This window comes from Limanda limanda, chromosome 14 (assembly GCF_963576545.1).
Source record: "Limanda limanda chromosome 14, fLimLim1.1, whole genome shotgun sequence".
Classification (NCBI taxonomy): Eukaryota; Metazoa; Chordata; class Actinopteri; order Pleuronectiformes; family Pleuronectidae; genus Limanda; species Limanda limanda.
This window is the reverse complement of record NC_083649.1, coordinates 11,203,513-11,273,226: the sequence shown is the minus strand read 5'-3', so window position 1 is coordinate 11,273,226 and position 69,714 is coordinate 11,203,513. Positions and strand designations below refer to the sequence as shown.

The 69,714-nt window shown below is 40.3% G+C and overlaps 6 protein-coding genes and 1 long non-coding RNA gene across 16 annotated transcripts in view; 2 read left to right on the top strand and 5 right to left on the bottom strand.

The window, feature by feature from the left end:
• snx12 (sorting nexin 12) overlaps positions 1–4,056 on the bottom strand; it is a 7,285-nt gene extending 3,229 nt beyond the window's left edge. Inside the window, exons 1-4 of one of the 2 annotated variants that reach the window (XM_061085908.1) lie at positions 3,678–4,056; positions 1,851–1,946; positions 973–1,097; positions 472–563 (exon numbers count right to left, since the gene is read on the bottom strand). In XM_061085908.1, the coding sequence (XP_060941891.1) occupies positions 472–563; positions 973–1,097; positions 1,851–1,946; positions 3,678–3,842 (478 nt within the window). In that variant the 5' untranslated portion in view covers positions 3,843–4,056. Of the gene's footprint in view, positions 1–445; positions 564–972; positions 1,098–1,850; positions 1,947–3,677 lie in introns of those variants that run through there. The other variant, XM_061085907.1, reaches the window with a different exon arrangement.
• A 157-nt stretch (positions 4,057–4,213) lies between these two features.
• LOC133019357 (cytokine receptor common subunit gamma-like) lies at positions 4,214–9,944 on the bottom strand. Of its 2 annotated transcripts, none has more exons than XM_061085798.1 (8): positions 9,834–9,944; positions 9,006–9,105; positions 8,023–8,192; positions 7,681–7,814; positions 7,432–7,597; positions 7,180–7,270; positions 6,852–6,912; positions 4,214–6,479 (listed from the first exon to the last, which is right to left on the bottom strand). In XM_061085798.1, exons 1-8 carry the CDS (start codon positions 9,895–9,897, stop codon positions 6,240–6,242), a joined length of 1,026 nt encoding a protein of 341 aa, XP_060941781.1. In that variant the 5' UTR covers positions 9,898–9,944; the 3' UTR covers positions 4,214–6,239. The 2 variants fall into 2 exon arrangements, with proteins under 2 accessions (XP_060941781.1, XP_060941782.1); XM_061085799.1 differs by having other exon boundaries at positions 9,015–9,105.
• A 2,408-nt stretch (positions 9,945–12,352) lies between these two features.
• Positions 12,353–16,415, bottom strand: LOC133019606 (cytokine receptor common subunit gamma-like). 2 transcript variants are annotated; one of them, XM_061086137.1, is made up of 8 exons: positions 16,294–16,415; positions 15,600–15,699; positions 15,030–15,199; positions 14,708–14,841; positions 14,457–14,622; positions 13,868–13,964; positions 13,452–13,512; positions 12,353–13,063 (listed from the first exon to the last, which is right to left on the bottom strand). In XM_061086137.1, the coding sequence occupies exons 1-8, from the start codon at positions 16,355–16,357 to the stop codon at positions 12,821–12,823; spliced, it is 1,035 nt and encodes a 344-aa protein (XP_060942120.1). In that variant the 5' UTR covers positions 16,358–16,415; the 3' UTR covers positions 12,353–12,820. The 2 variants fall into 2 exon arrangements, with proteins under 2 accessions (XP_060942120.1, XP_060942121.1); XM_061086138.1 differs by having other exon boundaries at positions 15,609–15,699.
• A 1,693-nt stretch (positions 16,416–18,108) lies between these two features.
• Positions 18,109–31,767, top strand: LOC133019519 (sodium/hydrogen exchanger 6-like). Its single transcript, XM_061086027.1, has 16 exons — positions 18,109–18,438; positions 20,933–21,132; positions 21,323–21,400; positions 21,596–21,672; positions 21,798–21,910; positions 22,236–22,341; positions 23,690–23,831; positions 24,373–24,478; positions 25,942–26,030; positions 26,591–26,704; positions 27,092–27,203; positions 27,661–27,814; positions 27,907–27,937; positions 28,055–28,143; positions 28,570–28,675; positions 28,875–31,767. Exons 1-16 carry the CDS (start codon positions 18,162–18,164, stop codon positions 29,196–29,198), a joined length of 2,118 nt encoding a protein of 705 aa, XP_060942010.1. The 5' UTR covers positions 18,109–18,161; the 3' UTR covers positions 29,199–31,767.
• A 568-nt stretch (positions 31,768–32,335) lies between these two features.
• Positions 32,336–43,617, top strand: LOC133019539 (four and a half LIM domains protein 1-like). Of its 2 annotated transcripts, none has more exons than XM_061086058.1 (6): positions 32,336–32,396; positions 40,348–40,527; positions 40,627–40,801; positions 41,492–41,661; positions 41,928–42,114; positions 43,132–43,617. In XM_061086058.1, exons 2-6 carry the CDS (start codon positions 40,372–40,374, stop codon positions 43,281–43,283), a joined length of 840 nt encoding a protein of 279 aa, XP_060942041.1. In that variant the 5' UTR covers positions 32,336–32,396; positions 40,348–40,371; the 3' UTR covers positions 43,284–43,617. The 2 variants fall into 2 exon arrangements, with proteins under 2 accessions (XP_060942041.1, XP_060942042.1); XM_061086059.1 differs by lacking the exon at positions 32,336–32,396 and adding an exon at positions 36,048–36,083.
• Positions 43,618–45,928: 2,311 nt separating this feature from the next.
• On the bottom strand, positions 45,929–56,119 carry LOC133019348 (uncharacterized). Its single transcript, XR_009682873.1, has 4 exons — positions 55,927–56,119; positions 53,895–54,059; positions 52,715–52,898; positions 45,929–46,726 (listed from the first exon to the last, which is right to left on the bottom strand). It is a non-coding gene; the product is annotated as an uncharacterized LOC133019348 (long non-coding RNA).
• A 2,846-nt stretch (positions 56,120–58,965) lies between these two features.
• Positions 58,966–69,300, bottom strand: adad2 (adenosine deaminase domain containing 2). Of its 6 annotated transcripts, XR_009682870.1 has the most exons (14): positions 69,248–69,300; positions 68,028–68,166; positions 66,163–66,313; positions 65,180–65,318; positions 64,766–64,894; positions 64,041–64,191; positions 63,561–63,731; positions 63,198–63,412; positions 62,585–62,810; positions 61,168–61,300; positions 61,003–61,069; positions 60,570–60,789; positions 59,773–60,203; positions 58,966–59,136 (listed from the first exon to the last, which is right to left on the bottom strand). XR_009682870.1 is itself a non-coding variant. In XM_061085786.1 (12 exons), the coding sequence occupies exons 2-12, from the start codon at positions 68,150–68,152 to the stop codon at positions 60,784–60,786; spliced, it is 1,509 nt and encodes a 502-aa protein (XP_060941769.1). In that variant the 5' UTR covers positions 68,153–68,166; positions 69,248–69,300; the 3' UTR covers positions 60,728–60,783. The 6 variants fall into 6 exon arrangements, 1 of the variants encoding a protein (XP_060941769.1); XR_009682868.1 differs by having other exon boundaries at positions 60,570–61,069; XR_009682869.1 differs by having other exon boundaries at positions 58,966–59,120; positions 60,570–61,069.
• Positions 69,301–69,714: the final 414 nt, after the last annotated feature.

Here is a 69,714-nt window from a genome sequence, read left to right as displayed (position 1 = left end):
TTCTCTGAAACATTAGCAATATTACACGTGGCATCTATTGCACTTCTGTCTGTCCTGGGAGAGGGATGCCTCACATGTGGCTCTCTCTGAGGTTTCTTCATTCTTTTTACCCTGTTACACAGTTTTTTTGGTAGTTTATCTAACTCTTGCTGAGGGTAAGGAACAGAGGATGTCACACCTTGTTAAAACCCTTTGAGACAAATTGCGATTTGTGAAAATGGGCTATACAAATAAAATTTGATTCATGTCCTGATGTTTAGCAGAAGAACATACTCTAACTCCAAAGATAAAGTGAAAACGACTTTACATTGGTATACACTGAGAAAGAGAGAAAAAGATGGGCAGATAAAGCATAAAGAGAGAGAGAGATTAAGAGAGGTTGTGGGGGAAGAGAAAGGCAAGTCAGTCCGTTTTACGACCGAGAGTTTAACCCCCACATGCTCATGTCCCCGTGTAAACCCTAGTGCCGTACTTTTCCAGGAATGTAGTTACGGTCAATGCCTTCATCTTGCAGGAACATGTGAAGACAGCGCTCGTTCTGGGCCAAGGGGTGACCTGCAATTCTACAGAAACACACACAAAGACAATGCCGATTCACTCACTGTTCATTTAAATGCTGTTTGTGGAGGTGTGGCAAAATGCATCTGTGGATTTGTTAGTTCACGTGAGGCTGCTTTTCCAGACACAGATTAGATTAAGCCTTGTGTAGGGCTAGACATCTCTTTGCAATGTCTGACTCACTGACATACTGAATTAGTGAATTTCTAGGCCAATGCATTTTGTGTCTATACAACACATCGTGGTTATAGCCTATACTAAAGCCAGCCACAAGGGGCAATTGAGACTCTTTGGCTCCACTTTTGGGGAACCATCATGTCTTCCATCTTTATAACCAGTCTATGCGACAAATATGATTGTTAGATGTTTTACACATAAAAAGGTTTCTTATTTAGTGTATTTTAACTGACTAACCTGTTGATGAACTGCTCGAGGCCAGATCGCCGCTCATCAATGAAGCTTGGGTCGAAAAGGCCCTCGTCTCCACGGAACGGCAACTGTCTCTTCAGGGCTTTGCCCGGCAGAGGTGGTACTACAATCTGTTGTTGCAAGATGTCAAAAAAATAACAGTGAAGATGAGATATATCTACTACAATTTGAAATGTTCATTGTCTAATTCGATGGCATAGTAGTTAATGAAAGTCACCACAAACTTGAATTTATTTTTCTTAATTGGGGCTCAAGATGAAATCTAATCCCAAATCCTAACACATTAGAAACTAAGTAAGGATTAGGGCTGCACGATATTTCAAAAATGTATTATTAAATCTTTCTTCAGAGCAGCACATTCATCTGCCGCTCTGCTCGCTCTTTCCTCCCTCGCTCTCTCTCACACACAAACAGTTTGACAGGTGATTTTCATTGTCCAAATGTATATGAAAAGACCCCAAATGACCACTGTTAGCAGACTTAGTGGAACTGTGCACGGCTCCCTTGGTGTCTGGAATCTGTGGAGCCGCCCATGGTCCCTGCCTCAGTAGCCAGGTAGAATTTTTTCAATTAAACCATGTTGTTGGAATGGAAATAATGTTTTTCTCCTCTTTTTCAGTGTCTGCATAGACCTCTTACTGTATAAGGGTTATGTTAGCAATGAAACCAAAGCAGAAAGACTTTAACACTGTCTACTTAAGCATTTGTGTATTTATCGCAAGTCATATCATCACTGCTATATTCAACAAGGATATCACACACTTTCCTAATATCCTGCAGTAAGGATTATATTTTTCCACTTACTTTTGCCTGCCAGTCTGCTTAAATGATTAGCTTTAAGCTAGCTATCGTTGCTCACTCACCTTACTGTCTCTTTCCAGCTCAATCTTTAGCCACTCGAAGTCACTGTATCTTCTTCTCACGCACGAGTCCTTCAGTTTGAAAATGGGAAGGTTTGTCTACACAGTGAAGGAAAAGGGAGAGAAAAGTTATTCCTAATTCACACAATTGCTTAAGATCGAAAACTTGATTGTCCACTAATGCAGGTATCATTGGAAATGTCTCTTTTACTGATGTATCACACACAAAAGAATACAACACATAGGCAGTCACAATACAATATCCAACATTTTATTTGTGATATTTATAACATACCGAAAAGTAACAGGAGTAAATGTTGAAAATTAAGTAAAAAGCTAACCTGTGTTAATGCTTAAGACGTAGGTAGGTAGGTGGAAGAATGAAAGATATGCAGCAATGTTGTTTTGCTGTACTAAGGATTTAAAGTATGTACATGTACACAAATGCTGAGATATCCAGTCTAGTTGGAGTGTAGCAAATTATGTCTTTGCTTTTTCAAAATGTGTTTAAAGCTCATTATTTATCTTTTAGATGAATTAGTCCTATCTGCTAGAGTCAATTGCTACAGTATAGGTGATCCTTCTGCAGGCAGACTGTCAGTCAGTAGAAGGGTCCGGTGTCTGTTAACCACACAGACTCTGCTTTCATCCAATTTGGTCAGTAATGTGATTTGAGATGCGCAAGAACACACACACACACACACACACACACACACACACACACACACACACACACACACACACACACACACACACACACACACACACACACACACACACACACACACACACACACACACACACACACACACACACACACACACACACACACACACACACACACACACACACACACACACACACACACACACACACACACACACACACACACACACACACACACAACTAGTGGACCCCACCTCTGATGCAAGAACCCGTCCCAACCTGTGAGTGTGTGAATGTTCAAGAGACACAAGCAGCACCTTGTTTACATTGTGATGGAGAAACTCTCCCAGGAGACATCAGATAATCAGTCTGTGGTCAGGATCCTCTCAGTAAACAGCAATCTTGCAATTTTTAAATATCACCTTCCCTAAAAATGTCAGAGCATGTGCCTTTTTTCTGTTATTTCATCAGTTTCACACTTCAACGTGTTCAACTCACACTGAACTGAAGGAGGAAGTTAAAATTAAACTTTTACTAGAATCCCTCACGTTATTATTCGTCTGATTATTTATATGAATGTGTGAAATTTGAAGTGGCTAACTTGCTAACCATACAACTCCTGTTATTGTTCCTCGCTCAGCTACTTTTCCCACCAATTACAGTAGAAATGTTTGCTTTGTATTAACGTAGACTAGTAAATGATGTGTACATAGGCAGGCAATGCTAATTTCATGGTTATATGTAATGTGTGTAAATAGGAGTAGCTGCTAGCTTCGGGCGATCCTTTTCCTGCCTAATTTTTCACTTTATCCGGAAGCACAAAAGTTGATTAAAGCGTTAAAATATCACGTTAACACTATATTCTACATCTGCTTTCTCCGTGCCTGCTGCAGGTCGTCGATAGATTCACGAAACTTCATCAGACGAGTTAGCTTTCATTGCTAACGCCACCACCAACCAGCTAGGCCGCGATGAATCCCCGGTCCTCGAGTTCTCCGGGCGCCCCACCCGGAACCGCCACAGCCCGCCCCGTGTGTTGACACCAGCGGGTAAACATGCTAACGCTAGCGGCGACTGGGCAATAACCAGTTAGCTTCGTTGGAAGAACCACCCCAGTTAGCTAACCCTGCAACCATGGTGTTTTCCATTCCCAAAAACACTCACCCGCATGCGAACTTCGTAGGTCGTGTATCGGGTCCGTCCGACTCCGACGATCTGTGGGTCGAAAACGTCTATTTCCAGGAAATTGCTGGGGGGCCCGTAAGCATCCGTCAGGTCCTGGGGCTTGGAGTTCAACCGGCGAGTGTCGGCCACCGTGGAATCTGTCATTTTGTCAGGTTGTGATCTCTGAACGACCAACACCGAATCAGCGTCAAAGCAACTGTCTGCACGGTCGGGTGTTAGATCTCATGTGAAGGCATGGATCGCTAGCGGCAGCCGGGTGGGTTCAGCCGGGTGGGTACAGCCGGGTGGGTTCCGCTAGGGAAGTAGCCGAGTGGAGTGTCTCGTTGCGGGGGCCAGCCGCCCTGCGCCCTGCCCTTCGAGAATCTGCAAAATACGTTGACTCAGTTCCGCGCTGTGCGGTGGGACACTCCGCGCTCCCCCTAGCGGACACGATGAGCACTGCACCGCGGGCAGTCCGAGTCAAGAGTCTGTGTCGGGATTGTTATCAGGTCGTATTTTATTTGGAAAGAATAACAGATACACGTGGGAGTTTACAGCTAAGTAAATAAAAGATAACAATACAAAGAAGCTCCAACAACAATGTCGAACCAGTTAAAACAAAAAGATAAATGTGGGAGTTTAAAGCTAAGTAAATAAACGATAACAATACAAAGAAGCTCCAACAACAAAGTCGAACCAGTTAAAACAAAAAGATAAATGTGGGAGTTTAAAGCTAAGTAAATAAACGATAACAATACAAAGAAGCTCCAACAACAATGTCGAACCAGTTAAAACAAAAAGATAAATGTGGGAGTTTACAGCTAAGTCACACTGTAAATAAACGATAACAATACAAAGATGCTCCAACAACAAAGTCGAACCAGTTAAAACAAAGAGATAAATGTGGGAGTTTACAGCTAAGTAAATAAACGATAACAATACAAAGAAGCTCCAACAACAATGTCGAACCAGTTAAAACAAAAAGATAAATGTGGGAGTTTAAAGCTAGGTAAATAAACGATAGCAATACAAAAAGGCTCCAACAACAACGTACAATCAGTTAGAGCAAAAACATACAAGTGGGAGGTTACAGCTAAGTAAATAAACAATAACAATACCAATAGGCTCCAACAACAACCAGTTAAACCAAAAAGTCACACTGTAAATAAACGATAACAGTACAAAGAGGCTCCAACAACGACGTCCAAGAAAATAAAAAATAAAGTACATTCAAAGAATTAAAAACATGTAGCGCGACCAATCGCGAGTCAGTCTCAGCTGTCAATCATGACGATTCACCCCGTTTATATAGGCTCACTTAACTAATTAAGACCAAATTGGCCTGAAAACATCACAGTACAAAAACATCAGTAAGTCACATTGTAAATGAACAATACAAATACAAATAGGTTCCAACAACAACGTCCAGCCTATTTTTAAAAAGTACATTCAAAGATATTAAAATAAGTAACATTTAAAGTTTTAAGGTATATTATGTTAAAATAAAATGATGCAGTTCTTTGGTGATTTTAATATGAGCCTTTGGATATTGCGATGTTTTGTCACTTTCATCAAGTCTGTAGTCATAAATGTTAATAAGAAGATACAACATAGATCATTTTTCTATGTGACTAAAAAGACAAAACAAGTGTAATGTTTGAGACAGCAGCCAAACTGATTTTGTAGACTTGCCAATATCAAAGTTCCATGTGTGAATAATTTTCGACAATTATATCAAAGAGTTTATAAGTTTCCTCTAAATTCATTTATCAGGTGTCTTATTAGAGTAAAGTAATATGTAATAAGTGAGTTAACAGAGAATGGTGTTTTTTTGTGTTTATCGCATCTATTTTCTATAATTAATCTGATTATTGTTCATAGTGAATAACAAAAGTACTCCGACTGCATGAAACTAAAACTATGTGTTACAAAGCAAACAGAAATGTATCTTGAACTTTGTCTCATAGACTGAAAGGAACTTTCAGTCAACCACTGGAATAATATCAAAAATAAGATCAGAAATATTTAAGACTGGGTGCCAGACTGTATAGAGCAGATAAAATATTTCTGGTGCAGCAAAGATACCAGGGTATACATTTTGTTCCATTGTCATACAAATGTTAAAAATATGAAAAGTGTACATATATTTCACTGAATCTATCATGAAACATCCACAGATTATCCAACTTCAAAGATGCATATGAAGAAAAAATGTCATCGTTATTAAATGATATGATTAAATGAAGTGTTGAGACAAATGAAGTCCTGTTTTGCTTATATAGATTTTTAATTAGTACTTTTATTGCAGCTTCTTTTTTAGACTATGTCTCTCTGTGCAAAGTTACATTCAAAAATAGTGAAGCTGTTTTTTCCCATCTTGTGGTCGGCATCCCTACACACTAAGAATTTTGATATAATTGTTTGCCTTTAAGTGTCTCAATATACTATGATATCATCTGACAAGGAGAATTTAAAGAGGATACATCATGTATTCTTAGATGTGTCTGTCAGTATAAGAATTTCCTGATCGAAAAGTCGCGACAAACCCCAATGAGAGGCCTCCTACACAAACACCTGCTCCTCCTCCTGAGAGGAGAGAGGACCTGCGGAGGTGGAAAGGTCGTCTGCATTGTTCACAGCGATGGAGACGGAGCAATCGGTTTGGTCGGTGGTGACGGAGCAGGTGGAGCCATCAGAGCTGGAGCTGTCGGACTCAGAGACGTGGCAGTACTCCCGGACAGGACAGGCCTGCTCGTTGTAGTTCAAATTCCCCTTCATGCCTTTGGAGAATTGAAGCCAATCCTTTAGGAAAGATAAAAAGTGATGATGATGTTTTACTATCAATTCATTCAATTCAATTTTGTCCCCATGTGGTCTTAACTGGTGGTTTAGAATGTCTAGCTTTTGAAATATCTGTTCGAAAGGTTGCAAGTAACTTGGCATCAAACTGTCATAATCTCCCCTTGGATGAGTTGTAATTACTTTTGTGACCTTGTGACATCATTACGGCAAAATATCAATTTGTCCCTTTTGACCAACTATTGTGAAATTCGCTAAACTAAGATGTAGAAAAAGTCGTAAAGCTTCTTACGAGTTCAATCTCGAGTGGTCACTAGCATATCTGTAGATACTTAGTCTGGGAGAGGTATCAGCTGCTGGGTGCTGTGTACTCACCTCAATGTCGTAAAGGAGCAGGGATGGCTTTGGAACTACAGGGATTGGGATGATTCGGAGCCTGTATGGAAGGTTAACACATTCTTACTCCAACATGATCAATCAACAACAGATCCACCTCGCTACAGCAGCTCCTTCCCCCAATCGCTACTGCACAGATTTTGAATACGCAAGATTGTGGCATTTGTATCTAGAGTATTTAGGCTTCATTTCTGGCTCAGTCAGAGTTACATAATGTTGCTTTAAACAACTATGTGCAAAAAAAACACATTATGAACCCACTGCAATAATCAACCACTATTTTTAAATGACATATGGGCCAACCCACCTTTCATTGGGTAGGAACATCATGACGAACAGGATGAGTATTACAGCAGCGACCACATAAAGCAGTGGAGTCCAGGCAGACACATTGGTGTCTAGGAGGGAGAGAGGGGGACAATGTTCAATTTGCAGGGTCAAATAACTGAGTACATATAAAAGAAAACGTGTTGCCATTTATCAGAAGATCTTTCCTCTTTTCCATTTACCACTGTATCTCACTGTACTCAATTCTAGTACAAACCCGGTTTTAGGTTACCTGTGCTGTTGTTGGATCCCCAGACTGCAGGCTCACTCCAGCTGCTCCAGTTCAAAGACTCTCCGCAGTCTTTCCCCACTCTGCTCTTCACTTGAAGCTCATATCTGGAACTGCTGGAAGGCAAGTTGATGCAGTAGTTCTGAGTCCCAATACTGACCAGAGAAGTCTGTGGAGATGAAGCAGAGAGATGGGAAGTGAGAAAAAAAATGTAAACAAAGTATGAAAAACAATAGGATTTTGTGTTCCTACCTCCCAACTCTTGTCGTTGACCCTGAAGCGAACCTCACTCGCCACACAATGTGAAGCAGTCTGGTTCCAGTAAAACCACAGGTTATAGTCCGAGCCATTCTTGACAGTCAGGTTGATTGGTGCATATAACAGCACTGGAGACAAGACAGACCACTCAGTGAAAGAGAATACTTCTTATATGAGGACAAATGAATAGCCAGATCTGGGACTTTTTTTTGGTTCCATGTTAACATTTATTAAATCCAACTTATTACTCTAATGCACCAGTGGGTGTGAATATCTCTCATTGAATTTTGAATCATGCATCCTAGTGTTATGTTGCACCCCAGTTAATAAACACACCTTTTTGTTTCAGTTGATGCGTCTTCACGAAAGTCTCGTTGCCGTGTGACAGTCTGGTTTGAAACGTACGGAACCTTCTGTCTAACAGTTGGTCGTAGGGTTGGATACATCCAGTGTTCGTGTTGTTCTCGGACACATAGGTGGTGCAGTTCTTTTTGTCACTCTGGAACCTGTGTAGGAACCCCTAATTATTCATTCACACTCAAAGCAAAGTATACAGCTTTGTCCACTGTCAATTGTACATAGGGAGTATTTCAATGCAATATTAAATCCAATCAGTCCTGGGCTTGTTCTTTTCTTGGTGATGTTTTCATCAGCCATTATTTATATTGTTAGTCATAGCTGTTATTGTCCTGCTGTGAGATGTCTGCAGTGAAAATGGGCCTGTTTGCTGCATGTAGATATCGTATCAGGCTTTCTATTCATCAAACCTTTAAGAGTTATGCAATATGTCATGGTTCGAGCTATGGAGTAAAAATAGTTTTTTCCTTAGTGTGAAGAATAAGAAACATTTGTTTATTATTAACATTCACTTACAGTGAAATCCCTCAGATGTCAGGAATAATCACATGTGCTCCTGGTGGTGCATTTAGCCTTTTCACAAAAAATTATGATTTTATTGGTGTGTACTCGTAACAAGTTACTAAAACAATTATGATTTATCATAACTGTAACTGTCTTTAACTGAAACCATCACAAAAAACTGAATTGGAGCAAAAAATAATTGTAAAATCATCTTTGTTTGCAGAAAGTGGTAGAACTTCCTCTCAATTTCAAAATAAAATGTAAAAGTCTAGTTTACCCTATTTTTTATAATAAAACATAGTTATTCAGCTAATGCAGGTGTGATCACCTATGATTCTTTATCTAACTTAAAACACATGTCTGAAATGGACTTTTACTTTCCCTCAAGTTTAAAATTTCATCTAATTTGATAAATTCAGTTGACTTAAGAAGAGAATTGTTACTGTAACGGTCACCACATTACGAACCAACTGTTGAAGGTGTAATTGACGTTTGGAGTCCCTTGTTTATTCCAGGAACAGTTGATATGTTTCAGATGAATCACCCAACAGTCCACATCTGTCAGAGACATACAAGAGGTTGATAACAATAGAAAGGGTTTATTAAGGCAGCAGAATAAACATCATTAGGGCTACTTTCGTGTTACCTACAGAAGTAGACTATTGCCTGACACACACACATGCCCACATGCACACACACACGCACACACACACACACACACACAAACACACACGCACGTACACACACACACACACACACACACACACACACACACACACACACACATACACACATACACACACACACACACAATGAGGAAATGGCAGTAAAATGACGACAAGGGGAATTCATGCATTGTCAAGGAAGTAACTTAGTACCTCAAACTTTGTAACTCAGTTTGTCAGCTATTATTGATCAAGTTATATGATTTACATTGACATTGATGAATTGGTTTATTAAGTCTTAATCCTATTTCAAGGCAGTTGTGCTGTTTTTCCCATATCTTGTCTTGAGTCTACGCTAAGGAAAATTATCAGAAAATAGTTAAAATAAATCATGTTCACTGCTTTTCAGGATTTTGATTTATGATAGAATATTAACTACCATTGTAGATATAAACAAATACAGCAGTCTGACATTGTCAATCATGGAAGATATCATTAGAGTGCCGTAGTAAACGGAATAACCTCTCACGCATGTCTAAAAATACTAAAACAGATATTATTAATATGATAACATGCCATTAATCTATAAATTAAAGTTTATTTGTCTTCAAATGTTCTTACCAGGTGGTTCTTTGGAAAATACGTGTCCGGACAGAAAGAGAAGTAGGAGCAGTCTAGTCGGCATCGTGTGAAACAAAAACAGGATCAGCGTAGGTCTACTTCTACATCAGAGTCTCGATGCGTCGAATGAAGTCTGCTGCTCTACGCCTGACTTTTGTGGCTTTTGTTTCCTGTCAGAGGAAACTGTTAACGCATTAGTTGACAGATCAAGATGATATATTTGTAGTAAGGCCTCGTGCTGTGTGGGTTTAATGTCAAATAACTTCTAGAGTCTGACATACAAAAATAAATGTGAGTGAAACCCCAGACTTCATGTATTTGTTCTTTTCAACAGTCGTATGGAAAGTAATTAATTTCAATAAATCGGTTTTGCAGTGAACAAACCACATACCTTTCGTGCATTTGGTCTACTGCCGAGGTTGTTTTTAAAATTTAATTTCAATGGTTGAAATTGCTATTTTATTTTCCAGAACTTTATTGAAGAAAAACACAAACATTCCTTGACAACATCACAAATTACATATGACAGACTGATTAGTCTGTCATATATAAAAAAATAATAAAGAAATAAAGAAATAAGTGGACAGTTAAGACATGTCCAGTTAAGACGTACCACAGGATTCCCCTCAGTTAGAGAGGTATCCTGCAATAGGTAGCCACCTCCTCACAAAAACATCAGACCTGAATTGTAATTGAGCAGTTAAAGCCTCCATTCATTACACCTCCCTTAGCTTCCGTTTCCACTGTGCCACTGTAGGTGGCTGTGGATTCAACCATTTTATTGTCACCATTTTCCTAGCAGTCATCAAGAGTATATGTAACAAGTGCTCTTGGTCTCTTGTGTACATGCCTTCAGGAGTTAGATCGAAAAGAAACTGACTTGGAGTGAATAGTATATTAATTCCCAAAACTTTATCTATCTCGCTCTTTATCCCCTTCCAGAAAGGAAGCGAAATTGCTATTTTACAGGTGAAAATAATAAAATGAAATAAAAATAAAGCTTGCAACTGCAATCAAAAACTTTAATACTGCATAGAGGCTTTAGTTTTTTAATCTTTCTTCCATCCTATACTTCACTGTAGAGATGCTACTTACCTGGTGATGAGCAGCGTCTGGTATTCGGTAAACAAATCTCTAAGGGTTCTGCTCTAAGGGTTCAATTTTGTCTAACCAGGTCTGATCAGAGAATCACTTTCCTCATGTCCCAAGAGTCCTTTACATACCAAGCTTAAAACTAGGTGTCAAATGCATTTTACACAAAGTGACTTCCATCTTGCCCCTCCATCAGAAAGGACTGACCAATGCACTGCTCATGTTGTGGTCATCCCCTTTCTTCAGAGGACTTCAGCAGCTTGTTTAAAGGTGATCCACGAGTTCTTGGTCACTCTGTGATACCATAACCTCCCCCAATTAAAAAACATTGAGGCCAATATTCTCCTGTGAACATTTAAAGCTCTAGAAAGTGGATTTCTAGTGAAAGACAAAACAGCATTTATTTAATTTCTAATTAAATCTACAAGACAAATAAGTGCAAGACGTGATGATCTGAAGATTTTCAGGGGCCGCTGTACAGCCTGTGTGGTGCGTCATGTCCTTTTTGAACTAAAGTACAGAAAGTTATTCTCTGATATTTATGTCGTGTACTTTGCCTGCTGCTCTCAGGTTGTTTTTTGTGGGTTTTGTTTCCTGTGAACGGAAACTGTTACAAAAATAAAGATTGAGAAGATACACCTGTGGAACAAATCATGTGGTGTTTTGTACGGCTATATCAACTCAATGAAGAATTGTTCAAATACTTTTGAATACCACATTTTCACAAATTTCCCAGGGAGTAATCAATCAATCAATCAAATATAATTTTTATAGCCCATATTCATAAATCATAATTTGTCTCATAGCCTCACAGTATGGCCAATGCGCCGTTTTTGTTGTTGTCGTTGTTGCAGGGAGGCGCCATTATGACCTCTATAGCTTCATATTTAAAGCTGGAAAGGCGGGATCAAGGATTCACACATAAATTAAAAAGTGTTAAAAAAGAAAGATTGGAGACTTTCCGTCTTTGATATTATTTTAACAATATTTATTATCGATTTAATGCTCATTCTTATCTGTGGAATTCAATGGCCAGTGCAATGCATTCCAATGTGTATATTATTTTCAATTGTATATATAATTTCTATTATATTTCTATTTTATACTTCCTTTGAGCTCATTTCAGATATTTACTTATTTATTTATTTTACCAATGTCTATTTTTTGACTATCCCTATTATTACTGTACCACAGTAAATCTCCCCATTGTGGGATGAAGAGAGGATCATTTTAATGTTATGTCATCTATCTTTCTATCCATCTATCCATCTATCCATCCATCCATCCATCCATCCATCCATCCATCCATCCATCCATCCATCCATCCATCCATCCATCCATCTATCCATCTATCACATTTGTAACCTGCTTCTTTAATTTCAGTGTTCCCAAAAAATATGGACGTGCTCAATGAACCGCGTTCCTGATTATTTTTATTATCATTTTTATTATCATTACAATGATCCAACACCACAGTTGACAACACAGAGCTATTTGTAACATTGTTAAAAATACCTGCATGAAGCAAAAAGTAAGAGTTCATTGGTTTTACCGTGTTATTAAACGATAAGTGATGTGAATAATGAAGTCCTGTTTTGCTTATATAGATTTTCAACGGGTACTTTTTATTGCAGCTTATTTTTAAGACCATGTGTCTCCTGGCAAAGTTACATTCAAAAATAGTGAAGCTGGGTATTTGCATCTTGTGGTCGGCATCCGTACACACTAATAATTTTGATATAATTGTTTGCATTTAAGTGTCTCAATATACTATGATATCATCTGACAAGGAAAATTTGAAGATGATACATCATGTATTCTTAGATGTGTCTGTCAGTATAAGAATTTCCTGATCAAAAAGTTGCGACAAACGCCGACCCCGACTGAGAGGCCTCCTACACAGAGACCTGCTGCTCCTCCTCCTGAGAGGAGAGAGGACCTGCGGAGGTGGAAAGGTCGTCTGCATTGTTCACAGCGATGGAGACGGAGCAATTGGTTTGGTCGGTGGTGACAGAGCAGGTGGAGCCATCAGAGCTGGAGCTGTCGGACTCAGAGACGTGGCAGTACTCCCGGACAGGACAGGCCTGCTCGTTGTAGTTCAAATTCCTCTTCATGCCTTTGGAAAATTGAAGCCAATCCTTTAGGAAAGATAAAAAGTGATGATGATGTTTTACTATCAATTCACTGTCAAACGGTGACATAAAAAAACTTTTTTCCATTTTGTCCCCATGTGGTCTTAACTGGTGGTTTAAAATGTCTAGTTTTTAAAATATCTGTTGGAAATGTTGACGTGAAATTTGGTAACAAATTTGCATTATCTCCCCTTGGATGAGTTATAACTACTTTTGGGACCTTGTGACATCATAAGGTCAAAATATCAACTAGTCCATTTTGACCAGTAAAATTCGCTAAACTAAGATGTAGAAAAAGTCGTAAACCTTCTTACGAGTTCAGTCTCCAGTGGTCACTAGCATATCTGTAGACATTTAGTCTGGGAGAGGTATCAGCTGGGTGCTGTGTACTCACCTCAATGTCGTTAAGGAGCAGGGATGGCTTTGGAACTACAGGGAGTTGGATGATTCGGAGCCTGTATGGAAGGTTAACACATTCTTACTCCCACATGATCAGTAAACAACAGATCCACCTCGCTACTGTTGAGACTTTGAATTCGCAAGATGAAGAAGAAGTGGCATTTGTATGCAGAGTATTTAGGCTTCATTTCTGGACAGTGGGAGGAGCTGGAGACTCATGTCAGGCTTATAAACAGTCTATCTATGGCTTGGATCACCACATATGGCTGATGAGGCCACTGTTGCTCAGTCAAAGTTACATAATGTTGCTTTAAACAACTAACTGCAAAAAAACCTGAGGAAGCAAGTACACATTATGAACCCACCGAAATAATCTACCACTCTTAATATTTTACGTATGGGCCAACCCACCTTTCATTGGGCAGGAACATCATGACGAACAGGATGAGAATAACAGCAGCGACCACATAAAGCAGTGGAGTCCACGCAGACACAGACACATTGGTGTCTAGGAGGGAGAGAGGGGGGACAGATGATTTTTAATCATATACCATCAGTGTTTTGTGCACATTTGGAGCAGCAAATGTATCGTTAAAGCCACGTATGATGTGTACTCAGGTAAAACTTGAGACAGAAATTTATGGACAATGTTCAATTTGCTGGGTCAAATAACCGAGTACATACATATTTAAAGAAAAATAACGATTTCACTACTTTATCGCTCATACATCAAATACTTTGCATAGGCCTAAGATGAATATTATTGGTTGTCAGTTGTATTCCTGGCTTTGAATCTGGCTTTAATTTGCCAAAGTGTGTTGTGTCAGGAAACCAACAAAGAAGTGTGCATACCTTCACAGATTGTTTTCAACGTGGCAAAGCAACGTGTTGCCATTCATCAGAAGATCTTTCCTTTTTTCCATTTACCACTGTTTCTCACTCCGTTCACACTATTTTTACATATCTACTCAATTCTAGTACAAACTCGGTTTTAGGTTACCTGTGCTGTTGTTGGATCCCCAGACTGCAGGCTCACTCCAGCTGCTCCAGTTCAAAGACTCTCCGTAGTCTTTCCCCACTCTGCTCTTCACTTGCAGCTCATACCTGGAACTGCTGGAAGGCAAGTTGATGCAGTAGTTCTGAGTCCCAGTACTGACCAGAAAAGTCTGTGGAGATGAAGCAGAAAGATGGGAAGTGAGAAGAAAAAAAAGTAAACAAAGTATGAAAAACAATATGTTTTTGTGTTCCTACCTCCCAACTCTTGTCGTTGACCCTGAAGCGAACCTCACTCGCCACACAATGTGAAGCAGTCTGGTTCCAGTAAAACCACAGGTTATAGTCCGAGCCATTCTTGACAGTCAGGTTGATTGGTGCATATAACAGCACTGGAGACAAGACAGACCAGTCAGTGACAGAGAATACTTCTTACATTTGGAGAAGAGAATAGCCAGATCTGGGAATTTTAAAGTTAAAAAATTATAAATCCAACTTATTTCTCTGATGCACCAGTGGGTGCATTGAATTTTGAATCATGCATCCTAGTGTTATGTTGCACCCCAGTTAATAAACACACCTTTTTGTTTCAGGTGATGCGTCTTCACGAAAGTCTCGTTGCCATGTGACAGTCTGGTGTTGAACTCAAGGAACCTACTGTTTAACAGATCGTCGTAGGGTTGGATACATCCAGTGTTCATGTTGTTCTCGGACACATAGGTGGTGCAGTTCTTTTTGTCACTCTGGAACCTGTGTAGAAACCCCTGATTATGCATTCACACTCAAAGCAGAGTATACAGCTTTGTCAACTGTAATAGGCATATTGTACATAGGGATTATTTCAATGCAATATTAAATCCATCAGTCCTGGGCTTGTACTTTTCTTGGTGATGTTTTCATCAGCCATTATTTATATTGTTGGTTATAGCTGTTATGTTCCTGCTGTGAGATGTCTGCAGTACAAAGGAGCCTGTTTGCTGCATTTACATATCGTATCAGGCTTTCTATTCATCAAACCTTTAACAGTTATGCAATATGTCATGGTTCGAGCTTCGGAGTAAAAAGAGTTGAAATTTAACATAAATGTGCCAACTGAATTTGGCATATTCAGTTGACTTAAAAAGAGATTTGTTACTGTAACTATACCCACATTACGAACCAACTGTTGAAGGTGTAATTGGCGTCTGGAGTCCCTTGTTTATTCCAGGAACAGTTGATATGTTTCAGATGAATCACCCAACAGTCCACATCTGTCAGAGACACACAAGAGGTTGATAACAATAGAAAAGTAGACTAATGCCTGACACACACACACACACACACACACACACACACACACACACACACACACACACACACACACACACACACACACACACACACACACACACACACAAGGGGAATTCATGCATCATCAAGGAAGTAACTTCGAACCTCAAACTTATTTAACTCAGTTTGTCAGTTGTTATTGATCAAGTTCCTAAGGATTTACATTGACATTAATTAATTGGTTTACTAAGGATTAATCCTATTTCAAGGCAGTTGTGCTGTTTTTCCCCTTTCTTGTCTTGAGTCTACGCCAAGGAAATTATCAGATAAAAGTTCAAATCAATCATGTTCACTGTTTTTCAAGATTTTGATTTATGATAGAATATTAATTAACAATGTAGATATAAACAAATATAGCAGTCTGACATTGGCATCTTGGAAAATATCATTAGAATGCCTTAAGTAAACTGAATGACCTCTCACACATGTCTAAAAAGACTAAAACTGTTATTTTTAATATCATAACATGCCTATAATCTATAAATTAAAGTTTATTTTTCTTCAAATGTTCTTACCAGGTGGTTCTTTGGAAAATACGTGTCCGGACAGAAAGAGAAGTAGGAGCAGTCTAGTCGGCATCGTGTGAAACAAAAACAGGATCAGCGTAGGTCTACTTCTACATCAGAGTATCGATGCGTCAAATTAAGTATTTCACCCTTGGCTGCTTTACGCTTGACTTGTGTGGGTTTTGTTTCCTGTCAGGGGAAACTGGTGACGTATAAGTCGACAGATCAAGATGATATATCTGTAGTTAGGCCTCATGCTGTGTGGGTTGAATGTCAAATAATTCACAAGTCTGACATACTTGTTATTATGATCCGCCAGCACGGTAGACAATACACAGCTCTTTATAACATTGTTAAGAAAGGTGCTCTGTAAGTAAAGTTAATTCTAATTAATATTATCATCAATATATTATTATAACAATACTACTACTACTACAACTAATAATTATTATTTGTTTTATTATTCACCACCAGGGTCGACAATACAAAGCTCTTTGTAACATTTTTAAGAAAAGTGCCTAAAAAAATGTTTTTATCGTGATTATCACTATCATCAACATATGAATATATTGTTGTAATGGGTTGTGATGAAAAAAAGGCATATTTGGGGAACTGATATCAATGAGGTTGTGTAATGTGGTGCAGCTTAATGTAATGGAACCATTGAACTCTGGCAGAGGTTTGTGCTCCACTCAGTGCTGTTCTGGTTTCCAGTGGATTCCGTTGCACAATTGCGAGTTGAGTAATTTCTACACAGTAGTGTATAAAGTACTTGAAAGCCATACTTGAGTTAAAGTACAGATATCTTACCTGAAAGTGAGTTCGGTAAAAGTAGAAGTCATCCGTCAGAAAATGACTTGAGTAAAAGTCTTAAAGTAGCTCATATTAAAAGAACTCAAGTATCAAAAGTATCTGGTGTTGAAATGTACTTAAGTATCAAAAGTAAAAGTACAAGTACCAAAATTAAAAATGCAAAGTGCTTTTTATAGTAGTCCTATACAGACACAAAACAACCCAAAATGTTTCTCCTCAAGATTTATCTCAACTGACTGAAAAATTATAACAACAATATGAATATAATGTGTATAATGTATAATTTTACAAATTTTGAACCCTAGATGAGAGAGAGAGAGAGAGAGAGAGAGAGAGAGAGAGAGAGAGAGAGAGAGAGAGAGAGAGAGAGAGATGCGCCGTGCGTAGAGGCATGCTGCGCCAACCTCCGCTGCTCAAGTAACGAGCCAGTTTGAGAATGTAAGAAGTAGAAAGTACATATATTTTTGTTCAAAGGTAACAAGTAAAAGTAAAAAGTCGTCAGGAAAAAATACTCAAGTAAAGTACAGATATGTGAAAAATCTACTTAAGTACAGAGACAAAGTATTTCTACTTCGTTACTTCCCACCACTGTTTCTACAAACCTCAACCTTTCAGCCTTCAAATAAAAATCTGTTTATTGAAGGATTTTCAATATATATAAGTGCAGTGCTGAATGGATGTTACAGAGACAGGAGGTAAACATGAGTACAGCAATCAATACCAATGTGTCCAGACAGACATGTAAAGGGGCAATATAACTTCAGGAACAAACAAAAACAAAAAAAAACAAAAAAAACACAAGGTAACAACAGAAAAAAGAGAAAAAACAAACAAATGCAACGTTATACAGAAAAGAAAGAAAATATATCAAATAAAACCTTTCACCCTTCAAACAAAAAAACGACTTTTACTTTGAAGAGGCGGAAGTCGTGGTGTTTTGATAGCGGGCTTCGGAAGGAGCTGTCATCCGCTGTCGTTTTTCTCCTTCTCCCCCCCCCCCCCGTCAACACACAAGCGCGACGGGAATCGAACGGCAAACTGGAGCGGCTCACGGAGGAACCACGATGGCCACCGCACCGACACTTTCCCCCGGTGTCAAGCCGCTGAAGAGGCTCCTGCTGGCGGCGTCCGTGCTGACGTTCGTGTCGCTCGGCGTCCGGGGCGAAAGCCAGGCGATGGACAACGTCGCCACGGAGCGGAGGGCGGAGGAGAGCCACCGCCAGGACAGCGCCAACCTGCTCATCTTCATCATGCTGCTCACCCTCACCATCCTCACCATCTGGCTGTTCAAGCACCGCAGGTTCCGGTTCCTGCATGAGACCGGGCTCGCCATGATCTACGGTAGGACGGCTAACGGGGGGCTAGCTAACCTAGCGTAAACATTAGCCGCCGTTAGATCCTCGCTGGCTGCCCCCCCCCGGAGGTGACACACAGAGCCAAACATCGTGATTCATTTTAAATATTTAATTGTGCAAATTTGTTTTAGTTACCCTAGAATGGGCTTTTTACATTTAAATACCTTATATATACCTTTGCAGTGGGTCCTCTATAGAGGCCGCCATGTTTTTTTTACAGTAGCCCTGACTGGACAAACTAAACTCCTTTGAGTTTTTATGACAACAGAAGGCTACCACAGGTTCTCATATAAGTTTGGAAGGGGAGGGTGAGGTGGGGGGTGTTCAACTGCAACATGCAACTTCACCACTAGACGTCACTAAATTCTAAACGCGGAACCTTTAAACACCGCAAAACATTTTATACGTGAGAAGCACAACGTCAGCTCAACTGGCCATATTTTTCTGTTTCATAAAGATTTAATTCCCCCCCCTGAGTGAAAGTAAAGTGTTAGAAACTCGTCTTTAAAGGTCCAGTGTGTACAACGTAGGTGAACGGGATACAAATTGAATATATAATTATCCTAGTGATTTTTTCAGTAGTGTGTTACATCTAAATTGTGCATATTTGTTGTATTTACCCTAGAATGGGCTTTTTACATTTAAATACCTTATATTTACATTTGGAGTGGGTCCTCTCTATAGAGGCCGCCATGTTTTTTTTTACAGTAGCCCAGACTGGACAAACTAAACCCCTTTTGAGTTTTTATGACAACAGAAGGCTACCACAGGTTCTCATTCAAGTTTGGAAGGGGAGGGTGAGGTGAGGGGTGTTCACCTGCAACATGCAACTTCACCACTAGATGTCACTAAATTCTAAACGCGGAACCTTTAAACACCGCAAAACATTTTATACGTGAGAAGCATAACGTCAGCTCAACTGGCCATATTTTTCTGTTTCATAAAGATTTAATCCCCCCCCCTGAGTGAAAGTAAAGGGTTTGAAATTCGTCTTTAAAGGTCCAGTGTGTACAACTTAGCTGAACGGGATATAATTTGAATATATAATTATCCTAGTGATTTTTTCACTAGTGTGTTACATCTTTATTGTGCACATTTGTTTTATTTACCCTCGAATGGGCTTTTTACATTTAAATACCTTATATATACCTTTGCAGTGGGTCCTCTATAGAGGCCGCCATGTTTTTTTTACAGTAGCCCTGACTGGACAAACTAAACTCCTTTTGAGTTTTTATGACAACAGAAGGCTACCACAGGTTCTCATTCAAGTTTGGAAGGGGAGGGTGAGGTGAAGGGTGTTCAACTGCAACATGCAACTTAACCACTAGATGTCACTAAATTTTAAATGCGGAACCTTTAAACACCGCGAAACATTTTGCAGATGAGAGGCAGATCGATGATGTCTTGTACCTCCTCTATGTGCTGTACAAAGCTTAACGTTAGCTCAACTGGCCAATTTGATCTGTTTCCTCTCTGATTTTTTAAATTGCAACGTAAAATTAAAAGAGAATGACTTGTTATAGTCAACACACATACACGATTTATACAGTCTAATATTCAGACAGGTGCAATGCAAAACAAAAATTAACAACGCAACATATGAGACAAAGCATATATATATATATATATACGGAACTTTCGTTATACTGCTATTTATGAAAATTATATGGCAATTATTGATATTGTTGATATTGCCATCTCTGCATGACATCTGCAACCGGCGGTGCGCCTCCTAGAAGAGATAAAGCATCCCTCTCACAGTCGGGGGATCAGAGTGTTGAATCTAAACAGAAAGACAAAGCTATTTTAATAATCTTTTATTTTCTTGTGCATATTTATTTATTTAGTATTTACAATTGTGTTGCACTAAAATGTCTCTTTTATTTTCCTGCGTGTGAAACGCTATTTAAATTTTTTACACACCTACTTTACATAAAAATGACCATCGAAGGAATCTATCCATTGCCCAGCTGCTATTAATATTTCCCCGCCTTAATTAATAGAAGTAAGGATAATGTATTGTTGATTACAGCTGATGTGACTGGGGATGGCCTCACAGCAAGAAGGTTTCAGGTTTGAATCCCGGTTCGGCAGTAGTCTTTCTCTGTGTCCGAGTGGGTTGTCCCTGCGTACTGCAGCTTCCTCCCACAGTCCAAAGACATGCAGATTGGGCCTAATCGGAGACTCTAAATTGTCTATAGATGTAACTATGAGTGTGAATGATTGTTGGTGACTTGTCAAGGGTGTACCTAGCCCCCGAGTTAACGTTGCTATCATTCATGAATTCATTAATTAACTTGGCCCTTTAGTTATTTTTTTTTAAATGGAGATCAATCTAATTCAAGTATGTAGCTCACTCACATAATTCAAGGTTGGGTTTTAAAATAGATTCTATTGTACTCGGCTGCTTACCAGATACTTACTCATGTTCCTTAGTCTAATTGCTTTGCCCTCTCTCCCTCTCTCCTTCTCTCCCAAAGGTGTGTTGGTGGGTGTGATCCTGCGGTTCGGCGTCCACGTGCCCCAGAGCATGAACGAAACGGTCCTCAGCTGTGCCGTCAACGCCAGCCCCGCCACTCTGTTGGTCAATGTCAGTGGCCGGTTCTACGAGTACACCCTGAGGGGGGAAGTCAGCCGCAGCAAAGGTCACCAAGTGCAGGATGACGAGATGCTGAGAAAGGCAAGGAAGCGAACAAGGTCGCCGACTGACAATATGTCTGATTACATACAATTGAGTTTTGTCTCACTAAACTTAGACATAAAGTGTGTTTCCTGAACCTTTAGAGGAGATCACCTCACATACACTTAATTCCACTGGAGAAATCAGGTTCTAAATGAAGTTGCTTCTTCTTATAACCTTTTGTCTTCAGGTGACCTTTGATCCAGAAGTGTTTTTCAACATTTTGCTGCCGCCCATCATCTTCCACGCTGGCTACAGTCTGAAAAGGGTAAGAGAGTCAAAAGGGTTTATAAAACTCCTTGTGTGGAAATTACATATATTACAACAACAAACATTTTTATTTTTTTGCGTGTGATTCTTCTTGCATTATAGATTATTTATATATTTATCTATATATTTCTAACTTAACAACCAGCACTAGACAGCGTCTGTTTTAATAAACCTGTGTCTTTGTCTGTTTCAGAGACATTTTTTCAGAAACATCGGCTCCATCCTGGCCTATGCTTTCGTGGGAACAGTTATATCGTGCTTTGTTATCGGGTAAGTTGTTCAGATGTCTCTGAGGTCTTCTCAGTCATGCTTTGTTTCTACCATTATACCTTACAGTCAGACTTAAATACATTGCCTCATATTTCTCTTTTGACATTTCTTTCTTTCCTCCCTAGGTTGATCATGTATGGCTTTGTGTCCTTCATGAAAGTTGTGGGACAGCTAGGGGGAGATTTTTTCTTTACTGACTGTCTCTTCTTCGGGGCCATCGTTTCAGCAACAGACCCAGGTAGGTTCTGTCATATTCGCTGTCAGTGTCCACATATCCAGAGAGACTGACACTTGCATACCTTCACCAAGGGCCCATCTGGCAGTGTTTAAGAAAGTGAAAGTGAAAATTCCTGGATAGCCCATTTGTGCGGCTCCTCACCAATATTCAATGAGTTCTTACTCGTTCCCTTCTGTAGTTTTTGCTGCTGAATACTTGGTGAAGGTAACAAGAATGGTGGCAGCTCAGGCGTTCTGCTTTATATGATAATACTTGTTTGAAGACTTCCCTTGGTCCTGTTGTTAAATAAATATTCACATGATATGTTTTCTCTTCTGTATTTCAGTGACAGTGTTGGCTATCTTCAATGAGCTCAAGGTTGACGTGGACCTGTATGCTTTACTGTTTGGGGAAAGTGTCCTCAACGATGCTGTGGCCATCGTCCTCTCTTCGTGAGCTCTGATTTCATACTACAGAAATATCCACTCACAGCATTATGTATTTCCACATTAAACGACAGGTTCAAATTTGATATCATGGCTCCATCCCCTGATTGTTACGACTCTGGCTCCAAACGTGCAAGATGGCAACGTTTGTACCCGGGATATTTTATCTTAATTTTGGGATATTGGGAAGAGGAGGAGATAACTCGTCCATCTTTATATACAGTCTATTGGTGGCCCCAACTATAACAACTTTTAAAATGTGCACAGGAGCATCTGAGTATTGTATTAAGACAAATTAGAAAAAAGGTGTGAACCTGTCCTTTAATCCAACTTCTGTGTTGTTGACCTGCACTGTAAACAGTCTTTATTGTACATTGCACATGAATGTGACACTAATCATACTAACCATCAATCCCTGTCATTTCACTGCTTGCCCCCCCTTCACCCACTCGTGTCATTCATCGCCTGCGTGTACGTATGTCTGCAGTGTTCTCCTCCGCTTGGAGAAACAGGGTAGGCAGGGCACTGAGGCCATGCACTCCTCAGGAGACGATGGCCCAGTGTGGCCCGAGGGGCCGGAGGAATGGTTGGGAGAAAACCAGACATTGAGCCCCCGGTGGGTGGGTGGGTGGGTTGGTTGGCTAGAGGGATTTTTTGCATGGTTGTAGTGCTAGAACCTGATCATCTGCATCTGCATTCAATGTAATGCAAATCTTTTGTTTGGAGAGAAGCCTTAGGATGATCAGTTCCCTTCCCTTACCCCCTCCATCCCTATTTATATCCATTCCTTGTATCATTTTCCCTTTTTCTTTATGCTCAGCAGAACCAGAAAATACTCTCTAATTAATAACTTGATTTGTGTGTTTATTACTGCTGGTTTATTAGTGCTAGTGTTCTGCTTTGTTTGTCTTTAGGTCATTTGGATGCCCCATAAAGGTGTAGCACCTAAATTTGTTGTTTCCTTACGTATTTGCACTTTAGTTGCATATAAACCAAATAAAGTTGAGAAATCCAGGATCCAGTTAGAATTGGGCATGCAAGACCACAACCTCCCAACCTTTTGTAACTGTGAAACCCAACTCCAGACCATGTGTGTTAAATCTTTGTGACTGTTCTTCAGTGGAAAACAAAATCCCCTAAATTTACAGAAAGTCCGAATTGGATTTGGGTTACTGCAGCTTTAATTTGATGCTTGACTCTAGCATCTTGAAATTCTCAAGAATTTCTCTTTGTGTCATTTCTGAGCATGTGCAAAGCATTTGACCACTTCCTGGATTCTCGGTAATTGCTTATTTCCTTTTTTCATGTAAATGTTTTTATTATCTCTGTGTACTCGTGTCTATCTGACCTTTAGCTCCATTGTGGCGTACCAGCCGACAGGAGACAATAGCCACAGCTTTGAGGCCATGGCCCTGCTGAAGTCCTTTGGCATCTTCGTCGGTGTCTTCAGCGGATCCTTCGCTCTCGGTGTGGCCACGGGAGTCATGACGGCCCTCATATCCTCTCACCTGTTTCCTAGTGTTACATAATCCATCTGCTCCTTATCAATGCAGTTCATCCTTTGAGGGTTGCTGGAGCCAATCCCAGCTGACATTGTGCGAGAGGCAAAGTAGTTCCTGGAAAAGTCCATCACAGGGTTGAGAAATAGAGACCAACAACCATTCACAATCACATTCACACCTATAGGCAATCACAGTCACCAAAGCCGAACATGCCTGTTATGTAATGGTGAATTATAATATTAATATATATATTCACAGAAATGATACAACAGGCTACAAAACATATTTACATTCCAGCTGCTAGTTTGGCAATTTTAATTCATATTCAACTTGAGATAAGAAAATCCTGGATGAGCTGTATCCATCCATCATAGAAGAGTAGTTTTTTATTAATTCAGATTCAACTGCTTTATTCCAGTTATTCATGAATCTTTTATTTTGTTCCCATGTATTCACCTCAGTTTTTTAATATTGTCGTGTTATTGTCTTGGATGTGCCAGTTCTTGTTTAGTCCTTGACTTTCAGTTTTGATCACGTGACCAAGTTCACTAAATTGAGAGACTTCCCCCTGTTAGAGACGGCTCTTTTCTTCCTCATGTCCTGGAGCACGTTCCTGTTGGCTGAGGCCTGCGGCTTTACAGGTACACCTGCACGACTCACAAACCTCTAACTGCAAGTTCAACAGTCTGATTCAGACAACAATATCATTTACCTCTAGTGACACTCTGGCCATTTCAATGGACGAGCTGGGTAGAAGAACCAAAGACATTTGATTCAAGTTTGGCTCAAATAGGACTTTATCAGATTCAACCTACTTTTGAGTCATGTTTTTTGCGACTTAAGGCCAATTTATGCCTCTCCGTTTTTTCTATTACGGACAGATAAGACCGCCCTATCCGTCGTGAAACGTCCTCTCCGAGTGCTTCGGACAGCTTTTCGTACACGTCTGATTTTTCTAACTATCCGTCTTCATGTTGGAGACCCGACGGACTGCTCTTGGCTGTGATTGGTCCGCGAACTACATCATTTCCGTATGACGTCATTTCCGTATTTCCGGACCTCAAACTTCCTGTTTACATGTAGCAACAAACACGAACACAACTATGATTCTACGATTAATATGACGTGTGTGTTAAGCCAGCGGAGTTGTCCGGCTGATGGTGGCTCGTTAGAGCACTGAGGGCATGTGTGTACGGTCACAGACGGTTATAACGAGCTTGCAAAACGGCGCTAGCAGGCTAGGCTAGCGGGCTAGGCTAGCCACCATGCTAACTGCGGTGGTAACAGTGCAAGAACCCGCCGTCACGACTTTAATTCCACTTCTATCATGACACTGTTTCTATAATACCGTCCGGTTAGAAGCAAACACTGGATAGTAGTTGTTAGTGCCGGGAGTCCCTGCTGACTGTGTGTGGAAGCTGGGGGGAGCTAGGTCCGTGTAGCTTCTAGCTACATGTAGCCTCAAGCAGATTCAAGCTGTGGAATCAGCAACACAGTTCGGAAACAAGACCGGGGAACCGCTGCGCTAAGAAACGATTACATCAGCATCTTGTCCCGCTGGGTGTCACTTTATTTAGTTCTGTTAGTTGCCATGGTTCAGTGTGTGGGACGCAAGCTAACATGTAAACAGAGACACGTGGACTTCTTCTTCCCAAATGGGGTAGGCTTCTCTGAGCTCGTCTTCCGTTGCGCCACCTATGGGTTTGGCGGTGAATTTTTTCCGGACGTAGACTGACGGAGAAGTAAAAATCAAAAAGACTCTTTGTCTCCCGCTGAGACCTCTCTGAGAAACGGACACGTAGTAGTATATAAGAGCCTTTAGTAAAACCTGCACAGTTACGGTTCATCAAGCAACTAGATATTTTTAGCTGTCTTAGGGCTTTTTTCCAAGGAAGTTCCAACAAGATGAGCCAAGAACTTTGTTTATCTGTTCATACATTTAGTTTTTACCATTTAGTTTTCTTAATTTAAAAGGCTAAAGGAATATTTTCATCTTTATTTTCACAGATTTTATCAATCGCTTTCGACCCCAGATACTTGAGTATAATTTGTTGTGGTTGTAATGACGTTGAACTGTAATCTGTGTATCTTTGTTTGAATTCAGGTGTAGTCGCTGTGCTGTTCTGTGGGATCACTCAGGCTCACTACACCTACAACAATCTGTCCCCGGATTCTCAGGACAGGACCAAACAGGTGAAATGCGATCCCACTTATCCCGTCCCATTGAGTCTACTGCGAGTCTGCTTATACCTGTACTGGAGGTTATTTTTTATTTCCATTTGAATATCTAATGCAGACTAGTTGCATTGAAGAAAAATGAGAAAACAACTGCTGTCATTATGTGGGTGGAACTGGAATAAACCCGTGATCATCTTTATCAATAGCAGCAGTGAGACTGAGGAGGAGAAGCAAGACAGCCTCCCTGAACATCTAGTGATTCTAAGATAAATTACAAATCTGTGAAATTCATTTTTTGTGCCTTTTTTAGAGCCAGACTGAGAAGTTTTCTGTTCAAGATAATTTGTGTTGAAATAGTCAGCTGCCTGGAGTCAAACTATGTTCTCAGTTGTTTTCAGGACCTTAAAGGGATAGTTCAGCGGGAAAAAAAGGAGAAGTGAGAAATGGAAATTCCCTCATTATCTGCTCACCACTATGCCGTGGTGTTCTCTCACATCCAAAGTGACATGAATGCAACGTTTGACTTTTCATCCTGTTTGGTTTCAGTGTATTTGTTCTGTCTCTTCCCCCGTCAGTTGTTTGAGCTGCTGAACTTCCTGGCAGAGAACTTCATCTTCTCCTACATGGGCCTGACTCTCTTCTCCTTCCAGTCACATGTCTTCAACCCTTTGTTCATCATTGGAGCTTTTGTATCCTTTTCCTCTGCCCGGGGAACAGAGTTGTTCCACCTAACCTCGGGTTGTTCTTTTATGCCAGTTAATGATGAGGCTGTTATTTTGCCACAACATATTCATTTGTTAAATCTGCCTGGATTGGATTCCATAAATTTCTGAATATGTCATGAAACTAATGCCATAAATGCTCCCATTGATACTATTACTAGTGATTGACAAAGCTGTATATTCATATAGTATGTACATAAATATATTCAGGATATTAAAGTATACTTTGTGATGGCACAAGCAGAATGAAAGTGAGACTTTCCGTCGTGCCATCAACCCACGATTATGTTCCGTCCCAGCGCTGCATTATTACTTCACTGTGTTGTGTGTCCTTGACCTTCTCGCGTGCCGTAGTTGGCCGTGTTTGTGGGCAGAGCAGCAAACATCTACCCTTTGTCCTTCCTGCTCAACTTCGGCCGCAAGAACAAGATCGGCTCCAACTTTCAGCACGCCATGATGTTTGCAGGTTTGTTACGATGGAGAAACATTAGATCATGAGATGCTAACTTTTCTAGATCAACAAGACTCCTACTCACATAGTATTGTTATGAATAATGGCCCCTATGCCAGCTGACATTTACTGTTGAACAGGTTGATAATAAAAATCCCCTTCATGTAAGTAATGCTTCTACAACCGTCAAGGAACACAAGTCTGAACAGCTGCACCTAAATTAAAAAATACATAGAAAACATCGCAAACTCCAGTCTGATCAGCTTATATTTCACAGATCCCCTTTTCACCTATTCCTTAGTCCTGTGTTGTGAGTCCAGGACGTCCTGTGTCTAAGTGGGAAAGTGTCCGGTGATAGATACTTATATGATCAGCAAGAAAAAAACACCCACATCAGCAGACTGTATAAAATGCAGAATTGAGAGGATATTAGTGACAGAAGTTAATCATTTTGTTGTCTTGTCTCCTTCAGGTCTGCGCGGGGCGATGACCTTTGCCCTCTCCATCCGAGACACGGCGACCTACGCTCGTCAGATGATGTTTTCCACCACCCTCCTAATCGTCTTCTTCACCGTGTGGATCTGCGGCGGCGGCACCACGCCCATGCTGTCCTTCATGAGCATACCGTGAGGCCTTTCATCAGCTTCTGCCTGTTCACAGGTTTCATCCTCTCAACGTTGTTCTGTCAAAATCATGTTTGCTATCTTTTCTCTTCCAGGGTGGGTGTGGACTCTGATCAGGACAACTCTGTAAGTAATCACTGCGGATTAAAATCTCACGTTTTAACACATTTATAAATACCTCTGTTGGTTGCATAGTCAAATTATGTAAAATCTGAAAATAAATGTGTGTGTTTTGCTTGTCAGAGTTCTGCGGTCCTGGATGGGTCGCAGCGCAGGAACACTAAACACGAGAGTGCGTGGCCGTTCAGGATCTGGTATAACTTCGACAGAAAGTATCCTTTGGGTCACATCTTATTTTACATCTTGCTAGGGGCGGTGTGGCCTAGGGGGTAGAGTGGGCGTTCTCCAGCAAGAAGGTTGCCGGTTCAATCCCCACTCTTCCCCATCTGCATGCCGAAGTGTCCTTGGCAAGATACTGAACCCCTAAATGGCCCCTCATAAATGTTGAGTGTTCTAAAAATGTAAGTCGCTTTGGACAAAAGCGTCAGCTAAATAAGAGATTAGAGTAGATTAGATTAGAGTTCTCAGTACTGTAGATGCTGAATTCAGCTTTGAACAGCAGAGGGTGCTCTTTACAAACTTAAAGAAATAAGCAGTAGTAACTTGATCTTTCTGTAGTTTGTTTCAACTCATTAGCTTGTTTAATTGATAGTAAGTGTGTTTTAAATTGTTAAGCCCTTGACAGGCTTGTTCCCCAGCTACCTGAAGCCCCTCCTGACGCACAGCGGACCCCCTCTCACTGCTACGATGCCGGCTTGTTGTGGCCCATTGGCCCGATGCCTCACCAGCCCACAGGCCTATGAGGTTGGAACATAAAACACAATTTATTACAGTCTACACACGTCCAATTCAAGAGTTATTATTTTCCCACAGTTAGGATGACATTTAAATTATACTGGTGTTAAAGTTGAATACTTGTGAATAAGATTTGGATTGTGATTTTACTCAAAGTAGAGTTTTCTCATCTTTTCCTTCCCTCCCTCTTCTTTTCTCCACGCACCAGAATGAAGGTCGACTGCATGACGATGACTCTGACTTCATCCTCAACGACTCCAGCGTGAGCTCCATGTATGCCGATGTCACCATCAGCACCGACGCATCCGGATCCCGCACCGTCAACCGCAATCGCTCCTCCACCGCCAGCACAGGGTGCGGCCCGTTTGACGACGGCCTGGAGCACGACCTCTCCCTGGCGGAACACGAGGTGGCGATCAGAGGAACCCGTCTGGTTCTGCCGATGGACGACCCGGTGGATCTCCCGACCACGGTCACGCTGCCCCCCCCGCCTTCCCCCCCGCGCTCCGACCCTCGCAGGCACAGACTGTAAGACATGCAGTGTCAGGAAGCGTCAAACCCCCCAAAGCATCTGAACTTATTTTCTCAAGAAGAGAAAATCTGTTGTTTTATTTTTGATTTTCAATTGAAACGGTTTTGGCTTCATGTGGATGCAGGCCTCCTCCCGTGTCTCTTGCTTTGTGACAAACTTGAGACGCGTTTTATTTTAACTCTTGAATGTGAATGCACTATACGTAAAGTAAGGTACTGTAAATTAAAATCGCCTCAAGACTATTGGCTACCTAAATACAACGCAAGATTCACATTTAGCTAATGTTTCAGGAGGCAAAAAAAAACAAAAGGGGCGGTAGTATTTGCTCCCCGGTGTGTACTTCTGTGACATTGTGCTTTTATCTGTGCTCTCTCAAAGCTCTGATCCTCCTCTGGCTGTGTGCAGTGACCCCTCAAACAGTTCCATATGCAGTTTCATCTGTTTTAGCTTCGGTCGGGTAATTGTACGATGATGCAATGTTCACAGGTACGCTGAAACTTAGCTCTCGTGGCTATTTCTAACATTCAGTGTTGTTGTGGAGCATTTTACTCACATTACTCGTGTATCTTAAGCGTAGTCAATGTGACCTGGAGCTCTCTTTCCCTGCGTCCTGTATGTTTGCCTCTCGTCAAAGAGATGAAACCGGGGATTTTGATTGGCTAAAGAGGGAGCAACGAGACAAGGACATTGGGATCTGTGATGGGAGGAGGGGTGTTCTTAAAAGATATTTCCTAAAGATTACAGGTAAACTAGATGTGCAATTTTAGCCTCTTAATCAATAAGTCGATTGACAGAAACTTAAATGGAAACTATTTCAACATTGCAGTAACTCGATCACTTATATTTTCTCTTAATCGTAATTCGTTAAGCAAAATACAACCGTGTCGAATTTCAGCTTCTCAAATATGAGAATTTGTCTTTTCTTTATGCCACTAAATTTTAACAGTTTCGGACTGTTTCCCTGGGAGAAATTATAACTGGCATTTCCCCTATTTTTTACAGTATGAATTCTTGTAGAATAAACATAGAATTGATAATTCAAGAAAAATTATTATCAGTTGAATAAACATAGTCTTAAATTGCAGCCCTAAGCTACCATAGATTCCATAAGGCCCAAAAAATAATGTCGCTGCTTCCTTAACGGCGTCCAGGAGCATCTTCAGCACCGCCTCTTCTCTTCAGTCAGTCTTTTTACTTTAGGATTTATTTCATTTTTGAAATCTTTTATTTATAAATGATTTATGTAGTTTATTTATTTATTTATGATTCATGGTTTGAAGTGTGAGTGTGAAAAGCTCTCTGACTGAAGGTACGTTGTAAAGCAGGGAAGTGATGGAGGCAGACGTTTATTCTTTGCCGTCCTCGACGTTGTGTTCATGTTTTAAACAAATGTCAAACTGTAGCAAGCGCTTCTACTTGATACTTGGAAACTAGAGCTTCCCTGTTTGTGTGTGTGGCAAATCTGGCCAAAGTTATTGATGTGATAACCAGGGCTAATTTCTGTTTCTTGTTTTTCTGTTGTCATCTGGTTTAATTGTAGAGAAAAAAAAAAGTTAACTGCGGCGTCTTTGTGATGTGGTATCATCAAAGATGACTCTTGAGGGCTGGCTCAACTGTTTTGAATTAAAGTGCCTATTCAGAAATTCAATTTACCTGATGTAGATTTGTATATATTTGATTTGCTAATGCGCAGTAATATAATCTTTTGGTTTTTATATGACTCTATAGTTCCTTTGTGAGACATTGTTTTCCCAGTATAATAAGTTAACTGCCATTTGACCTTTTGTTCTTGAAGCCCTAGAAAGTGAAAACTAAAATATTGAATTTGCATTAATGCAAAATAACACTTCATATTTTGTCAGATGTCATTTTGTGAACTGAACTTGTGGAAACTGGATTCCCAAAAAAGTTGATGTGGCTCCAGTCATCAGGAGCTGAATTTAAATTTGAAGGGAGAGATTCTCATTCACAGGATGATTGTTTGTCCGTTTTGGACGGTTTTTGGCAACTGAGCTTGTCCATTCTATTCTCACCTGAGTGAGAGATATTTCTAGGCTGAGCAGGCCTGACTCACACAGCAAGGCTGACTTTTACGACTTGGGAAGTAATAAAATCCTGGTCAGAATCACAAGTTTACTTTAACTATGTAACCCTTTTAGTTCATCTTCAAGCAGTGATCTTTATTTGATGGGTTTTTTTTCAGTTCATTTACATTTTGATGTCTTGCTTATAATTGAACCATAAAAACAAACTTTGTTTATGTGGACATTTTTTAAGTTAAAGCTTAAAATGGCAGCCACAACTAAAACAAAAAAAACTGAAAACGTTACACTTTGTTTCTACTGTTTGCAAAACTGTTTAATGACAGATGTATTTGTGAATACTACACCTGCAATAGGTCTATATGTAAATGTTTTTTTTAAATGTGAAGTTATGTTGAGGGGGGAAAAAAGTTCATCTCAGATTGAATATATCTTTCCCTGTGTTGTTCTGAAGTTATTAACAGTATGTCCTCAGACATCCTGCGAGTGTACAGGAAGTAAATAAAAAATCGTTCAATAAAAAATAAACACGCCTTCGCCCTCTTTTTTTTAACAAAGGGAACAAATATCTATCGTAGCCTGTATGAAGATGGACAACGTGTCTCCAGTTGTACAAAGATTAAGCTAAAATATTGTGGATGTGGATGCTGTTTGAACTGTCAATAATTACGTTTCACTCCTACTTATACAGCATAGAATATATAATAAGAAATCAAACTTAGTCGAAAAACTTGGACATAAGAACCAGCAAACATGAGAAAGAAACATCAAATAATTAACGACTACTTAGATTTTTCGTTAGGTCTGTGTCCCATCTACTAACATGGAGGTTTAAGGAGAACTGTCATGACATCCGTATTTATACAGTCAATGCTCTGTATTGATAAATCTAACATTATTCAAAACAACTTTTTATATATCCGGTTTATGTGATCTACCGATTTTGTAGAAAAGTGCTGTCACGCCAAATTGACTTTTATTTTGAAGGCAAACTCCAGCGGCTTCATTCCAAGTTTTTGTTTTGAAAGTGAACGACTCCTTCTTCCGGTCTGAGCCTGGCTGCAGCGTTTATACAGCGAGAGGGTCCCGGTGACGCGAAGCCCCGCTGCCCGCAGAGAGACGCTCATCCTCGGCCGCGCACATCCCCCTGAACCCGGTAAGAAGGAGCTGGTTCTCCGCAAACAACCAAACCTCATTCAGCTGAACGAGGATTTTAACTGATCTGATTGTTGTTGTAGTTTCTCTCATGCAGTTTGTAGTTTTAGCGTAAAGAGTTTATCTCCAGGGTTTTCTACAAACTTCGGCAATGTCAACGTATCATAGATATGATTGAAAAGTGATCTATGTAATCTGAAAAAAAAACAAAATCTGTAGCACGTTGCTCTGCTCTGCTCCTCTCTCTCTCTCTCACAAACACACACACACACACACATATATACAAAGACACACTAACTCAGTTTAAAGATTTCATACACACTATATTTTGCAATACAGCACTTTGACATCCGGAGAGGAAACAAATCTTTAAGTTGTCTGGGGCGTTGGCTTCGTGTGTGTTTGTGTGTGTGAGTGTGTGTGTGTGTCTGTGTGTGTGTGTCTCTGTGTGTGTGTGTGTGTGTGTGTGTGTGTGTGTGAGCTACAGTTACATGCTGACTTGTGGAAGTCTGGGCTTCTCCTGAAATCTGTTTTCAGTTAGGAAGTTTCCCTTTTTTCCACCAGATGATGGAACGGCTAAGGAAAAAGAAGGAAAAAAATTGCATTACAGAGGTCAATTAAAATTCCTGTACTGTATTTTTCATTGTCCTGTGTGTGTGTGTGTGTGTGTGTGTGTATGTGTGTATGTGTGTTCCCATCCATGCAAGTTATGCACATGGCGTCATTGTAATGTCCACCAACCATGAAGTAAATTCAAATCCATGTGTGCATGTCATCCATCTCTTTCTTGTCTGGAGTTTCGAGCCTTTACAGCAAACTTTGAGTCACGCAGTAATAAAACCGTGATCATTAATAAAAGGTTGTAATTTATTTGTCAAAGGAGTCGAGCGACCACAGACCCAAAAAGGAGAAGACGATGTTGGACGTTGTGAAATATTAACGTGACAATATCTTTGTATCAGATGTTCAGGTACAAAGGCTGGTGCTGATCTGAACCATCATTTGGAAGCACTTGTGGTAACCCATGGTGGTAACACCGTAACGGTGCACTAACCCACCTTCAAACACACACACACAGTCAACCAGGAGCCATGTGTGCGACTGACCTTTCGCCGGTGGCAGCAGGGAGATTTTCACTTTGACTCAAATCCGGCATCTGCATGTTTTTCAAATTTACCATGAGCTCATTCCCATAAAACACATCATGGCCTCATAAAGCTTTACACACTTTGTCTGCCTCCACATGACGGTAACTCCCTGTTGGGTTTTTTGCCTGTCGTGATTTTTAAGGGGATGGGTTGTAAATAGGATGCTGGCACACGGTTGAGGTTTCGCTTCCCATTGATCCCCCCATGGTAAACTCGTAACTTTTTGTGGAGTTTTGAGATGGAAAGTTTTAATGGACCTCTGCAGATTTAGGACTCAGACGACGTGATTAAGGTGAAGGAGGCTCTCGCTGAGGGACCGGGCACGGGTTTATCTCTGACCTCAGGCCATTAAAACATGCCGCGATGTGTTTAGGTGTGTTGGTGTTAATCAGTGGTTGTGAAATTACCAAAGACAAAGAGCTCCTTTGTATTACGTGAATAAGAGTGAGCAAAGTACTAGAGCTGTTTATTGGGACATCTTTGCATTTTGCAATCCACGAAAACGTGAAACAGAAGTTAAACAATCTTACATTACAGATATCTCAGCATTTCAAAATATTTGTAGACATTTCCTCACTTTTTCTCTATGTAAAAGCATCAATACCTCTCATATACTGTATGTGTGAGCAACAGTATAACATTTTTCCAGTTTTATTTGTTATATATGATCTACAACGTTTATAGTGTAACTTTAGTCAATTTTAAATTGATCCCATAAAGATTTGAAAAAAATAAAATATGTAGTTGTATTTTAATACAGAAATGATATGTGATTTATTAACGGAAATTGAAGAAAAGCCCTTGAGACGGTGCTGAGAGCTTAAATGTCCTTGAAGATCATTTTAACCTAAAATATTACTGTTGTCTTTGGATCTTTAGGACACACACTCACACACAGAACATGTCATGGATATTAATGCAAATGGTAATTTCTCATACACTGGTGCTGCTGAAGGTTTTCGTTTAGCCATCTGCTCTGTAGTGAAAAGCATCTGGGACACTGAACGGTGAAAACAGAAGATTGTTCAGAACCTGTGTGTAGCTCCAGACCCAGTGAGGGAGGCCCGGTGCAGCCATCCAGCAGCTTCTGGTAAAACCATCACATCTGTCCTGTTGCAGTGGGACAAGCAGTTTTTCGTCAAACTCATTCGACTCACACTCAGATCTCTGGCGTTGGCTTGATTCCATCGTCTGGAATGTCGATCACCAGAGCCAAATAAAACAATTATCTTTCTTCGTTGGCTGAACATGTTTAGCTGAACCCGCTGCTCAGTTTCAAAACGTGATTTGTATTTATCTTTGAGATTAGCATGATTGGAATGGGGGCTTGGAACGCTCCGAGAGGGATGTTGTTGCAGTCGGCTTGTGATGAGGTGACCTTTAAAGCTGCTCTTTGTAATGTTTCTGTATTAACAGTGGATCCAATGACTACATGCAAACAGAAAGGTGTTATGCTTCATAGTGGAACATTTAGCAGCTTAAAGAGACTGAGAGGGTTGAGACCAAAACAGAGCTCAAAGAAGTATTCAATATATGACGGAACATGACTTTAAAGTAAAGATAATTTTGCTTTGACATTCCTTTTAAGAAGATCACTCCAAAATGAGCAGGGAACTACTTTATTAACATTGAGGTCTGTTTATGTGCATTCTGGTCTTTTGAGGCTTTAGTTTCATCTCTTCCTCTTTCTGTTATGGATTTTTGTGGCATTTGAAAACAAACTCTAATGCACAAATAGTGAATATCTCAAAGCTGAAACAATTTATGATTTGTCAGAGGCTTGTGGTTGTTTGGTCCCCGTCAGCCTTCTAACACTGGAAATTGAATATCTTAAGATTTTTGGACTTTTTGCTTTGGGACTTATCAACTTTGGAAGATTTGACCTTGGGATCCGAATGTCTAACCTATCTGACGTTTTATAGAACAAACTATTATTTAGCAAATTAATTGATACAGAAAGTCATTGTTAGAAGCAGCCGTAAGTTCATTTTTAACTACCTTTAGTTTTCCGAGAAAAAAACAAGTGCAGGGCTTATGTTCAAGCAGCCAGATGTTACAACATAATCAAGTCACATCAATTACAAAGTTACAACCACAAACCTTCCAGCTTTCACATTGAAAGGTCGGTTCCTTCCCAACAATCACATCACGTCGCCGTGACATTTAAACAATGAGTGACCCTTTGCACTGAGAGGCTGAATCCATTTAAAATCCCTCACGTATTCCAAAGTTTAAACTTTAAATAAACTTTATTAGCACAGTGGGAGGAAACAGACAAGCCAAAGAGACATTTTTACAGCATTTTAAAAAGCTCAGGTTTAAAGTGCACAGTGAATATTTTTGTACATTCACTGATCCTACGCTTATCTTTTTTAGAAACCAGCAGGAATTCCCATCAAGATACATTTCCATCTGGCTGCAAAATCAACTGCGTGATTAAAGAGTCAGACATTTTTTAAAGTCAGGTCTGCTGAGAGGTCGCACCTGCAGCTCACTGAGGGAAACACAACTTCAGCCACAGTCTGTGTTGATCTGGAGACGTGAGTGACATGTTAATGTAAACTTCCTAATAGTCTGTCTGTGTGTCTGTGTGTGTGTGTGTGTGGCAGGACGGTGCCAACTTCACCGATCTAATGGAGACTTCCTGTTTCTCAGTTTTCCAGTACATTCTTCGGCGATAAGCTCATGCCAACACACTCACACACACACACACAGACGGACAAACACAGATTGATACACGCAGACACTTCACACTATTTCAGTTTGTCTGGTCATGTTTGCCCTCGCTAGTTTCTCCTCTCCCTCTTTTTCTTTCTGTCTCTCTCTCTCTCACAGTGTTTCTTCATTTCCCCCTCCGTCTCGTCCTTCCATGTGTTACAAACGTGTGCCTGATTTTGCTCTTGTGCACAGGACATGATGTCACCTCCCTGTGCTCTATTTTTACACCACCGATCTCCAGCAGCAGCAGTAATAGTGGGTTTGGTCGGGGGGTGGGGGGTGTAATTGTTACAGGCAGGTGACTGAAACTCAAACAGAGGTGGGAGAAGATACACAAACACAGAGAGAGAGACAGGGAAATGATAGAGAGGAAAAGAAGGGGAGGAGGGTTTAAGTGGAATCGTGGTTTTAGAAACGTTTAAAGACGGAGACTGGGTTAGGGGACCACCCGCTCCACCTCCTCATTCATTATATTGGTTGTGAAAGTTAATGCTTAACTATCACATGACGTAATTCTGTGACTTCATAGTGACATCACGCTGCAGCATTCCTACTGTATGATCTTAAATCATTTTAAGATCTATGAGCTCTGGGTCGTGTCTGTGGTCCCATAGGATGCACATACCCAGGTATATGTTTTTGTGACATCACACATGAAATGACATCACGTTATGGGGATTCATTTCATGTTCAGTATAAGTAATAGATTATCTCTCTGGCCATATCTTGAAAAATGTTTTATTTGATCTAACCATATTTCAGATTCTTTGACCAATCAGCTCCAAAGGTTAATCATGTGAAGATTCAAGATCAAGTTTGGAGAAATTCCAATCTTTGCATAGCAACAGAAACAATACCCTGCTTCTGGCTAAGTAATAAACTGATCACAAGTATCGCTCATGTACCCAGAGCCTTATACAACTTATTCCTCTGTGACATAGACCTCCATTGTTGTTGTACTGGGAGAGACGTGTTCCATTCAATACCAAGAACATGTTCAATGCAGTTCTGTCTGAGTTGATTTCACACCACAACATGCTCGACCCAAACCTTAACATGACCCGAGGCACAAGTCTGAACCCTCAGATGTAATGTTCATTCTGTGGAGCGCAGGTTTTTACCTCTAAAGGGAGGCGAGTCTCCATATTGTGACTTTATGAACAGATTTACGTCCCCACAATGTGATAAAGTACACACAGAGTTTTCCTTGGCTGAAGCGCAGCCCTCAACTCACTGCAGGACACAGCCTCGATTTAAGACTCTTGTATTGGCAGTTGGGAGAGTAGAAAATGATGTTGTGCCGTGACAAGCAAGATCATTAACTGTGGAAAAACACAGTAGAAGACCTGCAGCAACACTTTGCTCCGGGCGGCCTGACGTCAGCCAAACCTGATTTATTTTCCTCCAACCTGTGTGGACACTGGCTCTTCCTGTCAGCCATTGTTCGGCGTCTCAGATCAGATAACATTTCCACGATGTTGTTAGCCAAGCATCAATACCGCCTGCCCTACAGCCTTATATGAAAAACAAACAGAATATTCCACCGAGTTCAGAGGGAGGCAGGATATAACAGAGCAAGAAGGAGCAGCAGGAAACAGATTACAACAGGTAAATACCAGGTGAGTGTCGTCTTTGGCCGGCTGTCTTCCAGCGGAGATGGAGGAGTAACCTCGCCCGGTGAACAAATAACCAGTCGAAGGTTTTTCCTTAATAAGTAACGAGTGAGCAGGTCACCGACAGGACGACGTGCAGCGTTATTGTCTGCTGGGGCGACAGGACCACAAAAGAAGTTATTCAATCAACTTCATTAACAGTAGCACCTTTAACCTCAGCCACAACTCAAACAGCAGAGTAACAAACTGGATAACAAGCTGAAAGGTTCAAATCTGTCAGTCACTGGTATGAGTTTGTTTCTCCCTGACCACATAAGAAACTGTAAATATCGCAGTAAAATGTTCTTTTTATCTTTTTCATTGAACACTTTTAATTACATTCAATTTAAGTCTCATTATAATGAATATTTAGGCTGCAAAATATATTTTTAACCACAGCAGTTACACATGGCGGCGATGGAGATGATTCATTTTAGTACAGACGTATAAATCATCATCTCGCAAATATTAACATACTAACACAAAGCTAACAAACCGTTGACTGTAAATAAAGATGGACATTGTATCTCCACGTCCAGCCACTGTGCTATTCAGTCAAGTTTAATCACCTGACTGACAACAACTACAGCTGTACACCTGTAACTAAAGAGCAAATTATGTTGAAGGCTTCCAAGAGAAAATAAATATTCATCCTAAAAACTAATCCCTGACCCATCTCTGACTCAAGGAAAGTTACAAGAAAAGGAAAAATGTGAGTGTTAGTGAACGCAGCCCGAACTCCGTCCGATATGAGCCAGAAGCAGAACTTCCTCCTGAATCTGTGCTGACATGCCGTTCCAGCCAGGAGGCCAACGCTGTAGTTTGTGGTCTTTGTGGTTTCCTAGGGAGTGGTGCAGGCATGAGGGTGAGTGTGTGTGTGTGTGTGTGTGTGTGTGTGTGTGTGTGTGAAGGCTCCGTCAAGGGGTTGTCGACGCTCCAGATCTCACCACATTAGTCATACCAGGCATTCCTTCATGTGTTCACCACATTGTACGGACACACACACACACACACACACCCTCAGCTCTCTCGCAGCAGTTTGGGAGAATTCCTCCTGGTCAGCCAGCGTGAACGTGATGTGGGAAGTAACCGAGTGAACAGAGCGTATCCATCTCTTCCTCCACGTTTCTCTGAGCAGCCCAGTGTTTTTTGTCATCTCGTGTTTTATTTACCATCTGAAACCCCGACCCAGTAATCAAAGCAGCGTTATGGTCGTCAACGTGGTGATTTTGGGTCTATGTTTAGGAAGTTTATGTGTGATGTATTTTAGGGAGATTGAGGGAATGAGTTACATAAGGAAGTCTGGAACCACAATGAACTATTGGGCTCGGTCCTCTGTCCAGTTTTGGAACTGAAACAGCTCTGGACTTGGACAGTGGTGGGAAAGTATTCAGACCAATGTGGGACCAATTCCACAATGTAAAAATAAGAGCCTGACCAATATTTGACTTTTGGGGACAGATGCTGATATTAGGGTGAAAATACAATTCAAATATTCCTAAAAATGTCCTGGTGACCTGTGAAAACCACTATAGGTCTTTTCACTGTTAAAGCTGTGCCTGAATATCATGTAACCAGATGCAATGGGAAAGAGTCATAAAACAAAAACTAGTAATTAAGGCATTTCTTTTTATTAATTCATTTTTATGTGGTTTTCAGAAGAAATTAACCAGATATTTGTCTAGTTGTGACTTGTTTATGATTTTATGTCTACAATACTTGTTTCTTTCGACAAAATACAGTTTCCTCTAGTTTACAGCATTAATAATATTGATAAGATACTAGATAATAATAACTTTATATATAAATACCTGTCCAGTATTATAAAATGCTTTACAAGGAAGAAATAATACCAGACAGTTCAGAAGAATCAGTATAAAATAAGATAAGTCTGTTTAGATTAGATCCAGTGACAGGCACCGCTCAGTAAATACTTTGATTGAATTCATTCTTCTTTATTGTCCATGTCATCAGATGTATGAGCTCTTTTATCAGGAGGAGATAAGAGGGGAGGGTAAAGATGAAGATTTCAATCTGACATAAAACGCTTCGCAAAAGTGCAAACACAGGTGGACACACAAACACAGACGTGTGCGACTGGCTGCTGCGTTTCTACAAATAGTTCAGTGTCAGAGCAAGAGAAGAGAGGCTTCCAATCAGCAGCTCATTCCTCACTTACAGGACATGTAACAACACCACCCCCTTGTGGTGGGCTGAGGTTTCCTCCTTGAGCTAAAATAACTGTACTGCTAATAACACTGACTGTTACTGAGAATAGAGAATTAACAGTAAAAACAGGGTTCATCCAAATCCAATAAAACAATGAGGTGATATTTACACACTGAACTTCTCCCTCGTTTCCATCAGCAGACTTTACGACGAGCCAAGTTTGACCTCCCCTCTCCTCCTCCTCCTCCATCTCTGTTTGCTGCAGGTGTGACTCTCCCTCGGTGCAGCCATGGCAGACAGCTCCAACTGTTTCTACTGTCGGGAAGACCTCGGGGGGAAGAGGTTCGTCCGCAGCGAGGGGAAGCCCGTGTGTGTCCGCTGCCACACCAAGTTCTGCGCCAACTCCTGCGCCCAGTGCCACCGACCCATCTCTGTGGAAACCAAGGTGACAAGGGACAAGTATTTCTCATCGGGTCATGAAGTGTTTTCTTTCCTCGTACCTCTAGAGTAACCTCCACCTTCCTCCAATCTCTTCCTCCTCCAGGAGCTCAGCCATAAGGGCAAATACTGGCACGAGGAGTGTTTCCGCTGTACCAAGTGTTACAAGCCTCTGGCTAAAGAGCCCTTCAGCACCAAGGACGAGCGCATCATGTGTGGAAAGTGCTGCTCCAGAGAGGACGCCCAGCGCTGCCACTGCTGCTATAAACCCATCCTGGCTGGTGAGACCGAACACAACAAAGAACCTGTGGGGGAAAAAACCTTAAAACCGATGAGTCATTATAGAGGAAACCCAGTTGGGAATTACAAAAAGAAAATCGAAAAATAAAGCCATTAAAACATTTAAGTGCATAAGCATGTCAGGAAAGCTTTTTGCTGTAAGTACACATTGTTCAGGATTTGGAGTCAATGGATGCAACATAAATGATAGATATAAATACATTTCTGTAAAAAATAAAATAAAAAAGGGAAACTAAAGCACATATTTCAGATAAGACCCAACAGCCCCCTTATGAAACCAAATTTAAATCCACTGAATTCTTATTTGGGCATGGCTGGTATTTTAATTCATGTCCCTGATATCCTCTCGGAGGAATCAATGACTATTTAAAAAACACCTTATCTTGTGTTAGGTTAAAGCAAACAGGATCAGAATTCCTGGTCCAAATCCACACCAAAAAAATATTGTGGGTTCTTCCTTTGCCAATTTACCATCTTTCCACCAATTTTCGTAGAAATCCGTAGTATCTGCGTAATCCTGTTGACAAACTAACAAACCAATCAACAAACAAATGGACTGGGTCGAAAACAAAACCTTCTTAATCCTGCACAGATTTGATCAAGATTGAATTTAACCGCACAGACCACCTGCAGTTTGTCCTGATTCCTCGCCTGCTTCTGTTCTCCTGCAGGCACAGAGAGTGTGGAGTACAAAGGCAACTCGTGGCACGACGAATGCTTCACCTGCTTCAACTGTAAACGACCAATCGGCTCGCAGAGTTTCCTCTCCAAAGGAAGTGACGTCTACTGCAGCCCCTGCTACGACAAGAAGTTCGCCAAACACTGCGTCTGCTGCAAAAAGGTATCGACCTTCTGACAGGGAACAAATCAGCCTCCATCATTCCTCCAAAAAGGGAACGTGAACAACCTGAAAGGGATGTGATCATGATTTTTAGAGACGAGAACAGTCTGGTAACATGAAGACAAAATTCAAGAGAATGGCATCAACAGTTTTTATAAGAAGATTATATTTCTGTTGCCTTGAACGTTGCATAAAAGAGGATTCTGATATAATTATTTGTTGTATATAGTCAATGGTAATACTCCTTTTACACCATGTGTCTCCAGGCCATAGCCACAGGAGGAGTGAACTACCAGGACCAGCCGTGGCACAGCCACTGCTTCGTGTGCAGCTCCTGCTCCAAGCCTCTGGCAGGGACGAGTTTCACCAACCACGAGGATCAGGTGTTCTGTGTCGACTGCTACAAGAACTCTGTGGCCAAGAAGTGCAGCGGCTGCCAGAACGCCATCACTGGTAAACTAACGTTCTATCACAAAGAGTACGATGCAACATACAAAAATATAAACAGAATTTTTCTCATTAACACTGCATCCAAATACATTTTCTTCATGTTATGTTAATTTATTGAGTCGAGTTTTTGGTAAGAGCTTTCTTCAAGAACTCATTTGTGCACTGTTTTCTAAATTATGGCCCATCAACAGTTTGTGAGACTACATTTCCCAGAGATCTCTGCTGTGGCCACATGTTCCAGGGGTTTAAGGGTTTTGCACCAGGTCTCCTGTTGCCGGTCGCCTTACATTGGGCAGACAGATATGGAAGAGGCACCGCTAACAAGATTTCAACCAACCCAACATTCCCAATTTTCCCAACATTTCTAACGCTCCCCCAAAAAGATCCTTTGCTTTAAGAAGTGAAGGAGCTGGATCTTTTGAATAAAGAGGATATTAAACCTGTGGCTTCTTTTAAAATGAGACACTCCAGTATCACAGAGACCAAACTAATGTGGACGTCTGTGTCAGCTCGTAATGTAAAAAAGTGGAAATGTTTTATAAGAGCTAATTTAATGTGACTTAAATTAGCTCTTATTTTTACATTGTGCAACTTAACTAAAGACAAAATGCTGCACTATATAAACAGACAAGATGTGGAAATAAATTCTGAGATGCTAATTGAGTTGTACCTTAAAATCAGCATATGATTAATTAGGTTAATGGAGATTATATCTCTTTAAGGATATTTACCTGTAACAGATAATCATGCAAAACATGATAGGACATGTACATGTGATATTTCTCGAATAACTGTTATTAAAGTGGAGATTTTAGTAGAGCTGGATGGAGGTGAGTCATGGAGGAGATGGTTGGAGTATGTTCAGGCTTTTTTTATAAGATAGAAGGTGGGAAAAGCAGATGTGTGTTGATCACAGTTAAAACTCTCTGAGCTCGAAACAGCAAGTATGGATAGGTGAGGAAACAAAAGACCAGCAGATGGCGCACATGGGTAAAGACAAACTCTCCTCTCCTCTCCCAGGTTTCGGTAAAGGAGTGAACGTTGTGAACTACGAGGGCGGCTCCTGGCACGAGTACTGCTTCAACTGTAAGAGATGCTCCCTCAGTCTGTCCAACAAGCCCTTTGTCATGAAGGGACGAGACATCCTCTGCTCCGACTGTGGAGACAAGTAGAGACGGACACACACCGTCTCACTGCAGTGAAAACATTGTCTTTTAGTTTTTGGTTGACTGTGTCGCAGACGTTTGCTTGTATCGTTTGAAATTCAGAAATCCATGCTTGTGCTTTAGATGATATGTACATTTGAAATACATTTCTTAAATCAGGAGGATTTCAATTGTATCTGCTTTTTAGCACAAAAAATCCTGCTTATATTAGTGACTTTAACGTCTTAAAATCTTGATCGATGACCAAAAACTGTTTTTTTAATAATCAAATTTGTATCTATATTTGTATCTTCTAAATACCAAGGGATTAATATGGTTATTGTGTTTTTTTTCTGAGTAAATGAACTTTTATGCACTTTTCTTAACTGTTTTTCCTCAAAGGAAAGATGACAAATAAATATAAAATTGAAATGCATTGAAATTGCATGCTTTGATGTGTTAATAATATGAAATAAACTTTATACAAAACAGAGTTCTAGATTGTTTTTTATTATACGTCCGCCTGACAACAGGCAGTGGCTGCAGACTTTGTGTTTTCAGGTTGTCCATCTGTCTTGTTCTTGTAAAGATGAAATCTCAACAGCGCCTTCAGGGAATTTCTTCAAATTCAGTACAAATGGTCACTAAGACTCAAAGTGGCCAATGGTCAAAGGTCAGGGTGGCCTCACTGTTTTTTGGCCTCTTGAACATAATGTAAGTCTCCGAATTTTGAGCAGTCAAAGATGAACTGATTACATTTCAGTGGCATATACAATATACATATGGAGACTGAAACAGCACTGGTTGGTTGAGCCAGTATTACATACTGTATATGAACCAGTTCCTTGTTGAAATGGGAAGTGTCGGCTTCATTGTAATGATATATCTTCCCCTATAAGAGAAATTGGGGCAACAGGCTTTTTCTGTTTGAAAATATTGATGGCATTTCTTTCTGCCCCCTGCTTTACAAACAGAGACTGGAGCCTTCCCAGTAAAGGTCAGTGTTTACGAGACTGGAGCAGTGATTTACACGTGCAGGTGGAGAGCAGTGTTTGCACAGAGCAGTGCATGTTTGACAAGAGTAATTACCTGTAGTTTTATGCTTTGTTTGGGAGTCAATAAAGTTTGGTTTTCAACTCTAATTTGATTGACTGGTAAGATGAGATTTTCTCTCCCTCTCGCTCTCTCTCTCTACATGTATTTACACACTGGTCTCAGCAGCAACACACTGGTTTCCACTGCACAAACGGTGGCACCATCTTTATTTGCAGAGGCGGGTTTGTGTAACTGGGAGAACTGGTCTTCAGTATCAGAAATCGCTGCTGCTGGGCCAGGAGGCATCCTCACATTTCTAATTTATTTGTAAGTTTATTATCTTTTTAATGCATGTGAGTATTTCTTCATTTCTTATTTTGATATATATATTTTGATGAAATAATAGTTAGCAAATGTTAAGGTTAGAACTCAAACTAATTTATTGAAGGGAGATTGTTACTTCAGTGTAAACAAGTATATAATTTTAAAACTTCAATAAATTCACTAATGAATAAAAAATGGCAACTTTTTTCCAGATTTCAGGATGGTTTTCGTTCAAAACCTCTTGAATGTATTTGTGAGTCTGTCTCTGCTGAGAATCTCTGCGTCTGCTGTGGAGCGAGGTAGGTGGGGGGGTCATAGTCACGGTTTAAACGAGAATTAATCAAAACAAAATTATCAAAATTATCCAACACAATATTTAAAACAAATATACACAAGAAAAATGTTTCTTTAAAGCGCTGGCAAGAAAAACGAATAAAAGTAAAAACTATTTTCTTATTCAGTGCAGTTAAATTTCTCTTTAATCCATCTTAATTTTTGTCATTGACTGTCAAATATTTGTGAAAGGTTTAACTTAAACTACATCACTAGCTCAAAATTGTTTATGTGCATGTTTGGCTTCAGTTTGATTATGATACGACTCTGGAAGTCTCTGTGATTTGGTTCAAATACGTACAATTTAATTTAACTAAGTTTGATGAATATTTTTTTATTTTAATATTTGATGAAATAAACAATAAACGCAACATCAGAGAGATGTGATAACAATATTCATTCCACAACCTCCTCCAGTACGTTATGTGCCTCATGTTAATGATTTACTGTGAGTTGTCTGTGCCTGGTGTCAGTGCCTCAGCTCAGTCTCTGGGGGAAGGTGGTGGACTTCAACACGGCGTTCAGCCACTGGAAGCTGAAGCCCCACGTTTCCATCCCCCCCCTGCAGCAGCTCACCGTCTGCCTCAGTCTGAAGTTTGAGGTAAAGACGGCGATGACGAGAGACATTTACTCTTCCGTCAGTTTTCTAAAGATAGATAGATAGATTACTTTATTCATCCCCGAAGGGAAATTAAGTCATCATAGCAGCCGGTATATTTGAATACAATAAAATACATTACAATAGAATAAAATAAAAAATATTGAGGTAGAAAGAATAAAAACAGAAACACAAGATAAATAGGTAGATAAGGTGCAGGGGCAAGATGATGGTAATAGTCCTGATGATATGATGGTAATGTTATTGTTAGACAGTATATAAAAATAGTACAGTATATATAGTATATAATATAACATAATATATATTTATATATGATAGTAATTATACCAATATAATAGCAGTATATAGTAATAATGGCAGCAACAGTATATATAATAATAAATAAATATAATAATAATAATATGTATAAATATGTGTATATAGACTTATATATACAAAGAATATATAAAATCAATTCATGAATCATGTTGTGTGTGTAATGAAATATATGTAGGTCCAGGTCACTTCAACATGGACCGCCTTCATGTACCGTCACCCCGACGTTCAGTATGCTGAGCTGGGCTTGGGGGGTCGGCCGGACCGTTTGGTGGTCTGGCTGTTTGGGAGAGAGTGGAAGAGTCCTCAGATAAAACTCAGTGTGTCTCAGTGGTATTCGCTGTGTCTCGCCTGGTCTCACACCAAAGACAAGCCTGCTCTTTACATCGATGGCCAAATGCTGGACATGACGGCAGGTGGGTTTTATTTGGTGTTGTAACATCTCATCTCGTTTCAACATTTTGTTTCAGGTTCTGTGCTAAGTTGAGTGCATCATACTCCCGTTCTCTCTTCTCCTCTCCCTCAGCTCACTCCAGCGACACCTGTCCCTCACCTCCTCCCTCCTGCCACGAACTGGCTCCCAATGGGACCCTCACTCTGGGTGTGTCGCACCTCCTGAACAATGGGATAATCCAGATCCTTCCGTTCACCGGCATGGTGGGAAAAGTGTCTCTGTTTCGACTGTGGCAGCGAGAGCGCAGCCAACAGGAGGTGACGTCTGTGAACTGTACAGACGGGGACGTGTTGAAGTGGGAGAGGGACAACTGGGACACTCTGATGGGACCAACGCTGTCCGACTCCAGCCTGCAGTGTGGTGAGAACGATACAGAATGTCCTCTACCATCTGGAAGTCAAACACAAATTAAATTAGCTTTACCACAGAAACAACATCTCCTCCCACAGTGTTTCTATGTCACTTAGTGGCAGATTCACTTCGGTGCAGTAAAAAAGTTTTAAAGTATTAACAGCTGCATTTTGCCCTGAGCTGTAGCATTAAACATTTACCATCCATCTTATTTGGATTTAAGTAGATAAGTAAATATAGAAGCCATTCACTGATCAATAATGGAAGCATTTAACTTAACCTCTTGGTTTTAATAAACTTACCTTTTAAGAACAACTGATTATGAAGTTTGCTTTGCTAAGCGAGGGAAAGGATCCTGAGCTATACAAGTTTTATATATTTATTCACGTCTGTAAAAGAGTCATATTTACAACTTAGAGAGGGAAATATATAAAATCAACTGAAAGTCAGTTTAGATCAAAACTAGAGGTACATCGATTTTTTACTTTTGAACCCATTTGAATACACAGCTCAGTATAAGGACATGTTCCTCATAGTTATATTGAAATATGACCAGGAGGAACAAGGCCTGGAAGAAGTGGCTCAACAATACATTTGTCTTTGTATCGACATTGATTCGTTGCAACTTTAACTTCTGCTTTTCCAGTTTTGTTTTACAGCAGAGCTCCATGTTTGAGTTTCCCAGAAGCCGCTGCTGTTTTCTTTAAATAAAAGAGAAATCATTAACTTAAATCAAAGGCAAAACTGGTTTATTTGTCATATGGTGCATTATTGCATTCTATGTTTTTCACGTTTACTTCACAGTGTCTTGTTCTCTTTGGTTGTTTGGCAGAGTGGTCTTGTTACGAAGTGAGACTGATGTTTGCTATCAACTGTTACGATGGGCTCAATACTGAGGTCTACACGGCCAGAGACATCGCACATCACTGGGTAAAAAACACACACAAAAACTACAAAGACATACACTAAGATAAAAATATAAAACAATAAAAAATTGACCAGAACATTATTATTCCTTTCACTTTGGAAAGGAAAGTTAGAGAATATGGGCCTGGTGCAGTTAATTATGAAAACAGTAGTGATATATATATATGTGTACTTTTTTTCAAGATGTGAAAACAGCAATAATAGAGTTTACAGCTACATTTACAGTTTTTTGCTAAATGTTAAGGTGTCATTATATGGACATTTTTGACAGTATAATACAATCCTAGAAATTAAGAACAAAACATGTTTCAATGCATATTAAACCTAGTACAATTAGAAACAATGTTTGATCATTTAAGAGGCTGTTGGTTTGGAAGTATTATTTTGACTTTGTTCACCGGCGGTAAATCTCTGTTTTCTGTTTATTGCCCTGCAGCTCAGAGACGTTCTGCCGGAGAGCATCTATTTACACAGAGTGTATGTGTTTGAAGTAAACAGGTAGGAGGAGCTTTGACTTTAAATAACACACAATTCGTATGAATGTCAACTGTATTTCATAGCAAATGACAGAGAAAGAAGGAACCGATGAGGCCATGAACAAGCCCTCATTGTCTCTGATCTCTCACACAGATCCAGCACAGAGGATGGACTTGTAAAAAAATCAGATGACAACATGCTGGTAAGGAAACACATCAGAGCCTGGCTGATAAATGAACACGGCCAATATTGATCAGCCAGTACCAGTAATACCAGAGTATTGCAGATGTAACTGTTTCAGTGTGTGTTGTCAATTCAGTAACAACTAAACTAATTCATCAACAGATACGTCAAAGTTAAGATTGTGCACCAGAGAACATCAGAGGGATTTAAATGCATCTTGATCACAATTCAACAATGCAATTTAAAGGATCTATATAAAAAATATTGACACGTGGTGCTCATGTCCATGTTTTAATTCTAGAAGTAAAAAAAGCAGTGCAGGGAAATAACATGTGTTTTGGTCTTCAGGTGCAGAAGATCCCCTTCAATATTACCAGCAAGAGGTAACGTGGTTCACTGCATTAGATCAGACACAGGATGCAAGATCAGTTTCAAGCTCAAAAGATGTTCTCTCAATATAATATATATCGACGAGCAAATGTAAAATCTAAATCATGTAAAACACATTTTTTTGTAGTTCATTCACACTTTTTTAGACTTAAATACATTTCCATATTTGGGCATGCTCTTCTGATCTGTAAAGAATAAATCAAAATCCGACTGTGATTCTACAGTGAGGCAGAGCAAGGTAAGAAATATATAAAGAAAATAAGAAATAAGACAATTACAAGTAAGAATAGAACAGAATAAAATAGATTAGAAATTGTTTTATTTTTGTTTTACTACAACATTAAATTACAATCCTAACAAATCAGCCAACAATTAAAGAGTGCAGGAAATTAACCAATATAAAAATATTATATAAAACAATATGTGCAGGTGTCACTTATGAAAACTGTGAGATGTCTCATTGTTGTTCTTACTTGGTTTGAGAAAAATAACCACCGCTATTGACCACCTTTAACCCTCTGTCCCCCCCCTGTAGGTTTAACTGTCTGGTTCATATAAGTGTGATTCCCAGCTTGGACGTGGCAGCTGTGCAAAATGAGATGTATGTGGATCTGCGGGTCCCCTACCAGCACCTCAGTGGTCTGCACGTGCAGGCTGAGGAGGACACCATACACACCACACCTGTTGGTAGGGCGGGGTTCTAACTGTGTGTGATGGCAGAAAAATTAATTTCTAGTTCACAACAGTATTTTTATCCTCTTTCCAGAAAAGTTCTCCACAGACACCACCATTCCCCCTGATGTGGTCCCAGTCGCCACCACCAGGGCTACGACCACAACAACAACTTTACCTCCGAACACCACACTTAAGACCACAACCACGCCACAGACCACCGGCACCAAAAGTACCTTGGCTAGTGCGGCCACTGAAGCCCTCGCCACAACAAGCCCGGCAATCATCTCCGGTCAATCTCCTCATCGACAGTCATATTCAAAACGTTGTGTGACGAATCCGTAAAACATGTTTATTTACCTTGTTTGTTTTGTGTCAAATCTTCTCTGCAGAGCTGTATTTTGACGTAAAGGTGAACGTGTCTATAACAGGAAACTGTGACGCCAAACAGATTCTTTCCACTTGGGTAAATGTCACAGTTCATCACATACTAATTATTTCTTACTAGATAAAAATGACTAGATAAACAGTATACTTTTTTTTTAATATGATACCTGTCATTACTCTATGGAATAAGTCCATCAATTCCAGACCTACGTCTGCCCCAGCGGGTTCACCTGCAGTTTCTGTGAAGTTTATTAAAAGCCTTCAACTTACAAAAAAAAAAAAAAAAAATTGAATACAATAAATACATAAATCTTGAGTTTCCCCCGACAAAAACAGGTGCTCTCTTACATAAAAATGTGTCTGACTCTTTACAGCTCGTCTCTTGTCTGCCTGACGACATGACAGTGCTCAACCTGCAGCTGCTCCCCAAAGCTCAAAGGTACCCTGGCAGCCACAGGATCATTGTCCACCTCTAGAAATATCAGAGATCTATATCTAAAAAACTTTGAATATACATTTTTGATGTTTCAGATATTATCCTGACCCACAGTCAAACCTCACTCCCTCTGATAGAGTAAGTCCACACTCTTCATTGTGACATGTCTTATATTTAACAACAAATTAATACTATTATTACAAGCACTGTAAAAACTGTAAGACTGACACTTTGGTTTTTTCCAACCATCAACTTATTAATATTTTCCAATTTCTATGCCACAGATTCAAACCTATTTAGTTTTTAAAAGCAGAAATGGAAAAGTTTTTCCTCCTGAAACCAAAGTCACTATTGTCGTTCTTTTTTCCTCAGATGTCCAAACGCAGAGTTTCCAGGTATGGATCATGAAGTTCTTCACCATTTCACTAAAATCTAATTTTAGCGAATATAACAGAATTATTACATGAGGTAGACACAATGTGCTCAACAGGCAAATTTGACGTTTTAAGGTCAAACGTGAAATATCTGGAAAACCTTTTCTGTGTTATTGTGTGGAATTTAATGTGTTTGTGTGTAAATTAATTATATTCTCTCTCACTGTCTGCAGAGAGAGTTGTGTTTTCCAGGTTCAGGTTATGATGTCGCCCTCAGACACACAGGAAATGGAGAAGCAGATACGAGACCTGCTGTTAATGCCTTATAACAATGGCTCCATCACTGTAGAGACCAAGGACGTAAAGATAAGCCGCATATGTGAGTGACAATTTACCAGTGATGGTATAAGTTCTGTTTAATTTAAATATATTCCAAACTCTATAGAAAAGAAAGAGGATAATTTTCTCCGTCTTCATCCCTTTCTCCATCTGTGGCGCTGCCTCAGTGATCTTGAAGTGCACTGCAGAAACCGTCCAGACTCTGAAAGGCGTGTTTGAGTGGCCGGCCACATCAGGAGGAGAGAATGCAACTCGGCCGTGCCCCAAAAACCTTCAGCACAACGCCACCCGGCACTGGTGAGAGCTCTGGCAGCTCTAAAAATGCTAATATATTTGCCTGGGAGGTGTTTGCTGTGTGTGAGGAAACAGTCAGAGGGAGTTGGTTAAAATGAACAATGCCCTGGTGGATTGAAACTAGTAGACAGGTGGTGTTAAGTGTTAGAAAATCTATTATTGAGCCAAAATACTTCATCACACAGTCACATTCTTATCTGGTCGGCAGAGATTTAACACATGAAGAAACACGGGCCGAGGTGAGTATTGATTACATCCGCTGGCACATATTCACACGCTGTGTTCAGGACTCTGTGTGTTGACTCACTGCGATGATGATTATTGATGGCTGCTCATCAGCCGGTGGAAGCTGTGCAGTAAAAGCATTAATCTGGAGGTTATTGACACTAATGAGAAGAGATGAGTGATAAATGATTCCTGGATCAAATACCTCACAGCTGTTCGTGTTTTTTTTTTATACAATGTCCGACTTATTTATCCTTTTTTAAGAAAGTAGCTGATGTATTTCCTCAGACAAAAAAGGTAGTAATGCAAAAGGCCCTATCCCCCCCGCCTGCTTGTGTGACAGTAAGCTGAGCCTCAGAACCCACTGGATCACCCCCGACCTGGAAGACTGTTCTCCAGTGGTGGAAACCATCCCTGATCTGGACCATGTCCAAGTCACCGTTGGTCAGTGTCTTATTCCTTAATTGTCATTGCAAGTTTCAAAATGTTGAATGAATGCATGTTTTAAAGATTAAAAAACATCCATAATGACATATTCATAATGCCCAAAAAACAAAGTGTGCAAAATCTATTGTGAGAAAAATTAATTGGACGCTATAAGCCTTACACCAATAAACCAGTATCTGCGTTTAATTTAGCTGATATGTACCAGTATGAAAACTTCCCTGAATTAAAAATGCAGAAAATATGTGAATTTATATTTACATTTCTCTTATATTTACTTTCTTAATTCCAGTTCAATACAATAGGTTGTGATAGTGTTCTCTCTGTATTCATAGAATAAAACAAAAAATGTTCATGGTTAAACTGTAAAATATTAAGCCTGAGTTACTTTTCTGAAGGGTTTGAAAGCAGCAACTTAAGAATCATCGCCAATTTTTTATATTTTATATCAATATACTAGAAATGTTTTACTCTCCAATATCGGAATCATCATCGCCCTTAACAATCCCCACCATACGAGCTCTAATTCAGGACAGATGTGTAATCCATCAGTATATATCTCCAGATCTACAAGTTCCCAAGTTGTATCATTTACCTCCAGACAATTCCCTGGACGTGGTGGAGATGATCAAGGATTTACTCCGCGACCACTCCACCCTCAGCTACCAGGAGCTGGTCACAGTCCTCAACAAGCTGGAGGACATAGTGAACCTGAGCGTGGTGACAACATGTCTCGGCCAAGCTCTGATCAACATCATCTCTGACATACTGGAGTCTGACAGCGACCTGCTTCCTTTCACCAACACGTAAGAAAGGGAAACAAAAGCACAACCTGAGGAACCTGCTCGACTTTTCCAGTTTGACCTCCTGTTCACTGACCTCGTCCCTGTCGTCCTCTGCAGGATCCTGAACATCACAGAGGCGGTGGGAGACAAGATGGTGGGCTACGCGGGCTTCTACACACTGGCCGCTCCAGCCATCGCCATCTCAGTGGTGGACGTAGATCCTGACCAGTTCGGCACTTTGACCTTCGGGGTGTTGTCGGATCGCATAGGGTCAACGCCTGAGGTCGGTAAATAAACAACAGATTTCAGAAATCTGTCAGGTTACACAAAAGCAGCGTGCTCATATATTTATTTTAAGTGAATATGGCAACTAAGACAATACAATCTTTTCATTCTTCCTGGCATTGGAAATTAGCCACTAGTTATATCTTTAATGTTTTTACACTTAAATCAATTTAGTTTGAGAAAACAAACAGAGTTTATATTAGCATTTAGAGAAGACACAATTTTAGGGTTGCAAGTGATGATTATTACTAAATTATTGTTATTATACCTGCTGATTATATTAAATGTACAATCGAATATAACAAACGAATTCTGCATTTTCTGTTATTTTAAAGTCTATAATAAGTAAGCATGAAGAATTTGTGGGATTTTTGCATGAAAAAAAGGCATAAACTAAGAAATGACTATCTCAAAATCAGCTGATATGTGGATACATCTGGTAGTCTGTCTTTAATAACTTGCACAATTCAAGTACATGGAAATATTCTGGATGTCTTATTTGAGACACATTTGTTTGATATATTGAAACTTTAAGATCTGAATGAGACTCTGACATCTAAGTTTGCGTAATGTTCGACCTTCCACTGACTACAGGCTCCTCAATAGGATTCAACAAATAATACTATATATTCAGCAGATGTTTATCAACCTAAAATTGGCAGAAGATCATAAGTCTTATTATATTTAAACTTTCTAACATTCAAACTCGTGTCACACAGTGTCTGCAGCAACGGAGTCTTGAGATGTAAAGAGTTAATAAAGTTTTCTTGTTGTAGATTTTTATCAACAGGTGTCCCTCTAGCAGCACGGTGGCCTTCATCTCCCTGCCGCCGGTCCTGCAGCACAGTTTCCCACAAGGTGACCAGAACCATAGCCCACCGCGAGTCCAGTTTCAGTTCTACGGTTTACCCATGCTCTTCAAGGTACAAGTCCTATTCCGAGATACCACATGTGCTGCATTTCAACAAAAAGCACTTCTTTATAAATACCTTCAAGCCTCCTGTTACTTTCAGAGCAGCGAAAAGGATCGGACCCTCAACTCCTTTGTGGTGTCGGCCAGCGTGACCAACACCAGCTCCCCCATCAAAGACCTGGATGAAGAAGTCCGAGTCACGCTCCATCATCTTATACCCACAACAGTAGGATCAGCTGACCTTTGAAAATACGAAATGTGGTCGATCACTGAGCAGAGCTACAGCTTCTCACGTTTCTGCCGATAAATGAACAACCAAAGCATTTCCTTTTTATCCGTTTACAGGTTCACGACGACGTAAAGTGCGTTTACTGGAACTTCAATAAAAACGGTGGGTGTAAATCATTTTTCTCACATTTTAATAGATGCTGTTGGAGGGCGTGATTCTAAATCTTTGTCTCGTTGCCTAGACGGACACGGAGGCTGGGACGATTACGGCTGCAGAAAATACAACAGCAGCTCCGAATACACAACGTGTCTGTGTGATCATCTCACACACTTCGGAGTACTCCTGGTACAAACTATATAACCACTGTATTTACTGTTTCCTGGAGAGTAAACCTGCATTTAAACCTCTTGGTAACAGTGAGTCTGGTTGTAAAGGACAAATTGAAGTAGTAAAAGCAATTCACCAGCAGAGGGCGTTCAAAGCACAATAAATTAAATGAAAACCTATGAAGCAAAGTGCGACAAATTCACTTAATCTTTAACTGGACTATAGTAGTTCCTGGCCCTCTTTTATATTTTCTCTCCCTGTCTTCACAAATTTTAAAGACACAATAATTCAAATTTAAGCATAATGCCAGTACAATGAATCAATAATGGTTGATTATTAATTGTCATGTGATGATAATTTATCTTTTGAGCCTGTTCAGCACTTGAGTCGACTGTGGTTGTTTTGTATGTGATTTTCAAATAACTTCAGCTCCATACACTATAGGGAATTTTTGTGTTCTGCCTCCCTGTATCTAATCAATGCTTGATTTATCAAAATTAAGCAAACAGGTAAATAACAATCATAGAGCCTCCGTACAATGAGGATCTCTCATACACTGTGACCTCACAACACGCATTTTTGGACACAAGTCAACAATAAGTCATGCACTTGGGAACTTGAACATTAGTTTATGTGCTCCAGAGCCTCAAACTATAATATAAAATAAACTGTAATAAAACGTTATTAGACAACATTAGAGCTGTCTGGCACAGAGGGATACAATCTCTCTCTAGACACAAGCAATATTCGTTTGTGAATTTAATAGATTTTTTGTTGGGATTTATTAACAATAGGGGAAATATAGCATCACTAAACCTTTCCTTGGAGCTATGTTGTCACTCATTTGTACACTGTTGTTTTCGGGAGCAGTTCATTTTAGATTTATGTGTTTCACTGAGAGATAGGAAAGATCTTTATGCTGGTTTGTGCTTGAGCGTAGTGACAGGAGCAGTTGCTTTTATTACACCACTTGCAAAGTGGGTTGTCGTTGGATAGTTATTGGTGGCACGTTGGGAAATAAGTAAAAACCCACTCATGCTAAATGTGTGTAGGATGTCTCTCGGACTCCACTGGACCCGGCTAACGAGCAGATCCTGACCATTATCACCTATGTCGGCTGTGGAGTCTCATCGCTGTTCTTGGGGATCACTGTTCTCACCTACACAGTTTTTGAGTAAGTGTCCAACTGATAATCTGCTGGTGGGATGCTGCACAGTTCACACTATATATTCCTCTCCTAGAATTTATTATCATTTCAACTCCTTATACACATATTAACATAGGAACTCGATGCCGGAGGCGTTTGCTGGCCTCCCACACCCCCCCCAAGATAGCTGCAAACCTATGAAACTGCATTTTATAGATGCTTTCCACTTGTCATACACCGACAGTGTCGACTTCACTGACTGGACTTAGGAAAAATACAGGATTAATGTTGTGTTCATGACTTATTTCTGCAGCCATTAAAAAATCTGTTATTGCAGGTTTAATTAGGTACAAACTGTTGTGGCTAATATATGATTATCTCTATTTTACACTGTCTGGGTTTTACCTTTCATGGTCCGCCTGTGTTTCTGCCTCAGGAAGCTTCGTCGAGACTACCCATCTCAGATCCTTATCAACCTCTGCCTGGCGCTGCTGGGCTTGAACCTGGTGTTCCTGGTCAACTCCTGGTTGTCCTCTTGGGGTCTGCGTGCCCTCTGTGTCACTGCAGCCGCCGCGCTGCACTACTTCCTCCTGGCCTCATTCACCTGGATGGGGTTAGAAGCCGTCAACATGTACTTCGCCCTCGTCAAAGTCTTCAACGTCTACGTGCCCTCGTACATCCTCAAGTTCTGTGCCGTGGGATGGGGTGAGTTGTGGGATCAGCTGTTTGTACTTTTGATGCTAAGTGAAAGCAGATAATTGTAATGGATATGGTTCCTCAGGCTGTGATGTTGTACACTCTTCCTCCAGGGCTTCCTATGGTGATCTGCATCCTGGTGCTCGTCCTGAACAGAGAGGCCTACGGCAGTCAGCTCTACACCGACACTCAGCCCAGATTAGACATACTAGACCAATCTGACGACTTGTGAGTAATTCATTTACAATCATCCACTTTCAATGTCTCAAATCCTCTTTGAAACACAAGGGCTTCAATCAGATTTTAAAATTGAATAACCTTCTGCACTGGTTGGTATTGCAGAGTGAAATTAAAAACTTCACTTACTTTGGTGACTTTTTCCGGTTTAATAAAACTACAATGTTTTAATGTTTTGAGGATGGAGCAGGTGTAACTTTAAGATATTTTATATTAAAAATGTAGAAAAAACATATCTGACCTAAATTACTGTTAGATTTAAGTATTAGACTTCAAAGTCTTACATGTTAGGACAGAAACATTGAGCTCACAGACAACTACACGTGTTGCTTTACTACATATGAGGCTATGTTACTTGTTATTATTCATTTAATTTTGTCAAGCGTCATGCAATTTATGGTTCAAGCAAATACCCAATAATAATCCAAAAGCAATTAACCCTTTTAAACGCTATCTTTTTCAGCATATTTAGTTTTTTTTTAATTACATTTGATGTTGAGTCTTGGTGATTTTTTCCCCTTAGATAGAAGCCACGTGTAAGTGTAAAGTTCCCTGGCTGTTATTTTTATTTCTGCAGAAGTCATCTTTACATGTCTTATTAATCCGTTTTCCCACTCGACCCTTGGGTCTTCAGCTGTTGGCTGCAGGACAATGTGACATTTTACGTGTCCGTGGTCGCCTTCGCAGTGCTGATCTTTCTCTTCAACACTGCGGTAAAATAACTTTTCTTCAGTTCATATATAGGTTTATAAAATTGAAACACTGAATGCATGACATTCTCATACATTTGTATCAGTTGGACACTTAATTCTTCCACTTTAAAAGAATGTATTATCATGAACTTTAATATTAAAATAGATCAGGCTTTGTAGCTTATGTAGCCTGGAATCTACAACCTTATCTGACATCCCTTGTTTTTAAACCCATCCATGATCATTTCTCTGTAATTTATCTCCTCTAAAACATTTATTTTTTCATTGTTTAGGTTTTTGTGGTGGTTTTGATCCAGATCCGCCACATGCGAGCCAACAGCCCGGCTGGGATCCGCAGTGGGCTGATGCACGACCTGAAGGGAGTCGCCAGTCTCACCTTGTTGCTCGGACTCACGTGGACAATTGGCTTTGGTACCTGGGGGCCGGCCAGAATAGTTATGCTGTACCTGTTCTCTGGACTCAACACCCTGCAAGGTCCAGTTACTGAAAGCTGAGAGGGAACAGGCCTTGAAACTGATTAGTTCTTAAGTGGCGTTTTCTAGATTTTGCAATTGCATTAGCCTGACACTAGGTCTGTATATAAAGATAGATGATACAACAGCTCTCCAAAATGAAGGCAAAGCACTTGATCATCCCCTAGTGGTTGGCTGCAGTATAGGTCATAGACCCTGCCTTGTCAATTTTATTGGATTGATAAAAGTAAAAGGCAAATTACACATCAAATACATTTCCCCCAAAGATGGTTTCTGCCATTTTAGGTCGTTCTTATCACGCTGATGTTTGTGCAACTGTAAAATTTTCTGTTAAGATTTGGGGTGAAAATGTTTGACAGCTGAGACGGACGATTGGTCGGTTAGGGTCATCAGTGCAACACCATCACTGCAGGATGGATACTGGGAGGAAGTGGAGCTGAGTTGTCCATCTTTATATTCAGTCCAACCCGGACACCAGCGGCTGCCTCAGGGTGTTTATGCAAGTCTGTCAGGTGGAGTGCCAGAGTCTGACTTCTTGTCAAACCATTCACTCTTTATCCACATCAGGGTTTGGCACAACTATGACACAGTTATTATGATAATGTCCGACCTCACAGACGTAGACCTCCTCATGAACAGTAGGCCTGACAGGAAACAGGAAAATTGGTCAAATTAGATTACATGAGCAAATCTTAGCTTTCTCCTGCTGCTTCCCTTCGTGCATGAGGCCCATTGTGAGTGCTCCTGTGTGTTTATTTACTGAGTCGAGGTTTGTTAACCACTCATGCATTTTTCCTGAATATCCCACTTCACATTCACTGTTCAAAAGAACTCAGGATGAAAAAGGAATCACACACAAGCTCAGTGATGCAACTCTTTCACAACTGTCTCTGGTACTTTTATGTTTTATCTGATGCAACCAAACCCCTCCACTGTTTACCTTCTTCAAGGGCAAATCAACATTATCTGCCGAAGGAGAAGAACTGAGCCATCCACCAGGAATTAAATCTAGTCCAGCACAATTTATGTCTTCCCTTTTGTTTATATTCCAGGACTTTTCATCTTCTTCTTCCACTGTCTGATGAAGGAGAACGTCAGGAAACAGTGGAGGATTCACCTCTGCTTCGGACGCTTTCGACTGGAGGAGTGTTCCGGTACGACAGCCACACACAGCGTTATGCAACATTCCCAACCAGAACATGCATCTGATCAATTAACTGGCACTATCGGAAGATTCAGTAATGAACAGCAGCTTTCACTCTGTTGTGTCGTTGGGGTCAACTAGCGAGGGAAACGCTGAGTTTGATTTGTGTTACTTGCATTTTTGCCATCCAGAGTGGAGCCACTCGGCCTCGGCTGGAGTTGTGGCCAAACCCAACTCAAATCCTCCGAGAGCATCGGTGCCGTCGGTCCACTCAGTCAAGTCCAGCTCCACGGAAAGCACGTCCGCTTCCTCCGACTCCAGCCAGAGGGACTCGTCCTGCAAGAGGCCGAATCTAGGTGAGATAAGCAGCACACAATCCTCTATAAATCCATAACCATGAGTCTGTCAACACTATCATTTCAGTTAATGAAAAAAAAAGAAGATAATCCACGATTAATTAAAAGTTCAACGATAATGAAAATTTAAGACGGACGGAACAAAAGCAAGGAAGGATCGTGAAATGTGTTTTGAGAAATAACAAGCAAAGGTTTCAGCTTCAATTATCATCCTTAATGAGTTCTTCAAAAACCATTTTCTGTGACATATTCTTCTCATGACATTATACTCGTTATCAACTCCTTAATCCTCATCTATTGTGAGACAATTAAAGCTGCAATTAAAAGGTATAATTCATCCTATTGTGATTCAGCCTCCTTGTGAGAAGATCACAGATGTAGTCAGACATCAGTCCCTCAGCTGCGAGTCACAGTGAATGTCACTGCATACATTAATGGGAACGCACCAACGTCGAATAATTACACAAAAGCCTTTGTAATTAATCCAGTTCAAACAAAACTGACATTATATAACTGCCATTTCTTACAGGTTTACCTCACTATCTCTGATAGCTAACCTTTCATTTAACCCAGAGGATATGTGAGAGGATAAATGAAATATAGCAGCTCCAATTATTCAGATATTTAATTACCTTTCAGGCCTTTTTGTGAATTCCCTGATTCTTCCTCGAGCCCAGAGAAGCCCGGCTCGGGCAGGAGGCCCCGCTGCTCAGAGGGAGATGAACCCGAAACCTGGCTGGAGGAATCACCTGCTCGACCAGCAAGAGCAAAGATGAATCACACATTTACACGTCGACATGCAAATTACTGCAACTACCAAAAAAACCCCAGCAGCTTAAACTCAGAGATGTGTAATCAGTGTAGATACATTTTGCCAAAAAGCACCATTGCATTCCACCTTCATTGGATCATTTTACAATACTATTCTACAGTTTTTTTTGTTTTTTGCTAAATATTATAAAAGAGCCTATAATTATGAAGACATGAGTGGTTGCATCAATTCCAAGGAGGAGTTGGTTGCCAAGCAACTGGTGAGTGGAGCCATGGTGACAATGAACCCAGTCTGGAAGAAAAAAAATAAAAACACACCAAATTTGGAATTCAAGATGACGCGAATCTCCCTGTGTTCCTTCCTCTATTGTACTACGTATTCACATTAAACTAAATAACTATGCTACAATCATACAGCAATTTGATGAAATGATTGTAATGCCATTTTTGTGAATTGTGTGTGTGAGTTTACTCTGTCCAAGTCTCTGTGATAAACATGTAATGGTCTAAAATTTGTCATTTTGTAATTTATGTTCATTCAGAAGATTGAACTTTGAACTTATCTGTGGTTCTTCAGCTGCGTATTTGAAATCCTGACCCACATTAAATCCTCACAAAAAAAAATTATTCACTAAATTGTAAAACACAAAATATTTACCTTTTCATAATGGCCTCGTTCAGCACCTTAACACAACTTGCTGTGTTGTTGACCTTTTGGCTACACAACGACACGGTGAAAATGTCGCTCAGTCCTGTTTGACAGGGACGAGGACAATGTTTCCTGAAGCTTTAGCCCAGAAGCTGCATGTTTCCACCCACAACTCATTCAAACGGACTACTTCACTGTGGTGCGGTAAGGTCCAGTTTATTTTTCACACCTACACAAACAGAAAACAACACCAACGCTATACATGCAAATAAATATCAAATTACTTTAAAGGATGTTTTGTTCACAGAACAACATTGAACAAAATCTCAAAAGGAACTTGGACAAACTTTTACATGGCAATTTTCTGGAAGAAGAAAGAAAGAAAAAAAAAAAAGAGTTCAAGCATGAAAGCAATCCACCAACTCTTTTGAATTCAACGGACCTACGTTGATGTTTACAAACTGTTGCTTGACCAGAAGTTTGACCGTCTGGTAGACTTCAGCTTCCACCTATAAGAGAGCGAACAAGCCATTAACAACTGCAGGAAGCACTGCAAGTTCACCACGGTCTGATGAGCTCTATGTGATAATGTAAAGCCGACACACACCTTGACGCTGTGGTAGGTGGGAAGCTCCAGCAGATAGCTGTGCCCGCTCAGCTCTGCAACTCGGAGGAAGTAATTGTAGAAGGCTCTCTTGCAGAGTCTGCTGGAAAAGCCAGGCCCACTAATAAAGGGAGAGCTGGGAAATAAGAAAAATATGAATCACGATAGTTGCGAGGGTCTTGGTGGATCACCCTTTGAGTATTAACACGCAAGAAACTGTAAATATAAATGTGGGTTTATTTCTCCACTGCTCTCAGTGATGTTAGGTCCTTTTATGTACTTGTTCTAAATAATGATTCCACATCCAATGCTATTGAGGCTTAGCTGTGCTGAACATAAAAATGATCTTGGCTTTGTAATAGTAAAACTAAAAATCAGGTACATCAGGATTTCCCTAAGACTTTGCTATTGCTGCAAACGCACTCCCCACGGTGAACCCTGGTAAGGGGCCCTGGGGAGTGGAGTAGTGGTGTGACAAAAACAGTTCTATAGGTAAAGACTAAGTCTAAGGGTGTTATTAAGTGTAACAGCAGACAGAAGCTGGCATTAGCAGATGGCTGTCCAGGGTGACCGATGTCCAAATATTTCATGGTCTGTTATTTAATCACTACACCTTCTCCACCACCAGTTTCCAAATCCTACTCAAAACATCCTTTATTAATTTTTATTACCAACATATTTTCCACATTAATAATTATTTTTAGTGGTATTCAAGAGAGGTGGGTGCAAGCCACATTTTTAGCAAACTATTCATTGCTTCATAGTTGAAAAAACAAAGCTGAAAGAAGTGAGGAATAATTGGACGACTGCTTCTAACCTCACTTAATTAAACAAGTTTCATGCTCTAATGTTTTTCTGTAGGTGTTCTTGCGCCGCTTCTCATCTATTTTCCCTTTACACGCTACAAAACCTCAAACTGACACTTTAACCCACAGTGTCGCTTAAAAAAAAGAACAGGTGAGGCTGCAGGACAGAGGCTGAAATGTGCAGCTGTGAGCGCCGAGCAGGATCTCTATTCTATTTTTGGCTGTAATCTCCACTCAAGGACAACACATCCTCCAGTGAGATCTGCATCTGTGTCACACTCTAGTGACTGGACATCAGGGGTTGTCTGCAGCTCCAAAGCCAAGAGATGGCAAGAGCTGGAGACCTCACTGATCTGACAAACAAAGTGCAGCGGGCTCTGCAAGCACTTCTGCGGTATCCGTGGATCTGGCTAAAGGAGTGTGGATGAGGTAAGGTACAGTCAGGTCAAGACTCTATGCAAGGGGACAACAGGACATTACACTGGTCCTACATTTTAGATGCAGACAACTTCCTGCACATGTTATCCACTTCCTAAGGTAACCATCTTCTAAATGACATGCACTTTTCTGAAAGACGGTGTGCAGATGTACTCTATGAAAGATCTACAACTTACCCATCAACAATGTAGCCCTTGCTACTGTCCAGAACTTCAATATCCTTGTCGCCAAGGCACCAGTTGATGCTGAGGTTCTGTGAGGAGGTCACACCAGGCCCCACGTAGTCGCCACAGAGGCAGACCATCTTGTGTTTCTTGTAGGATGGCGGAAGAAACTCTTCCCATCCATCACCATCCACGTCGGTGACATCAGACCCCTCGACATTAACGAGCTTCTGGCCCCCTTAAATCAACACAAATTTCAGTTTTTTTCCTTAAATATTTAAGGGGTTTACATGGACACAGGTGATAGACATTAACTCAATCTGAACAACAATTAGTAAACTGTCGATAGTTGAGTTACGTTTAAGGCAACCTTTAGTTAACTTTATTACAATTGGATTTAAAGGGAGAGCTAAGACACTATTTAGCCATTTTTTGAATTAGACGAAAAGATGGAAACCACTCATGTCTGTCCACATGTTTAACGAAGTTGTAACATCTACCAGATTTCGTGGCTTGGAGCAGGAACCTGCGTCAAGATGTACACTTTAATAAGCCAACTCTTAAGGCAAGAAAGAAAATAAAAATTATTCCAAAAATGCTGATCAATAGCTTTGAGGCTTTTTACCTAGCACCATGCTGGTGATGTAGAGTGGCTGAATGAAGTGGCTCAGTAATGCACCCTGAACCCCAGTGAAAGACCAGCGACACAGCTTGTCACTACCGGACATGCAGCAGACTTTAGCTCCCCAGAAACTCGGTTCAAGGTAGGCTATAGGGACCAGCTGGCCCTTGGCGTGATACAGCAGCTTCATTGCTGTCCAAGAGTGTTTCACAGAGCCCCTGAGCAGAACATGACATTGTATATTATAAGTTTATAAGATCCATTTACTCTTTCGGCCAAGGTAAACATATACCATGACGATAGGAATGAATACATCAAAAACACAATTTAATGTACAGTTCTTATCAATTAAAGTAAGTTCTGTACTTGAAGCAAAAGTCCTTAGCGGATCCTTCAGGACACTGATTGGTGTAGAGGTGCAGGCTGATCTTGGGTTTGAGCTGAAGCTGATGGCTTTCTGCACTGCTATCAAAAATACACTTCTCCTTGGCATTTGGATCAGCATCAAAGAAGAGCAGAAGCTGTTTGTACAGAAACCTGAGCACAAATCCCAACTTGAGCCACACCAGCATTTCCAAGAAAGTCAGCCTACTTTAATATGTAAGGTAAACACATGTCATGACTTCATCATTAATATCAATGACAAAAATGCATCACAAATTTATTAGCAGTTAATGTTAAGATTTCATAAATTAGAAATTGGGCATTTCCTGTTCCAGCAATTCAAAGATTCAGTCAGGTTTACGGCGCTTGCACACGTTCAATTTGAAATAAAACAATGAAATACTACTTTTGACTGTATAACGACTTTAAATAAGGTAAATAATTCATATTGGGAGTTTGTACCTTAGGAGAGCCCGCCTGGCGATGATGATGGCGTTGCAGTCATGGACCATCGTCCCATTGTAGCGAAGCTGCTGGTTGCAGCCTGAACCTCCATCCCCCAATGCCACCACCTTGTAATGCTCACAGAGTTGACCTGAAGTATCCAACACTTCTGTAGAAGAGACATAACTATTTCACATTCAGTGTTTCATTACCTTTTGCCTTTAGTTCATATTTGAGATGCGACATGGAGACGTGTGAAGGGCATTTAACTCAGGTGAGGTGAGCAACAGAAACAAGCAGTGACATGTCGAACAAAAGTCTGGATTGAACATAGCAGACCTACAAGCAAGCAAGAGTGAAATATCATTTATATGCTATCCTCATCCGTCTCCACTCAAACTGCCCTCTGACTGAAAACTCACAATGAATCAGGGTTTCTTGAATAACAAGAGAGAAATTAACTGTCTGCAGCTTCATATGAAAGAAAATAGCTGTCTTAACGTGTGATATCCCACAATTGACCATGAAATGTCTTTTTTTCATGCTTGGAAAGATTCATGATGAGCACTAGAATGCAAAATGATCATGTCTAGCCGTTTAAAATGCTACTGCGATAACGACCTCTCCTTGGTACGGGCTCTGTTTGTGAATTTCTAGACACTAAAAGATTTAGTCTTTTGTTCTCTATTGCAGTGCAGAGATACGGGGATTATGGATTAAAAAAAGGTGTACAATGAGCTTACCCCTTATCAAAACAAATGCCGCCATGTTGCTCTTGGAGTCGTGGAATTCAGGAAACATCTTCAGGAGGCTGTCAAACTTCTCACTACTTATTGCTGCCATGTGTTTCTTGTGCCACTCACTCTGCCAGACTGTAAGAAAAGCAGTGGGGAGTTTTTTCTACTTTGGTGTGACCAGGACAGAGTAGAGTTACTAGTCCAGATGACAGTGTTTGACTGTGGCTTTGAGGTAAGAGCGAGCAGTTCTTCAATCAGCTTCAGTAGCAGCAGACAGTTGAACAGGCAGGGTTTGTGTGAAAGATTGGTAAAACCAGAACTTCTACAGTACTACGTTGATACAAATTCATGATGTTTGAAGCAATGGCGATTCACATATCCAGACTAGAATGAGATATTGAATGCTGATATCTACTGCACCTTCAGGCTTTGTGCTATTGTCTTCAATCTCTAAGTCCTTGATCTGGTCGTGGATGTTCTCTTCATCCAGGGTTATGCTTTCACCAGGTGACACACCAGGGAGAGAGAAGACGGTTGCCTCATCATCTGAGTCTTCATCCTTAAAACACAACAAATAAACGTGTTAATTTAAAGCGTGTGAAGACACAGCCCATGGAAACATACTGTTGGGAGCTGAGAAATGATGGGCTGTGTAATCTGAGACTGAGAATGTATTTCTGTTGTTCGCAGCTCAGATGACAAGGTGGGTGGCTGCAGATGGTTTTCAAGCCCTCCAGGAATGGCATCATAAACGTGTACTGTGCCAGTAATCTGCCGTTAATCATCACAGATGTTGAGAGATTTCACTTTGATTTGATGTCATCTCATTTATCTTTAAATCATCACAGGTTTTGAGTGAAGGACACCTTCTGTGTAGAGCACACAATTACATACGCTATATGTTTATTAGGTTTTCATCCTCAAACATCAGCTACTGGAGATGACAAGCTGACAGAGTGACAGCTGCTGTCAGACTGTCATTTTTAAAATCTAATTTGTAGTTGAAAGTCTCAGGGAAGCAAAAACATCCATCCATCAATAATCTATAGTGCTTATACTTTGAGGGTGGCAGGGGGCTGGAGCTTATCCCTCCTGACATATGGTGAGAGGTGGGGATACACCCCGGACAGGTCGCCAGAGTATCACAGGGCTGACATACAGAGACAAACAACCATTCCCACCTAGACACACACCTACGGGTAATTTAGACAATCCAATTAACCTAACCTGCATGACTTTGGACTGTAGGAGGAAGCTGGAGAACCCGGAGAAGACGCAGGCATGGGGGGACACATGCAAACTCTATACAGAAAGGCCCTGGACATTAAACAATAACCCCTTCCCTTTGTTGGATATAAAACAGCAAATAAAGTTGTGGAAATTCACTCTTTCCATTTATTTACCTCATCTCCCAACTGGAGGTCAAAGGAAACAAGTTTATCTTTGGGTTTGGGGGCGGAAGTCCTCTCCATTCTGAGTCTGTCACTTCCTTTAGAAAGTAGCACCTCTTCCGCTTGGTCATGGTCTTCAGAGGCGTGTGCATCTTTCTGAGGGCTCAATTATCACAACATCACCACCGTAGCTCAACATTAAATAAGATGTCAAATTAAACATTCAAGCATTTCTAATCAAGAGTGGCTGCAACATTTCCCCACACATTTGGAAAGAACGTCTAGATGAAAAGTGCCCAGTAGAAAGTAGGGCTGCAACTAACGACTATTCTGATAGTCGATTAGTCACCGATTATTGAAACGATTAATCGACTAATCGGATTATGAATGACACAAATTCTCAATTGCTCTTATTTAGCAAGCAGCTTTTAAATTTAGCTTGAGGTTGTTCGAGGCATGTGATGACTGAAAATAAAGGCAATAAATATTGATACTTCATTAAAAAAAAATGTCTTTTAATAAACTTTGTTTCATATAAGGGTACTGTTGACACAAAAGCAAAGACAAATCAAGTTTTTGTCCATTTAAAAGCAAGGACAGGCAAAGTGCTAATAAAACAAATAAATTAAAAATCAAGTATTCATTTTTCCTGTTAACAAAAATGACAGGGAAAGTAACAGCAATAAAAACATCAACAAACGAAACTACAGTCTTCTTCTGACTAACTAATTGTGATTAAAACAAGACGTTTGTCAGGCAATAGGATAACATAACGCTTTTAAACTCGTTAATAAAAAGTTTAAACCATATTTTTTTAATGGATGCTAGAATCCTGCGCGCAGATATATACGTGTATATATAACATCTGACAGAGGCGGGTCCGCATCGTCTCCGTTACGAAGTCACACGTGCCTCCTCCTCCTCACATGCGCGTGTCCTGCTTCCATGGAGAGCAGGTCCGCCGCACAAATACTGCAGGTAGATTTTCTCGGGCCATGTTAAGAGTGTAGTTCTCCCGAACTTTTTACTTTCTGGTGCGCGACTGCGCGCGGCAGCGGACGCCGACATTGGTCCATGTTTCGTCGCTATTGCACATGCGCGACTTTCAGAGATAGGAAGGAAGCGAGATGGCTCACTCCTCAGGTACTTCCATCAGCACCTCCGGTAAAACGACGTTTAGTTCCGCTGCGCGGCACGAGAAACACGTGCTATGACGTCACCAACGAATCATCGACGGGTAAATTCGTCGGCGACTATTTTGGTCATCGATTTTTGTCGACGACGTCGACTAATCGTTGCACCCCTAGTAGAAAGCGAGCATATGGTTTTTAGGTTGAGACTCTGGAGCATGGCACTCTTCAGAGGCTCAACAGCCAATTAATCATTGTCTGTACCTGAAACCAAACACATGAAGGTTGTCACAACCAAATGAGCCACTGGGATGTCCACAGTCCTGGAACTGTGGGTGCACTCATTAATGAGTTCCAGTAACTGACAGTGTGAGGACGGACTCGCTCTGAAACCTCAGTAACAAGCAGTTTTTATTGAAACAATAAAAGACAACTCCTGTTAAAAGAGCAGCTACTGCTTGGTTTTATTGGCCTGAGCTTTATAGTGCACTGCTAATGATTTTTCGCTGAAGTGACACCGATAATGTTTAAGTCTGTACCATTGGGAGAGAGGATAGTGACAGTTCATTTGAAATGTTTGAAGAAAGGATTAGAAGGTCCCCGCTGTGATGTGCTGAACAATTTCTTTCGATTATGAGACCAGGAGGGTTCAAGGAACACATTTCTTATCCAAATGTACAATTATCGTTAAGCTGGTTGTTTTTGCAGAGATACTGTAAACGGCATTCAACAAATTGTTCATGTTACCTCAGCTGAGAAGCACCGCTGTAAACTGGTAGATCAAACTGGGAGCTTGACTGAACGACTGGCTGAGACTGAAACCTGGCAGCAACTCTTCTTGGCCTGGAATTAAATGCTTCTCGGTCCTCCATGATCTTCAAGCAACCTGTAGATAAATGAATGATAACATAATGGTGGTGGTTTATTTTTCATTGTGTCAATAAAATCCACTGTTCAATACTATCCCATTTTTAAGAGTCACTTAAATTTCAGGTGGCCAAACAAACACACAAATGATTAGGATGGGAAAAGTAATCACATGTATTATCTGGCAATCCTAACAGGTCAGACATCAAACAGGATGAGTATCACGTTGTAGAATGAAACATATTTAGGAGGCTTAAATTAAATATTGACATTATCCAAAAAAAATATATACAATTTAATAAAATAATGTCAATTGAAATGTCTTTTTAAAAATGTTCCCCAAAATTGTGGAAATATCTCACATATTGAGGTCAGCATTACTTTCTTTTAAATCTCTTAATGCATTTAAATAATGTCTAAAATTTACTTTTAATGTGATTTAAATTTAGTAACTTCTGCTTTAAGGACTAATAATAGGAATTTCTAATTATTTGCTAAGAAAAACGCCTTATAAGTAAAGTTGTTATAAGAGTATTAATTATAGACAGTTTGAGAGGAAAAAATACATTTAAAAATGTCATCTTGCATACGCAGTATTATTTCATCTAAGGCCAAATGATTAAACCATTAAAACGAAGACAAGTGACTCATTAGCAAAACCAAACATTAATTGTAGTCCCACACTTTGACCTGGTTGCCACTGAACACAACACCTGTTGCTAACCCCCAGAGTGACTCAGCTAATGGAGGCTAACCAATTAACACTTGCTAACACTTGCTAACACCTGATTCCTCGGTGCCAGGACTCATACAAGAGTGAACAGATAAATGAAACACGTCAGCAAACTAATGTCCACCTGGCTTATGGACGTTTCACCGTTAAAACACTAAAGAAAGCTTTGCTAATGCTACTTTAGTTAGCAGCTTCCTTTTCTAAGCTAACGTTAGCATGTTGTTGCTAGCACAGAAAACAGTGTCCAGAGCAGTTCCTCGGGGGAAAAACAAAACGCTGAACCGTTTCCCTGCGACTCGAGTTTGAGGTGAAACAGTTTTTAACTTTGAACAAATAAATGGCAGCTTCATGGAGTTTAAAAGTTTACCTTCAGTGTCTGGACCATATACAGTCTATGGTCTGGACCTCCTTCCACCCTGGAGAACAGGAGGTGGTGGTGACGTCACTGTGGTGTCCTGCAGCTGCCTGAACCCACAGCCACACAGAGCAGGTGTATATAGATGGTAAAGATGTGTAATATTCATATGCTGGTGCAAATTGTGTATTTATTATTAAAAACATGTGCCCTTAAGTCAAAATTGCTGAACATTTTTTTTTTCTTCATATCAGTCGATGTCAATAATCATCACGATAAATGTTGCATCCGTATTTCTTTCAGGTGTAGATAATATTTTTGCTCCTGGGTGGTTATTAAATGTTTCTCTATGGACACAGAATGACATTGATTTTACAGATCTGAGGTAGATCGATTACAAGTTTTACCACCTTGAGCAGAGCATAAACAATATATTGATATATATTGATCCTTTTGTTAAATCCCTGTTATATTCTTAT

Excerpts from the sequence above, each read along its gene's own strand:
- LOC133019357 (XM_061085798.1), bottom strand. The coding sequence starts at position 9,897 with ATGCCGACTAGACTGCTCCTACTTCTCTTTCTGTCCGGACACGTATTT. Across the intron at positions 9,106-9,833 it reads ATTTTCCAAAGAACCACCTG|ATGTGGACTGTTGGGTGATT; the intron begins GTAAGAACATTT and ends TGTCTCTGACAG. Across the intron at positions 6,480-6,851 it reads TGCTCCTTTACGACATTGAG|GATTGGCTTCAATTCTCCAA; the intron begins GTGAGTACACAG and ends TCTTTCCTAAAG.
- LOC133019606 (XM_061086137.1), bottom strand. The coding sequence starts at position 16,357 with ATGCCGACTAGACTGCTCCTACTTCTCTTTCTGTCCGGACACGTATTT. Across the intron at positions 14,842-15,029 it reads GCATCACCTGAAACAAAAAG|TGCTGTTATATGCACCAATC; the intron begins GTGTGTTTATTA and ends TCTTGTCTCCAG. Across the intron at positions 13,965-14,456 it reads GGGATCCAACAACAGCACAG|ACACCAATGTGTCTGTGTCT; the intron begins GTAACCTAAAAC and ends TCTCCCTCCTAG.
- LOC133019519 (XM_061086027.1), top strand. The coding sequence starts at position 18,162 with ATGGCCACCGCACCGACACTTTCCCCCGGTGTCAAGCCGCTGAAGAGG. Across the intron at positions 24,479-25,941 it reads TGAGGCCTGCGGCTTTACAG|GTGTAGTCGCTGTGCTGTTC; the intron begins GTACACCTGCAC and ends GTTTGAATTCAG. Across the intron at positions 28,144-28,569 it reads TGGTATAACTTCGACAGAAA|CTACCTGAAGCCCCTCCTGA; the intron begins GTATCCTTTGGG and ends CTTGTTCCCCAG.
- LOC133019539 (XM_061086058.1), top strand. The coding sequence starts at position 40,372 with ATGGCAGACAGCTCCAACTGTTTCTACTGTCGGGAAGACCTCGGGGGG. Across the intron at positions 40,528-40,626 it reads CCATCTCTGTGGAAACCAAG|GAGCTCAGCCATAAGGGCAA; the intron begins GTGACAAGGGAC and ends TTCCTCCTCCAG. Across the intron at positions 42,115-43,131 it reads CTGCCAGAACGCCATCACTG|GTTTCGGTAAAGGAGTGAAC; the intron begins GTAAACTAACGT and ends CTCCTCTCCCAG.
- adad2 (XM_061085786.1), bottom strand. The coding sequence starts at position 68,152 with ATGGAGGACCGAGAAGCATTTAATTCCAGGCCAAGAAGAGTTGCTGCC. Across the intron at positions 62,811-63,197 it reads CATCACCAGCATGGTGCTAG|GGGGCCAGAAGCTCGTTAAT; the intron begins GTAAAAAGCCTC and ends TGTTGATTTAAG. Across the intron at positions 61,070-61,167 it reads CCACCTACCACAGCGTCAAG|GTGGAAGCTGAAGTCTACCA; the intron begins GTGTGTGTCGGC and ends GCTCTCTTATAG.